The sequence below is a fragment of the Haliotis rufescens genome, unplaced genomic scaffold (assembly GCF_023055435.1).
Source record: "Haliotis rufescens isolate VD_foot unplaced genomic scaffold, xgHalRufe1.0.p SCAF_92, whole genome shotgun sequence".
Lineage (NCBI taxonomy): Eukaryota > Metazoa > Mollusca > Gastropoda > Lepetellida > Haliotidae > Haliotis > Haliotis rufescens.
Window position 1 is genome coordinate 43,948 of NW_025964386.1, and position 72,089 is coordinate 116,036.

General features: G+C 39.0%; 2 protein-coding genes across 5 annotated transcripts; one reads left to right on the forward strand and one right to left on the reverse strand.

Annotated features, from left to right (window-relative positions):
- Window positions 1-15,997: 15,997 nt before the first annotated feature.
- On the forward strand, window positions 15,998-39,741 carry LOC124135633 (EF-hand calcium-binding domain-containing protein 14-like). 4 transcript variants are annotated; one of them, XM_046501056.2, is made up of 15 exons: window positions 16,001-16,340; window positions 19,181-19,362; window positions 26,489-26,634; window positions 27,838-27,936; window positions 29,367-29,489; window positions 30,213-30,308; window positions 31,288-31,380; window positions 31,989-32,096; window positions 32,856-32,990; window positions 33,172-33,276; window positions 34,621-34,762; window positions 34,964-35,038; window positions 36,966-37,091; window positions 37,808-38,011; window positions 39,291-39,741. In XM_046501056.2, exons 1-15 carry the CDS (start codon window positions 16,180-16,182, stop codon window positions 39,317-39,319), a joined length of 1,824 nt encoding a protein of 607 aa, XP_046357012.2. In that variant the 5' UTR covers window positions 16,001-16,179; the 3' UTR covers window positions 39,320-39,741. The 4 variants fall into 4 exon arrangements, with proteins under 4 accessions (XP_046357015.2, XP_046357012.2, XP_046357013.2 ...); XM_046501057.2 differs by lacking the exon at window positions 16,001-16,340 and adding an exon at window positions 17,897-18,161; XM_046501058.2 differs by lacking the exons at window positions 16,001-16,340; window positions 19,181-19,362 and adding exons at window positions 22,837-23,185; window positions 24,109-24,257.
- Window positions 39,742-50,228: 10,487 nt separating this feature from the next.
- Window positions 50,229-52,178, reverse strand: LOC124135674. The gene has a single exon (XM_046501116.1). The coding sequence runs from the start codon at window positions 52,055-52,057 to the stop codon at window positions 50,381-50,383; it is 1,677 nt and encodes a 558-aa protein (XP_046357072.1). The 5' UTR covers window positions 52,058-52,178; the 3' UTR covers window positions 50,229-50,380.
- Window positions 52,179-72,089: the final 19,911 nt, after the last annotated feature.

The following is a 72,089-nucleotide window of genomic DNA, read 5'->3' on the forward strand; positions in this document are numbered from 1 at the left end:
TGTTTATTACAATAAAGAACTTGATTATCGATCACGTCGTCTTGATTGTGCGCCGCCATTTTGTTTGATGCGGGAGGTCACATAGAAGGGAAATGACTCGTAATAGCCACCGGTGACGATACGATGGAGCCCAGAAATTCGAGATAGTTCGGCAAGGGTGGAAACTGGACTTTTACAGTCAGTTAACTCCCTTGCCTCGGGACGATGAAGGCGCTAGGAGTCGCTGTACTGCCCTTTAACCATACCAAGATCCGCTGGTGTAAATATGCGAGCATTAGCTGGGCAAGCCAATGGGTGACAGTATTAGTAACTATCTACGCCGTTGGTGGTCGAGGACACACAATTTGCCTGGTCATGTATTTTAACATCACAAAAAAAGTGTAAAAAGTGAAAGATGGTGGTAGAGTGTGTGTGTGTGTGTGTGTGTGTGTGTGTGCGTGTGTGTGCGCGTGCGTTTGTGTGTGTGTGTGTGTGTGTGTGTGCGTGCGCGCGCGCGCGCGTTTGTGTGTGTGTGTGTGTGTGTGTGTGCAAAAAGTAGGATGTTGGGAGGGAGAGGGGGCCGGTAGGGGGGAGAGAGAATGTTCATTTAAATATATGTTGACGTTCCCAACAAACATGTTAACGATCCGTGACCTGCGTATTCTCAACACATGCTGTGTATTTTACAAGTGAGTTCTACAGTACATTGACGCAATTAGCGTTAAGGCGTTTGCCTTTGGTTTATCTTAGCAACGCCATCAACCCCACGACGGTATGAAGAGTTCGAAGCATGCGTCTTTCGTGAAAATATTCTCTCGGTATGTGCATTCAGCACAAAACCTTCAGAAGACAGCAAATTGAGCAGACCTGCTTTTAAAGATACAGATAACAGCATTTGCCGGTGAAGAAGAATACTTTCCCCATTTTGTACAGCGAGGCAGTTGCAAGGCCGACAAGTATATATAGTTTTTGTAGCATACGCCGTACATCATTTGCTGTGAGTTTCTGTTGGAATGACAACGCTAACGGCTCTACAAATATCTTCGCTAAAACGCTATCACCTAATGATCTCAGAAACGTTATATGTATAATAGTATTTCATGTTTTTCCCCTTATGGGGGCCTCTCTTGAGCTGTGTTACAACATGATTGATGAAAACATTGAGAGTTGAGAAACACCAGAAGCTCGCTCGTAAACGTAGAGTGACATCTATTTCATCACGTTACTTGCATTTATGCATACCCAAACCCCAATAACCCCAAAGTACATGCATATCGAGAGTGCAGAGTCGCGACCCTTAGTAGGATTAGGATCCGCTTTCCGCGAATTCGAATCCCAGGTTCGTTTTCTGGCAATGTCGCGTCGGTGAACACCATGAATGGCCTCAACTTAGTGTACCCTTATTTGGAATCGAACCCGGGCCTTAGACGTGACGTGAACTTGTTTAACACTGGGCTAGCCCATTTCCCCCCCTTTTGGGGACATTGTTGTTCCAAAGACCTGATCTGCCACATGTTGTTACAAAGGACCAAAGGAAACTTTAGAATGACCCGAGTATGTACACGATTATGATGTGTTTATCTGGAATTATTGTACATGCAGTTGAAACAGGTAGCGGTATTATACAGAGATATGCTTTGCAATACTTCTATGGAATATTTTTCCAAAAGGAGTGCGGGAGTGATTGAGTGACATCGCTTTGAACAGTATACCAGTTATATCACGGCATGTCAGCTAAAAGTGGTAAGAATTCCCGATTTCCCGAAGGACAGGAGGAGAAAGTCTAATATGGATAAATGTTTTGACATATTGATTTTGTGTCCAGGGGTGCTTTCATTTAGGCCAGTTTCCGTTGTAGGACATTTATACTGATGGAAATGAATAAGGAAACACTTGGTTTTAGCCACAGTAAAAGGATACGCTATCATGGGTTCCCAGCCTTGTCTACCAAATACGCGTTTTAAACAATACACACAAACACATCTCAACATTTGATTCTGGCATGTGTTGAATTTGTCTGCGCGCCATTTCAAATGTATTGACTGTAAAGCTTATTTTCCTATATTTTTCATCGTTCCCTTATTACTTCCCATCAGTCACTTATAACGTGTGGTGAATGATACATGTCTCATCTGACCTTTGTTCGTCTGGTCCGATATCAAGGCACTTTGTCTGCTCTCCGTCCGTCGTAACCTCATACAGTTCATACATATATCCCCATTTCTGGTGTCCCCCGCCGTGATATTGCTGGAATATTGCTAAAAGCGGCGTAAAACCATACTCACTCACTCACTCACTCACTCATACATATATCCTTTAAAACCACAAGGTTTATGAAGCTGTTACTTTGCATGGATACTCATATCATGCCATGCATTGGTGTCTCACGTAACTGCCTGAACGCTGTTGAAATACAATGGTGTCTCACGTAATTGCCTGAACGCTGTTGAAATACAATGGTGTCTCACGTAATTGCCTGAACGCTGTTGAAATACAATGGTGTCTCACGTAATTCCCTGGAGACTGTTGAAATACAATGGTGTCTCACGTAATTCCCTGGAGACTGTTGAAATACAATGGTGTCTCACGTAATTCCCTGGAGACTGTTGAAATGCAATGGTGTCTCACGTAATTGCCTGGAGGCTGTTGAAATGCAGTGGTGTCTCACGTAATTGCCTAGATGCTGTTGAAATGCAATGGTATCTCACGTTATTGCCTAGATGCTGTTGAAATGCAATGGTGTCTCACGTTATTGCCTAGATGCTGTTGAAATGCAATGGTGTCTCACGTTATTGCCTAGATGCTGTTGAAATGCAATGGTGTCTCACGTTATTGCCTAGATGCTGTTGAAATGCAATGGTGTCTCACGTAATTGCCTAGATGCTGTTGAAATGCAATGGTATCTCACGTAACTTTCTGGAGGCTGTTGAAATGCAATGGTGTCTCACGTAATTCTTTTGATCTTGTTGAAATGGGATTTTGGCTTACTAGTATCCATTTGTTATATTATGTACATGTTGTGATGACAATTGTTGTATATTGACTTCAGCCTGTCAAATATTTGTATATTTTTGTAGGAAGTGTATGACCTAATATTGCAAATATTACATAAAGAGGAGCTACAGTGGCACGTTGCTCTATTTCCGCTATGGAATAGAACGACCATACTGAAGCATTCATAGAGATGTCATTTATATCACCATGTATATACCCGTCTCATTATTTCAGAAAAACTGTGCATCTTTTGAATGACACATTATGAAACTATCTTAAATATGTCATTGTTTGGGATGGGATGTCTTCAGATCTTTGTTTAGCGGTAGCAAGAACTAAGGTCTGATTTTAATGAGATTGAGTTGATACTAGAACAGCTGTTTAATGTATGGTGAATTCTTATTAGCGTCTTTTATATTTTAAAAGCTTTGTCGTCGAATGAGTTTTATTAATAAACTGACGTGCAAAAGAACGTATAGACTTGATAATTGGATTTTATATATAAAAAAAAAACATTACGAAAACGGTACTTGCTTGAAAACAGTCGCCGAAATACTGCCAACTTAAGTTCCAAAACACAATTAGATCAAATATATCACCATCGAATAACCATTTCTTGTTATTTTCATTTCAACCGCCGTCAAACATGGGTGTAAACTTTCTTTTGCCCTGCAGTTTATATTAATTGTTCACGTCGCTACGAGGCTGGAATATGACCGATACGACGTTAAATGTTACTCTTTATTATACTGTTTAAGGTTTGGCTCGTCAAATCACAGACCTAGCTTCTCTTGACAAATTTGGCGTCACTCGCCATGATATCTTGAAGCGGCCTACTCCCAGCTCACCACTGTATCATTATAGCGAGTGAGAACAGGTTTACGCCGCTTTGTTTTCAATCAAGAAATGGGCATCAAACCTGCGCATTCAGCGTGACGGGCGAATGCTTTAACCACTAGGCTTCCCTCTGACCCTATATAGTAATACGATCTTGGTACACATCTGTTGACTGTGCTTTTTGTGTTACAGGCAGCATCGACGTAACGCTTCGAAGACGCCATGTTGTGTCATATGCAGTTTAACAACGGTGACATTAACAGCTGCTCTCGTCCTCAACGTCTGCTTCGACTCGCTTCTGTCACATCATTGGACCTGAGACAGAACAATTCTGTAGGCAGTTATTAAGCGCCACAAATTTCAAGAAGGAGCTGTTCCTTGTACTGGGTATCAGAACAAGGCTTTGTTGTTCTGTGTGGAGTCTACGTTGTCCGCCATTTTGTTTTCGCATTTTATACAGCGGAAGGATACAAAATGGCGTCTTTTCAACGGGACGCTTTGCAGTTGACAGGATGTGCCTACTCTCGGTTGAGAGTTAACAATTTCATCTATTTTTGCAATCTTGTCAATGTTACTCAGGAATATGCCGAAACGTCACATTTTTTCGCACGTTTATTTGCACTGAAAGTGGGATCATAAATATTAATTGATTCCTTCCGTTTTTTGTATATTGAATGTTAACCCGCTATGGATGCAAGATATTTATTTCATAGAGGCTTTCGGTGTGGTGGTAATGTAGTAACGGATTGCCATGATGCAATGCAAATGTTTTTGTCATATATGTACCCCGAAATGAAAGGGAACGTTGATACCTTTGTAAAGTGGACTCTTGACCGACGTGAGTTGGACTGGTCATCATTTTGAGATTAAACAATGTCTTTGGTGTACGGAGAAGAGTGTTTTATGGAAAATTTTATATGCAACACATATTGTACTGTATTTGCACACTGTATAGGTGTGTCACTATTGTCGTAAACATTTTACATGAATTGACTACAGTAGTGAGATTATGTCTTCTTGTGTTTCCCACCATTGCCCGTATTTCGGCTTATGTTGATTTCATTCTGTTTTGGTTTGTTTTCAGAAAGATAAACATCCATCCAAGTGTTTGGTAAGATGGAGACTACCGGTTTTCAGTTCTGCGGATATCAAGATTTAAGTCCTTGTCATCAATAGTGGGTAGTGAATTTCGAGCGAACCAAAACACCAGTGGCATTTTAATACATTTTGATTTCGTGAAGCCTCTAATGAAACAATATTTTTAAACGACTTTTTAAAAGATTTTGTACATTCTTACTCAGTATTCTCACATTTTGCAAGAGAAGACAATTTATTCTCTGCCGCCTGCAGTGGTAAATGCCTTAAAAAAAGTATTTTATCACACTGAAAAACAAAGTGTATCTAATAATTTTAATAACTACAACTGCAATACTATATGGACATCATTATGACAATATCTCAGTGATAGGCAGTTTTACAACTGCACAATCATAACAACATAACTAACAATCTCACATGAAATCCAGGTAAATTGTTATCAGGTGATATCATAAAACAGATCTCTTTGTCACCATAAGTCGCTCGACAGAGTTGCATCCCCTTGCCTTGGCAGGATTCCCTTATTGAGGGATCGAATCCCAAAGACGCCCAGATTATGATCCTTGGTTTGTCATAGGTTTCACTTACGTGGACGTCTCCGACCTGTGTCGCTTTGCGCTTTCCAGGTTATAATTGGTCTTCAATAACCATGATTGTCGTAAGGGGCGACTATTCTTATCATAAAAGGCGTCTAACCGAATCGGGTGGTCAGACTCGCTGACTTGGTTGATACGTGTTATCGTATCCCAATTGCGTAGATCGATAATCATGATGTCAATTACTTGATTGATTATTTACAGACCGCTGTAATATAACTGGAATATTGTTGAGTGCGGCGTTAAACAACAAATAAACAAACAAAAAACTTCGGGTTTTTATCTATGTTACACCGACACGCCTTGTCATACCTGAAATCCTTTCCATGACGTTAATCCCGTCTCACAAACTCACTCAACACTGCGTAATTAAATAACAGTATTACTAAACTATGACAATGTCCTCACCTGAAACCCAAGGTGTTGTGAGTGACATTTCAGCTCCAGGTATTTTGACACTCTGACTTGTTTTTCAAGTTTATTATTTATGCTGCAGAAATAGGTTTCTGCAGCCTAAGGTAATTTCGAAAACGTTATATAAACCAAGACATGTAAAATTTCTCTATAATCTGTAGCTTGATCACAATAAGATCGTCTATGTATGTTTATTTTCCAAAGTTTAAACAGCGACATAGCTACAAGGTCTCGTGACCATTTTGTGAAACTGAGACATTTTATCGGAGCAATCATTATCATCATAGGGGTTTACGCATGTAAATTGGACTCGCGTCATTTACATTGGAGAACATTGGTATGTCTGTTTGAATAATTAAACCAATCAACATTGTAGTTTGCATGGTGCATATAACTGATATTTCTGTTATCGTTAAAAGCACAAAGTTCACAGTATCAGTGGCTGATTATCTATTAACAATTACAACCCTATCTATCATAGTAACATTGTTATTCTTATAAATGATTTGTTTTCACTTTTATTCTCAGGTAACGATTTATGCTTACCTCAAAGTCTTCATTAAGGAGACTGGTTATTGTCAAATGCATTGTCCGTCACTCCTGGCTGGAACCAGAGTTGCGTTTGGCGAAAACATGTTTGGGTAAAAACGGAAACTCAACTCTACCACCTACCCATGCACCCGCCCACACGAAAAGATGGTCAACGGACTATGTATAGGAGGAATACACTTTGGCAGACATGCTTCTTTAAATCAGGCATTCGCGGTCCATTTAAGGATTTTATGAGGGCTTCATATGATTCAGCGTTTCGGTGACTGCAATGCATGACAATTGTATTTGTGAGACCGATTGTCAGAAATATAATTCAACATGTCTACTTGCTTGCATTTTACTTATTCCTTCGTTTGCCCTATTTGTTTTTAGGATCTCCTTTTTGTGTGTAATTATTACGTTTCTTGAACCACATGTAATCATTATAATCGTGTAGAGAAATTACAGTTGACACCGTACGTAGGGCATGTACATTACAAGTAGCTGTTGTTGTAAGTTTGGTATGTCTTTTATTCATAGACCATTTATTTATCTGACCCGAAAACAGCTGTATTTTTCCTTGTGCGCCTAGAAATGTATTTAACAGTCACAAAGAGTGATTAGGTGTTCGTGGATGTATACAGTGAACCCCGTTAATCTGCATCAATCAAACGGTCTGATTGACAGTGTCGAGACTAACGGAGTGTCACTGTATGTCTTTCTGTCTGGAATAGCTGGAAAGAGCATTCCGTCCCACTACCATGCAGTGAGGTGAGCTAAGGTTAAAATATTGTACATTGATATGACTATATGTAAATTACGGAAACATTGTCCTAAATAAAGAATAAAAGTACTAATACATACCAGTATGAATGTTAAGATCTCATAGTGAATGTTAAGCTCACCTGACTGAAAGTCCAGTGAGTTTATGTCGTGACCTGTCTGACTTCCTACTTGCGTCGTGTGTCGTCCGTCCTAAACATCTTCTCAAAATCCAGTGGACCGATAAAGTTGAAACTTCTCATTCTTCTTCCCACCAATAATGCACCCCATTGTTCAAGAGGTTCTAATACGAATTTCAATATGGCCGCTATTGAAAAACCAAGTTATGGCCATTACTCCGACATTTTTTGTGCTAACTGTAACAATATTTGATACAAGTGTAGTTGGTCCCTCTCAAAATGTATATTTACCCCAGTAAATTGCTTTTTCTCTGAAATGATGACACCATGGTTGGTTGGTTTTTCAACTCGTTAGATATTAGTGTTAATATACTAGTATATGCAGAAACTATTTGAATATCAATGGTGACAGCATGTTTTGCTCAGTAACTGCCTGTGTTTAAACTGTTCACTACATACCATGGTGAGTTACAGTGCAGTGACACTATTGCTAAGATAATATGCTGTCTGTTTAAGATAATATGCGAACTTCTCAATGTTATATGCATAATTTCAAGGTAATTATATACTGAAATTTCAAGATAATATGTTGAGTATACACAATAATATTTAACAAATCTTCTTAAAGAATCAATTAATCAGTTTGTTTTAGTCTGGCGTGGTATGGGGCGGTCTGGTAGCCTAGTGGTTAAAGCGTTTGCTCGTCACGCCGAAGACCCGGGTTCGATTCCCGAGATGGGTACAATGTGTGAAGCCTATTTCTGGTGCGCTCCCCCGTGATATTGCTAGAATATTGCTAAAAGCGGAGTAAAACCATACTCACTCACTCACTATAAGGTATCCTTAGGTAGGGGTTTTGTATCGAGATTTGATATATTTCAGCCACTACCACAAAACCAGACAAATTTTATTATTTAAAACTATGAGCTTGATTTATTTTAAAGTAAGATACCTTGCAACAATGAAATTTAGCTGAAGGCATTTTTTTTCAACAGTCTGAAGCATAATTATTATTTTTTGAGAATTTTCGGGGACAATTTATTTCCAGTTAATACCCCACCCCCAACCAGAATATCAAATGGTCAATAAAGCAACATTTTTACATTCCATGGTTTTCAAACCAACAATCATTATAGCGACAATGACAAATAACGGAAAGAGAAATATGCATTGTTTACCTAAGTTGTGGTCCCTAACGCATGAAAACTTTCCTCTCTGATTTGCTATGCACCTAAGCAAGGTAACCTTATAACGTGTTCATGAGAGGACGTAGTTTTAGAACGAATTCGTAAACCAAGAAGTATAACGGAAATGTTGTCTTAATAAAGGACACCTCGCGTCTATAAAAGGGTATGAGATACTTCAGACACGAAATAGTCTGCTATTGTTAATATGCGGAATATAGACTGTCAAAAACAAATGAGGGAACATCCCTGTGTTGCAAAAAGTAAGCTTATTGCTACGTTCAACATAGACGGTTGATATTAAAAAGACATACAGTGTCGAGTTCATCGCAACAACAGACAGCATGTTTCATCTTTATGTCCAACTGGTTGTAGCAGACAAACGCTTCCCATTCGTAGTGAAACCTCGTTAACTGGAACTACTTTACCTCGAACTACTTTACCTCCTCTTGTAACTTCAACCAGCCGGCAGAATACTCAGAGGCCGGTCATCTTAAAAACACATCCTTTTACCCCCTCTCTCTATAAGAATATCAAATGGACCGCCCCTATTGGCCTTATATCGCCACTCTGCTTGTCTCGAAGTACGGATACTTTCCCACTGGACTTCGAGTTAACGAGGTTACTCGGTATCTTTTCCCTTCGAGATACAATCGTGTAACATTTGTTGTTGTTTTTTGCCGCACTTATCAAATCGCCTTAAATTGATTTGAAACGTGTGATGGCAAATAAAACTGATAACATAACATAACCCTTACATACCTTGTTTCAATGTACATGTTTTCTATACTGGTCAGTTTTATTTGTTTATTTATATACATAGAGTCTAAGAGTATGCGTCCCAGGGCGCGAAGTCTACAGCGTGTATCGTGTCACAATTAAACTGCCCGGCAAAAGAAAGTATGCACTTGAAAACTGGATTAGACCAAACAATTACAACCTGTATCAAAACGTTACAAGGCTGAGAACTGTCGCCGAAAGACTGCAAACTTTAGGTCCAAAACACCACTATGATACCCGTATCAAATACATCAGCATCGAATAACCGTTTCTTGTTTGTTTCATTTTTCGCCGCTATCAAACATGGGTGCATACTTTCTTTGGCTCATCCTCGAATACCCAGTGTAACATATATCCATTCTGTTTTGATAAATACTCTGGACCCATTTGCTCCAATGGCTTCGTTTTAAACCCTAAGTCAAATGACAGGACGCCTGAAACAGCCGTCCAATCAAACTACACTCATGAACGAGAGAAAGCCTCTGCGTGATTCAGAGTTTGAGATGGTGACGTCACTTCCAAATTGGTATGGTGACGATTGGGTCCAGGGGTTTTATCAAACAGAATATCCTGGATAATCGAGACTGTACCGATTTACATGTTTACGCTATATACTGCGTAGCCCTGCGGATAAGCAAACACACCTATTTGGATTCAGTGTATTTATTCAAACTCATTTGTGTTCGTAAATCAAAATAGATATTGAAATATGTACAATAAAATGATCTCCAAAATAAGCGTTTGTTGTGGTAAACAGGTGCCCGACGTAAGCGCGAATGTAGCACACCTTGGCATGGAACTTGGTGTAGGTTGCACTTTGTTTTAGTTCACTGCGACCGAGCTTCGACTTCCTCTCTTAAAGGAGCTAAAGGCAGTCCAGGACGTGCTAATTGGAGTCTAGGGCGTGCTAATGGGAATCTGGGACTGTTGCTAATAAAAGTCTAGGGTGTGCTAATGGGGAGTGAGTATGGTTTTACGCCGCGTTAAGCACTATGCCAGCAATATCACGGCGGGGGACGCCAGAATGTGGCTTCACACATTGTACCCGTCTCGGGTATCGAACCCGGGTCTTCGGCGTGACGAGCGAACGCTTTAACCAATAGGCTGCACGTGCTAATGGGATCGAGACGATTCTCTAGGACAATCTGGGCGTGCTAAAAAGAGTACAGGGCAGTCTAAGTGTGCTAATGGGGCTCTTGGGTGGTCAGAGCGTGCAAATGGGAGTGCTAAACTAAATCTACCCGGTTCACATGAGATGTGTTCATTGTGCAGACATCACGTCACCACAAGTCATAGGAAACTGAAAATCATAAAGCGTGTTTGTGTGAGATTTGTTTATAATAAAAAATAAGTGAGGTGAGGTGAAACAGGGTTTAACGTCGCGTTCAAGATGCACGTGTGTGTGTGTGTGTACATGGCTGGGTGTACTAGTCCGGACTAATGCCGATTTTATGGTACCATGCTGGCAAGCGCCAGACAGACATCTTTTAACGTATTTTGGTATAACGCGGTCGGGGATCGAACCCCAGGCCTTCCGCTCTCCGGGCAGACGTTATACCACTTGCCCACGGAGGCTTAACAATAATATTAGAAGAAATGGTGAAAGTTTAAACTTTGAAAATGTTTTAAAGTCTTTTTCGGAACCACAGACCACATTCAAAAACCAATTTCCATAGTTCAACAAGGGTAAGTATGTGAGGATTACGGCTTGGGTCTTCACAGATTGTGTCACCGTTTTGACGCCATCGGGCGTTGCTCATGCTATCAACCACTGGCTTGTCTGACTTAGAGTCGATCACTTAGAGGTCGCCTTGTAGTTGGGATAGTGCTGATCGTGACGTAAAAACAATTTACTCACTCAAATTATTGTTTTATTTGTACCGTTTGTATCTGTATACCTATTACACGAAACATTACTGACAAGCAACACAATAGCTTTATCCAGTAACATGAAACGAATATTGTTTCTAGAATCAAGAAAGTACGAGCCGAAGCTCGGTCAGTTTAAGATGGGGAGTTTATTTAGTGTCGTGCACAACATTATTAGAAGCGTCCATAAAATAACCAAACGAATCTCAGGATTTTTTAAACGTTCCAATGATGGACCATTAAAATCTTCGTTGACTCCAATAGAATCGACAAGTTTCAAATTTTAGGAAAACATAAGACAGGATTTCTACACATTCATTGAAATGATTCATATGACTTACGACCAATATTCTTTTGTTACGAGGTTTCAAAGAAATCGGTTGATATAGAACTTAACTGTGAAATCAGTAAGGGACCGGACAAGATAAGTTAATAACTTACTAATTATATTGAAGGTTTAAGGTTTAAAATCACAAGGGCAGTGTAATTGGTCTAATAAGTGGCTGAAACTATAGGCAACAGGCCGTGTAATATGTCGGTGCACTAAAGATTGTCCAGAACTTGTCATTGGCGAACGTCTTGAAACATCTTCCCGGTGAAAGGGGTAAGGGAGTTAACTGACTTTGACTGACTTGCCAAACATGGCTAGAATCTGATTGGTCAATAGGAGGAACATAAAAGGGAAAGAACTCGTTATAACCACTCGTAGCGCTACGATAAAGCCACGTAAACTGAACTTTAATAGTCAATTAACTCCCTTGCCTCGGGAAGATGGTTACGTTCTTGAATCCGGAATAGTGTTTGCAGCGAGCAGGAATTCGTTGGTTTTAGTCAGATATCCAATCCGCACTTAGCAGGTAGTCGAAAAATACACCGAATCGCACTCATGTCGCTCTTGTACAGGCAGACTTCTAGAAACCGTCACATCAATATGAACATGTTCTGAGTTTGTCACAACCAAGGGAGGTAACTCTAAACCACACACTTTCTTGATTTTAACTTCATTCCGAACATGCAGATGCCACATACTGAAATAGTAAAAGTCACCAATGTGTCATCGAAGAATAAAGTCTTCATCTTATTGACGTTCGTCAAGGATCAGTTCTTGGCCCAGTGATGTGTACACTGTGTACTAAAGCCCTTGGCGAGTCCATAGATGCGCGACCCGTGAAGATCCAGGGAAGAATAGGTCTTCAGCAACACATGCCTGTCGTAACGGGATCGGGTGGGCAGACTCGCTGACTTGGTTGACGCATGTCATCGTATCCCAATAGCGATGTTCATGATATCAATCACTGGGTTGTCTGGTCCAGACACGGATATTTACAGACTACCGTCGTATAGCTGGAATACTGGAGTGCTGCGTTAAACATCAAACAAACAATGGAGGTGCAGGACCGACGTTCAGAGAGAGAGAGACGGGGGGGGGGGGGGGGGGGGGGGGGGGGCAGAAAGAGGAGAGGGGGTGAGTCGCTCTTAACACGGTTACACAGTATGCACATGACTAGAGAGTAGCTTACAATGCCACTCAAAGTCACGCCGATATATTCAGCAGATTGATGTCCCAACATAATCACTTCCAATTTAAGCGCGGTAGTATTCAGATAATGTAACGTATCGGGGAGTCATTCTAAAAACTAAATATTTGACATGTTCAAATATGATGGTGCGATGTTGCCAAAACGCAAGAAGCACAGTAAACTCGAGTCTCAAGTCTGTTGGATTAAATAGTCAAGATCTCCACCCTATTGTATGTGTGAAAATATGGAACCGAATGATTCTCTCTACTGGCATCTATGCGTGTGAGATTTTTAATTGCAAGTATCTTTAAAAAAATATGATCACCTTGAATCTACTCCGACCCTGTTAAACACTAGGCGTATGAACTATTGTTTTCTGAGAGCCCATAAAAACTGTAGTTTCTAGAGTAACACAGTCCTCGATATAATTCAATAAATATTTCAAAGGCATTTAGAACGAATGTATTTTCATCACATTCAGGTTCCCACGCGATGGTAGTCATGGTGAATTCCTATTTACAGACGGATAACGTCATCTCTCCAACTGTTCTTATTATGTGACATCCCTGGAACCAGTTCTTCAGCATAATTGCATTTCGAATTGTATCATATTGATTGAAAAAAACATATGTCGACATGACTGAATGTAACCCGACGCACTGTAACTGACTGCATGACTGGCTATTCGTGAAAGTTCGATCCGACAAAGAAAACCCTATATTTTTTCCTTTAAATATTTTAACGCAAACATGTTCATTGAAACCTCGTTCATCCGGGCCCCGTTCATCCGGACGGTTACTGCTTGGAGCGCTTGCACAGATACAGATGGCCATTGCCCCTACCAATAAATATTGCTGAGAGCGGCCCGATGTCACATGACAGTGAGCGAGTGAGTGATGATTTTGGCAACATTCCAGCAATATTATTCGATTACACTACAAATGGGATTCACACATCGTGCCCATGTGCAGCTTCAAACCAGCAAACGCTTAACCACTAGGCTACCCCAACGCCATAAACAGTAGGAACCCTCTCTTGTGGGGTTCCACTGCCACACCCTTCCATTTCTGCTTTTAGTCACCTTACATCATTGCGTTCTAAGTCTGAAAGATTTTACTGTATACGTCTGGAAAATGTGAAGTACCATCCCTTTATATGCACACATGTATGTCCTAATGTGCATGTATAACTTTAAAATATCTAAATGTGACAGTTTCTCAGTTGGACAAATGTTTACAAAGATACAACCAAGACCTGGGCCCACTCGCACAAAGCGATCTTAGCGCTAAGATGATCGTAACTCCCATACTTTAACATGCTCCCATGCTTACAATAGTCGTAGCACTAAGATCGCTTTACACAAGTGCAAATCTGATAAGTTGATACGAGAACACTATATTTTTCCGCGGACGGTTGGAGGTATGGGTATGATTTTTACGCCGATTTCAACATTATGGCTGAAATATTGCCGATGTTACTTAAAGTTTTAACTCACTCACTCACTATTGCATCAATATCATGGTGGGGGACACCAGAAATGGGCTTCACATTTAGTACCCATATGAGGAAACGAACCCGGGCCTTCGGAGTGACGAGCGAACGCTTTAACCACTAAGCTACCCGACCGCCCCCTGATGGTTGTGACTACTTTCTTATGATGCAAAGAGTGAGTGAGTGAATGAGTGAGTGAGTTTGGTTTTACGCCGCTTTTAGCAATATTCCAGCAATATCACGGCGGGGGACACCAGAAATGGGCTTCACACATTGTACCCATGTCGGGATTCGAACCCGGGTCTTTGGCGTGACGAGCGAACGCTTTAACCACTAGGCTATCCGACCGCCCCTATGATGCAAAGAAGCAGAGGAAGCAATGGAAAGGGAAGTCAAACAACTATTGAGATGAAGCAGTTACAGAACATTACATGGCCGATTTCAGCTTCTGTATTTCAATATTAGCATGTCACTGTGCAAACAAGGGCCGGTTGGGTAGCCTAGTGGTTAAAGCGCTCGCTCGTCACGCCAAAGGCCCGGGTTCAGTTCCCCAATCTACAATCTGTGAAGCCCATTTCTGGTACCCCCCACTGAGATATTGCTGGAATATTGCTGAAAGCGGCGTAAAACCCGTCTCACTCACTTACTGCAAACAAAAACAAATGTGTTTCTGCAGACAATTGTTACTGAGTATGATTTTCAAGAAAATCTTTATTTTATATGGAACTGTACAGTAACGGGGGCTTAACTATTTTCCATGTGTGTCTGTCTTGGCTAATGTTCACATATCAGCATCTGATGAAATATCAATGAAATGAATTGATTGGTTTCTAGGTGTTCGTTGTTTATTTTCTTTGTGTCCCTTACATCTTTAGCAGCCGGCTAAGGTAAATATATAGTTACCATAGTAACACGTACCGTCAGAAAATCACTAAAGATAATGACGAAATTCCCCAGAACAGATAACAAATTCCACTTGGCCTACAACTGCAGCGTTTATGTCCGTGTTACCGAACAATCGACGTCAATCATTCCAGAGGTTCAATAAACGCGTCGACATAGAAAACATCAGCAGTTGTAGGATAAAAATTGATAAAAATATAACGCGCCCGTCAGTGCTCGCTGGCAATCGACCAATGTATATGACCGAGCCTTCCAACTAATTCAATTACTGATAGAATAAACAAAATATACTTCTCCTAACCAGAGACCATGTAATTATATGGTCTCTGTCCTAACGTAGGTTAAATATCTACTGAACATGTGTCAACTATGAGTACAGGAAAAATCGAACTCGCAGTCTTGTTACAAAACAATTCACTTTCTTGTCTAAAGCTAGGGATTGCAATCTTACCTACCCTCATATTTACTCGCTATTACACATAAGTTTGTTCTACCTACCCGCTGTAGTACCTCGATAAAGCGCCTCTTCTGAGCTATATTCAATTCTGGGTAATATAACGACCTACGAGATAATCGATCTATTTCGATCACAAAAACACCAAAGTCTTTTCGTTTACCCCGTCGCGCCTCGTAGGAGAGACGTATAAATCAGGGTCTTTATTGTATTCAGTAACTTTAGCCGTTACACAACAGTGAATTTATAACGGTAGACTGTTACGCGTTATGTTGTGAATTGACCCTATCTGTTTTCAGTGCACAGTTGACACGTGTCCCGTGAATAAAAATATATATGACGAAGTGTTCGTGCAACGACTGATAAGAAACATGTTCTTGTGCTTATCGCGTAAACGTGTGTATTGAAAAGGAGACTAAATTAGGTTAAGCGTTGTTACCTATATCGTATCCAGTACATGTATTCAGTAATCGCAGGAATGGGTCCACGTTTAATTGAGAGTGTGATACTCAGCTGTGCAACACAAATAGGTGTTATTGTTAGTTGTGTTTGGTACAAAACAGCTCTCCGAAGATAAGAAGCTCCAACTGAGTTACCTGTCTTCGACTGTTCGCGGAGGGTCAAGCAATGAACGCCAAATCTTACCCCACGGGTAAAGCTATGGGAAGCAAGGGGGGTGGAAGTTACGCATCCCTACCCAGCACAGGGTCGGAGAGCGAGGGTGGCGCTAGTCCTGGGGTCAGATTACCCCCAAAGGTCAAGAAGAGGATAAAGGCGGCATCGGAAGGGTAAGTTGTAAAGGGTGTCTTTGTGTGTAGCGCGTTATCGATCGTCGCTGTGGTACACGTTGTACGTGGCTCGTGGTCGTTGTAGTGACGGTGGCGCCAGAGCTGTTGTGATAGTAATGAAAGATGACTGTTGAAAGTAGTAGTAGAAGTAGTAGTAGTAGTAGTAGTAGTAGTAGTAGTAGTAGTAGTGATAGAAGTAGTAGTAGTAGTAGTAGTGGTAGTGGTAGTAGTAGTAGCAGTAGTAGTAGTAGTAGTAATATTATTAGTTTGTTTGTTTGTTGTTTAACTTCGCACTCAACAATATTCCAGCTATATAAATAAGGTCTTTAAATAATTAAGTCAGGACCAGACAATCTATCTAGAGCATCGATCCACGCAATTGGGATACGATGACATGTAACAACCAAGTCAGCGAGCCTGACCACCCGATCCCGTTAGTCGCCTCTTTCGACAAGCATATATGTGGTCGCCTTTTACGGCAAGCATGGGTTGCTGAAGACCTATTCTTTCCCGGATCTTCACGGGTTTAATAATAGCAGTATTTGTAGTAGAAGTAGTAGTAGTAGTAGTAGTAGTAGTAGTAGTAGTAGTATGAAAATATAAAGTTTCAGTTTTACCGTATATAGAGCTCTTTAGATTAGCTGTCACACTATCAATATAGGAGAGGGTTGTAGTAGTTGCAGCAGTTGCAGTCGTGGGTGTTGTAGTAGATGCTACAGTATATGTTATAGCAGTTGACGCTGTAGACGTTGTAGTAGATGTTGCGGTAGTTGTAGTAGTTGCAGTACATGTTACTGTTGCTGCGGTAGACAGAGTAGCTATGTACATGTACTGCAACACAATATTCACCAGATTTTCACAAAGTGAAATGCCCAACCCCGTCCAACATTTACAGACAGGGTATCTGTTGCGAAACCAAATTTAGAATCAATGTAATTTTAGATACATATGTTTAGAACTTAAATAAAGGCATTTTTAGTTTTGTCTCTTGACTTAATTGTCTCAATCAGTGCCGTGACACCCCCGCACACACTCACACAACCATTTATTCTGTACATCAATCTCATTAACTCAGATCTTAGTACTCGCAACCGCTAAATAAAGATGTTTGTCTAGCAGTAGCAAGAACTAAGATCTGAGTTTAATGATATTCTTCTGTTCACAGATTTATGAGTAAACTTAACTTTTAATTGAATCATAAACTCGCGATTTCATTAATATGCATTATTTGTGCTGTTAACTCGCTATTAAGGAGGAAATCAGTTTCTGAATCAAATCACAAAGTGCAACGATGCCCCTATTGAACTTTATAGGCGATAATAAAATCCCGTGCGAACTTAGGCTCAATAAATAACAGATGGGAGCTGCATGCCAGGTTATGTCAAGGGAGACATCATTTTTCACATAACAAAGAATATCAATACAGAAAGTATACGAAGTACATTCCCAAATACTATTTGATTAACAATGTAGTACGACATTATTATTCAAATGCGTCATTCAAGATGGAATTTTGAAGTTTCTGGAAACGCTAAAACAAATACTACTTTCTCCAAAACTAATTTCCCCCTTAAACGTCACATCACATAAAGTTTGAGTTCTTGCGTCTTATATCTACGTGGACCAGAATGGATATATTGTGATTTCAGGGCAGTTATTTTCATAAGTTAATCGTTTAATAGCATTAACGATCAAAATGAAACCCAGGAACGGAGGTTTGAAATCTTCCAGCCAGGATTATATGAACTTATTGTACACGGACTCAGACAGTGATACTCCGGATCTAAAACTTCCCCCTTTGAAGGGCAAGAAACCTAGAAAGTAAGAATTTGATTTCATTTTGAATGCTTTCATTCCAAACGAAATTTTGGCTGTATTTAATTAATAGTTTGCTGGCAGTATTGTTTACCTAGTATGTGATATCATGCCTAAATCTGACAAACTTCCTCCTAGTGTGAAACGAGTTTCGGAAAGTAAACAACAAGAGTTGCTTCCCTTGACCGATCAATCAGTGCTTGTCACTGCTGTACGTTTAGTGTCATGTGAGCCGGCTGTCGATATCAAGTTGTGATAAAATGAAAACTATGCCATGCATATCATGATAACATGTGACTGAATATTTAGTATTGTATTTCACCCAGATGCATTATCACCCACACAAATATATCTCGCATTCGCTGCCTACCCACAGGTCCATATATATATATATATATATATATATATATATATATATATATATATATATATATATTTGTATATGTATGTAACTATAATATTCTCTATACAATAAACTTGTAGACGGCGAGTTTAACATTATAGATTAGAATATTAGTTATTTGGTCCTTTGGTCTACCAAATTCAACAATCATCATTATTATGTCTTAAGTGGTGAAATACTTTTTTTTATCTGAAATTATAAAATTGATGTTTCACTTTTTGGTGAAATTTCATCTACCGAAATTAATTGGTGACACGCCTTTGAAAATTCAATATCAAAATGTGAATTAAAATAAATATAGATCTACAATAAGACAGGGCTGATAGTATTTGGATATATTAATTCTGCTTTTGTTAAAATTGTGTGTTCCAGTTGTATCGTGGACAATACCCTCCATCTATACAGACTTGGGTAGGGGTTGGATATATAAGAGGAATTCTTATTTTGTATCGGTAAAAAAACAATACAGATTAAACGGAAGGTCTGATGTGAATTTAATATCTCGAAAACATTATTCCTATGAATATGATATTTGCCATTCGAGGAAAATGACCGTTGAATAAACATGAACGTATAACATTATCAACATGTTATTAGTTATATCTTTTTCTTCGAATTCCAGAAAGAAAAGCTCCTACAAGTCGGTGGTATCCAGCGACACAAGTGTGTGTTCATTATGGACTATGTTAAAAATCATAACCGTGATCGTTGTCTTGGCAACTGTGGCGGTGCTAGGCGTTATATGTTACTGGCTGATGGGTCAGGTGTATGAGATGAAGTCACAATTACAACAAATACAACAAGGTAGGTATGGCTTGGGAAACATACGCCATCCAATTGCTTCATCGTATAGTTTAGCCCACCCTCATGCACTCACTCAAACGCAAATTTCGATCATTATGTATATACACATGTGTGCATATTTGTCATGTGAACGAATTTACAGGCGTATGTTTGTAAATTTGCAGGACTACATTTATATTAGGGAGGAGTGAATGAGTTTGTATACTTCGTACCTCGGTCCAGACAGAAATTCAAGAAAGCTAAAAGCATATACAATTGAAAAATTATAAACCACGTGCATGAGCTCTAATCAAAGTACAACAAGGTAAGTATGGCTGGTGACACATACGTCATCCCATTGCTTCATCGTAACACCCATACAATGCACCCATTTATTTACATGTGTATGCACATAGATTTTCAGGAGTACTTTTACTTTAGTGAGGAGTGAGTGAGTTTGTATAATTAGCACCTCAGCCCAGAAATAGTTACACATTCATAATAACACAAAGCATATGTACAGTTGAACAGTACGGTAAATATCACAGACCCAGTACATATAACCAAAAACCTACATGTATGTACGTCCGTGATAAAACAAACTGGAAATATAGAAGTCCAACATCTTGAAAAATATGTTTAGTCCAATAAATGTATGTAATTTACACATATATTCGTTTTTACAGACCAATTTCTCTAAGAAATTACAAAAGCAAATGCCCGCTCACACCGGAAAATATTTCTTTCAGATTTAAGTTTATATCAGGAATTCGTGCAAGACTATTTGGCGTATCTGGCTGTAAAACAAACTGATCGAGAAAACGACATCTCGTATGCGGTAATGTTCAAATGACACGTACAGTAATGTTAAAAGGAGACTAAACCCGGTTATTATGTAATCGGAAAGTTTATGACAAACTATAATTCATATCCAGGGGTGTTCATACAAAAGTGGGAGCAGGGTCGCCCAGTTGTTTAAGACACCGCAATGCGTTGGGCGTTCTGAGTTGCCTCCGTGAGCATCGTTAGGCGTGATGTAAACATATGATCGGTAGTTCGAATCCCAGTTTCGACTTGATTGTGTTTCTACTCTTTACAGCACCACGATTGTACTCGTGGCTTTCACCAAAGTGGTGAACGTCTAGCTATGGCCTGCATGACACATCCTCCACATCAAACGGAAACTGACATACTGTTCCAAGCCCATACGTATTCCTACAAAGGTTTTCGTACCATTATTGATAATCTAGTAATATTTGACATCAAACCGAGTGTATGTCTTTCTTACAAATTAGTTTTCTTTTGCGAAAACTTAAGTACGAACACAACTGGTAAAGTAACATACGTGAACTATAAACATGATTTTCAGGGTGACTTGCGCGTCGAGAAGTGTCACATTATAAGCAATCGTATCTATATCTATTTTGAGACTCTCCGTTAGAACACTTGCCCCAGCTGTGTTGAACGTGGATCTGAATACGATGACTAATGTTGAGTTAGATAAAGGGAAGTCAAGGAGTAAAAAATATATCCAGAATAGGTCACACTGGCTTTCACTTGAAAAGAATGCAGGTGAGTAAGGCGAAAAGATCAAAGAATGTTCAACTAACGATAGCGAAGCTTTGCACAGCAGTCGAGGCCCTTGGGGTTATCTTTGTTCTTAATGATTTCATCTATGTTTTACTTAAAAATATCGTACATGTGTACAATTTCGATGGTTGTGCAAAACCTGAATATATATATCGTGGTCTGTTTTAAGGCTTAAGGCGGTTAGCATTTCAGAAGCTGAATCGTTTTTGTAATAGGTTCTTTCCGTCGAAGAGGTTAGTGGGTGAACAAGCTATAACGTTAACGACACAGATGAGGAGTAACTTCCGTAACTGAATATCTCGGAATGAACGACGTATGGAGGCAATCTTGAATAACTTGCACGATGTTCGGACACGCCATCAGCAGGCGGTGCAATGCAATGGCAATCAAATCACGTGATTGAAATTAGTTCAGATCGGGAATTATCCCGGGAGATATTAAAGTTATCAAAGCGACCTTTTCCATCATTTTGATTTCTTTAATGAGAGAATTGAAATATAATTGATAGAATATTCCGAAATCTCCACCCAAAACGATTCGTGAGTTTGTATCGTGTTCCTTCATGTCCACACGATGCGGAAATTTGTCATTTTACACATGTCACTCTGGAGATCCATGTATGTATTCAATGTCGGACATAAAAACAGACAGGCGCCATCAACGCAATCAACTAAAACGAGGTGCAAAAATAACCATATATACAAGGTGACGTGAAATTGGGTTTAACGTCGCGTCCAAGATTATTGCACTTATATAGCGACGTACATGCGCGTGTGTGTGTGTGTATGTGCTTGTACTAGACCGGACTGATGCCGATTTAAAGTGCTAGCCCACTGAGATACCATGCCGCAGTTTAACATGAATACCCCACTCAGACACAGTATACTGACTCCGAGCCGACCAGTCCTTGCTTTAACCCCGTAATGTCGAGCGCCAGACAGGGTAACATCAAGTACCATCTTTTAACGTCTTTTGGTATGACCTTCCGCTCTCCGGGCGGACGCTCTACCTCTAGACCACGGAGGCGGTCCCATATATACAACGTATCAAGCCTGTGTATCGCAAAATACATGCATATTGATTCTTTTTGTAGCCACATCTTTTTAATGTATCTAATCAATAACGTCAAATCTCGGTCTCACCTGGTTTCATTAACGTACAGCTGTCGATCAACCTATACACGAGACTTAATCAACTACTGTACCCAGGTCGTATAACTGATGCTACCGTATCCACTCATCCCTTCTTGGGTTATTAATATCAACTGTTCGCAATTATATCTGGTATTTATAGATGTAAATAGTCACCTTTAGTAAAAGGTGTGGTCCTTAACAGATTTTGAGTAGTACACGAATTATTGGCGGGAGATAGGCCAGTTACACATCTATTGCTACGTTTGGCTTCAAATGATACTATATTTTTTTAAAATCTATGGACAATGTACCGGTCTCTAATTGCTGACCTCTAATTATCTGCACTTGATGTTGAAAGCGAACATTGAATAAGTATTCCGGGTATCGGTTTCGTGTGGGTCGTCTTCTTGTTTTCCCTAATCGATCAGTTTCCTATTGTTTTTTTCCTTTTTGGACAACTGCGATAAGGTGTTTTACTATGATATTTAAAGAAGAGGGTCTCATTTTCTAGAACTGGATCGGTGTGAATTTTGAGACAGCAGAATGTCTAGATAGAGCACATCTGTTCGACAGTGCCTTCAAGATTATCATCAAAATCCATTACCACCCAATCCATTTAGTCGTCTCTTACGGCCAGCTGGGACTATCGATCTAAAACTGACATATATTGTGTGAAAAGAGTATCGTGTTGTCAAAGCGCCCGTAAAATCACACAAGCGGCGCTGTGTAATTTTAGCCAATGGCGTGCAACGGCTCGTTTTCTCCTGTCCTGACATTCACTGCTTCACTTCCGGATGGCAGTCCGACATGAAAAATCAACGACATCTAGGGCTATCGATTTGGAACTGATGTCAAAAATTCCTCCATGTCTTCTTGACCCGTCAGGCTTTGTTGGTTAGTTGTCGACAGTCCAACAAACTGGAGCCCTCTAGCAGAATTAATGTAGATTTTAAACCGTCCAAAAAGATGAAGAAGCGACGAGAACTCGATGCGCTTGTCACAAACGGGAAATTACCGAGAAGAAAAAGCAAAAGCGGTCACGAATTACTTCGTTCTAACGATTCCGACTCGTCAGAGGTCGAAGAATTTTCCGTCCCAAATGGCAAACAGAATGGGAAAAAGTGAGATATTGTTTTCGTCATACATATGCCAGCAATAATGAATAATTCATGCGTTACGTCGCTTTGCCTAATTCATGATTCTTTCCAAAGGTATGCTCATTAACAAGAGTGTTATTGATTTTCTGAAAACTTAACATTATATCACATAAGCAGCATGCTGGCGATTATATGTCATATTATTTAATTAAAAATATATTCAGTTATCATTCGAGGTAAACAGGTTTATTATGTTACATGATATCAAGATGTAAGGTGTATAACGTGTACCTAACATGATCAACTGTCACATTTCAACAATAACAAAATACTGTGAGTGTGACACTGCATTGGATGTTTTTTTCTGGAACTTGGAAACAATTAGCTAGTAATGAAGAATTGTCATATATTAGTAACTGAACACTTGGCCTGACCTTTCTAAGCAATAATTTAGGTATGGCATTACATTGTTTGGGACTTAGAGCACGTAAAGGATATTAGCTCTGTTCTTATATAACTTGTGTGTGTGTGTTTTGGGGAGGGTTGGAGCTAAATCTTCTTCCAAAGAATGTCTAGAAGCAGTAGCACAATTGGAAGTCAAACAAGATGGTCATGTTCATGATGATCATTATGGTGTTTAGTTATGTTCTTACCAAAATGAATTATAACTGGTTTCATTACCATTTCGTTAATCAGGGTCAATTTTCAGGTGGAAATATTAGCTTTATTAATAATATTGCAGCCATTAAGAAAGTTCTGGGTAACATGTCATCATAACATTTAACAAATCAAAGTTAAACCTGTTAAGCATAAAACATTTGACAAAATATCATGGCTGTTGAGAGGAATGTTCATATTTTTGGGTGGTTTTTTTGCCTGATATTAAATACTTTCAGATTTAACCATATTACTAAAAGATTATTGATATTCTTGTTTTCATCTTGTAGATGGATTGGATTTTGCCCATGCTCTTCCTGTGTAGCCTTGCTAGTGTTCGTTGTCATGACATCCTGCCTTATTGCCTGTGGGGGCTTAATATGGATGCATTTTGAACTTAAAAGAGACCTTGACAATCTAAGAGAGAGACTTATAGCAGGTAAATGAAAAACAAGTCTCTACATTTTAACTTGATTGCTTCAACTTGTCCAAGAACTTCAGATGATTGATTAAACATGTTTAATACATCATCCCAGTTGACATGTTATTGAAAAACCATAGCCACAGGGTAGTTTGATAATGCTGATAGATTGTGTTGCTGTCTGCCCTGTGGGGATTTAAGTGGTCTTACATCATGTACATCTGAACAACCTATCTTAGATCCAACCTTACCATCTATGCACTTCAATTGTCTATGTCAAGTGTTACTATGAATTCTGTTGCAAGACTGTCAATAACTTTTATTACAAAGCACCTATCGCATATGTGGTAGGGTCCATTGCATAATAAAAATACAAGCTAGGAAATTTACTTTCTAAGATGGTAAACATGGTAAAGGTACTTGTCATAGTATCTTCATGATCACAATACCAGTACAATCGTGGTAAATAGTACACCGGTTAAAGTGACGATAGTTTCTTGTTTTTTGTCACTTGATAATGCACACACTCCATTTGTAGGGTATTAAGGTACACATGATACAACATGTTCAAAAACTTCACAAATTTTGCTGGAAGTGAAGTGTTGGCATTATCTGTTGTGTCCTAATACTGTTACCATGGTTACTTTTCAATAGTTAAATATACCCACTGATATCAAACTGATCAGTACTGCAAAGATTGATGCAGCTTATGCAAGAGATGTGAGGATAGTATGGTCGTGATGATTGTGCTGTCATACCTGACGAAGTAGATTATTGCTCATGATATCAGTCACTGGTTCAGTTCCAGTTTGAGGTGTGCAAAAACTACTCATATTTGTTGGCATGATTATAATTGACATAATCCTCAAGATCATGATAATAATCATAATAAAAACTAACAGTAGTTATGATGGTTACATAAATATACATCATGATAATCTGGCATTTATTTAGTTACCATAGTCTGCATACAAACATTTAGACTTATTGTCAGATTTCTAAGCAATAGCGACTATGCTTGTCATAAGAGGCAACTAAGGGGTCCGGTGGTCAGACTCGCTGACTTGGTTGATGTATGTCATCGATCCCAATTGCGTGGATAGATGCTCATGATGTCAATCACTGGATTGTCTGGTCCAGACTTGATTATTCACAGGCCGCCGGCATATAGCTGGAATATTGCTGAGTGGGGCGTTAAACAAGAATCCAACCAACCAACTAAGCAATAGACAGAAAATGAGATAACATTCTCATTGTTAATATTATTTCTCATTTCAACATGTTCAACTTGTGAATTGTTCAAATACCTTGGGTTAAGAGTATTGCCTAGATATTTGGCATACAGAACGTGTTTGATGTAGAAATTATAAATATAAGTAATTAATCATGGTAATATAATGTCAGCTGAAACATTCTGTGAAAATAATTTGTATGATGCATTCAGTTGGATTAACGTCAGCTCACAGAACAAACCCGGAGAAACCAGTACTGACAACTTGTATCATAGCTCATAATAAATCACTAGTGTATCTGGTCCCGACTGTTGTCGATTATAATTTATATACAGGCTGCCATCACTATGAACATATAGCTGGAATATAATATTGCTGATTATTATATTATTAATATTATTATTCACGTATTTCCATCATATTCAGTGGTCAAAAATAGGTCACCTGTTATTCGACGCATAACGCACATTGACTCCAAGTCAGGTCAAATAATTTACAGCATTTACTAGAGTTACTAAAAATAGAGTGGGAATTACCAAGGAAGTGGTATTCCTCAAACCTTAGCCAATTAGATGTGTCTGTTTGTTGGAACCTCTGAATGTTATTGTAGCTATTATAGTTTGATCAACCTCGTCCTGTAATATAGCAGAAATTTTCCTCTTATAAAGTGTATAGTTGGATGTTACTGAATTAAACACACACACACACACAAGCACGCACACACACACACACACACACACACACACACACACACACCTTAAACATGTACGTGGGAACAATGTGCGAGGCTTCCAGCTTAACGACACAAAACAATACTCACTCACTCTCTCATTGATACCCTGTTGTTTTGCTCATCTTGATTTATCATGATTATCCAAGATATACCTATTTGATGTGCATATGGTATTTTTTATCTTCACTGCAAATTGTTGAATAGGAGAGAAAAAATACCGAAATTGACGTGTCTTGTTGCTGGTGTTTACATGCAAAGTATAGCTGTCTGTGTGCTATGTACAGTGGAGTCCCGTAACCAAGGTGCTCCAGAGGAGTTTCAGAAGTACCACAGTCAGATCCAGTCCATCAACAGGACGGTGCAGGACATGCGCACAGGAGCCCGCGGCATGGACAAAATCACAAAAAATCTCACAACTATAACAACCCAGGTATACAGCCATTAGATTAGCCAGGCATTATTATAGAGGCTGCAACTTTACCCCTCATCAGCAAAAAATAACACTTAGATATATGTTTTCCCATTTAGCTTGGGGGCGGTAGGGTAGCCAAGTGGTTTAAGCATTCACTCGTCATGCCGAAGACCTGGGTTTGATTCCCACATGGGTACAATGTGTAAAGCCCATTTCTGGTGGTACACCCCACCCCCAGGTATTGCTTGAATATTGCTACAAGGGATGTAACACCATGCTCACTCAATCTCATTCAGCATGTTCAGGATATTAATTTGTCCTTGCTCAAACTTTGTAAAGGTGACTTGCATTCACTGAATAGCAGAACCAAGGAAGAGGTAAAGGTAATTTTGACATAATTGCATTTATGTAGTGTTAAGTGTTACCTGTAAATTTGTAGTAAATAATGAGAACAGCAACTTGCATCTCTTTCTCTCTCTCTCTCTCTCTCTCTCTCTCTCTCTCTCCCCCCCCTTCCCCCCCCCCCCCCCCCCCCCCCCCCCCCTCCCCTCCCCTCCCAACCTGCCACAAGATGTGGTAATGCTGTATTGGCCTATGTGAAATGGCCCCTTGTATGATTGCAAAATTGTTTCATTATGAACGTTTTGTATTGAACACTATCAGCATGATTCATATTATTGAGATGCAGCATGATATACTAGCCCATTGATTCTAATAACCAGGTTACCCAGGTTGTCATGGTTATAATATTGAGCTGTGGTCAACGTGCATGCTCTCCATACTGGAGCTGTAAGTTACTGCTGGGCCTATTTTTCCATGATTGATTATTCCATATATTATATCTTCATATCTGTTGTTACATGTAAACCCTGGACCCGTTCACTTCATTTAGTCAAAAGTCTTCTCTCTTTTTTTCCTGTTTCATTTTTTTCTTTTGTCAATAGGTCTCGTAAACTAACTTCAATGATATAAGACCCAGCATTCCCAAGCTGAACCAAAGTGGATTTATTCTTGTGTTTTTGGACAAGTGTTTTGCTGACTTGATCTCACATTTCAGTGGTTGTATTACACAATAAATCTGCTTAGATGAGACAGGTTGTTGTGTAATCAAAATTGTTGTTAGCAAGTGGAATAATGCTGACGGGGTATAACATCCACTCACCTGTACATGTACTCGCTTTCTCCATGTAGTTGAGAGTAATGTCCCTTGCTTATTTCTAGTTGTCCAGTTTGAGTCAGACAACTGATGGGCTGCGGGAGAGCCTCAAAGCAGCCCCAGAGCTGAAAGATCTGCCAAAAAAGTTTGATACATTCACAAGTGTAAGTTTACAAGGCCAGGCTTTTTTTATTTTTAGGCTTATGGATTATTCAGCCCAAAGTCTAGGGTTGGAGGAGGGAAAAAAGAAAAAGCCAGATGCTTTTTTGTTTTTAATGCAGAATGCCTCTGGCATAGTTTATGAACATATTCTGTGCTCAAAAGACAGCCATTTGTGACGATAAAGCCCCTTGTAACAATAAAAATTCTACCACTTACAACATGGACAATTGTCAAGGTAGGCTATTCATGTTCGGCTTTGAGATCAACAAAGATCGACTATGTATCTCTTTACCGTGTTTACTAGTTTACAACACTAAATTCACGTTTTTTATAAAAAGGTGATGATAACAAATAAAGTAATTGACTGCGCGGCTATCCGCAGGGGGGAAAAAAGTGAACTCTGATTGATTTTTTTTTACATTTTCTCAAAAATTAGTCGCCAGGTCCGTAATCCGAAAAATATAAAACGCCTGGCCCAATATATGATGATCTTTGCTCCATTACCATTAAAAAATGATTGTTTTGTGTTGAACTGGTGTTGGGGGACAATGTGCTCACACCATTGTCAGATACTGCTATTTAAACTTATTACTTGGTATTTTAATAAGGCTGTACATTTCGCTGTAATTAGATTACATATAGTTTTCCAAACTGATATTTTATTTCTGAGTCCATGTTCTAGGTTAAAGGCGACTTTGCTTGGCATAAGAGGCGACTAACGGGATCGGGTGGTCAGGTTCCCTTACTTGGCTGATGCATGTCATCGATCCCAATTGTGTGGATCGATGCTCATGATATTAATAACTGGATTGTCTGGTCCAGACTCGATTATTTACAGACCGCCGTCATATAGCTGGAATATTGCTGAGTGCGGTGTTAAACAACAAACCAACCAATGTAACTGGTTTAATCACCAAATTGCACAAAGGGAATTGGATTGATTTAGTTGTTCATACTTTTATCAGCTCACCCAGCGTTAGAAACAAACAGTTTTTGTCCACTAGTCCTTATTATGATAACATGTAGCAAAACCCTTAAAAATGACAAATTTCTACTAGTCCTTATGATACGTTAACTATTGGGCAGTTTGGCAAGGACTACAGGACTAGTGCCAATTTCTACCGCTGTCACCTGACCATGGTGACTGGTCAGTTCATTAAATTTTAGTGTTAGTTTTTAGTACTTAAACACTTTAGTACTTTAATATGCATGATATGTTGACATCTTAATATCCATGGGAGCTGTAGTGTAGTGGCACTGGGTTTTACCATCTATTTGAAAGAAAAATGAACATATTTATTGCTGAAAAATTCACATTTGGGACAATAGTCCTTTATTTTCCTTTCTGATTAATATTGTTTTGGCCTGATATTTTTGTGTTCTATGCCATGGGTCATCAGTTCCAATGTGCTTGCTTCCCCATGTGTTTCAGAGTGTTGCCAGCATGGGCAGTGACATCCAGGTTGCTAAGAATGATCTCAGTACACTCGCAGAGTTCCAGAAGTCGGCGGAGCAACAGCTTCAAGATCTGACCAAGAGAGTGAAAGATATGGAGGTAAAGTTGTCAGGACCATTCAGTACTTCAAATTTTCAGGGGGCACTCATGGCCCAGTCGTCTTAGGCACTGTGATTCGCTGTGCAAAGTTGCATCCCTTGGGGACGCCAGAAACCTATGATTGTGGGTTCGAATCCCGGTTTGCCCTGATTATGTTTCTAGGTTTGTCAGCACCGTAGCCGTGCTTGAGGGTTTCTGCATGACCCGCCGTGATATAGCTGTAATACTGTTAAAAGTGGCGTTAAACCCAACTCACTCTTCCCACCCATCACAATATCTTTCAGTTGTGTGTGTTTAAGGATTACAGGATTTGCAATTTGAAAAAAAAAATTATTTTGGTCTTTATTTGACCTTTTTTGTGGGGATGAATGTAGTTTCACACAAGTCAACAGGACAAACATGAAATCATTAATTCAGTTTAAGCACAGTATGATTCACAATGTAGACCTTGAAATTCAGAAATTTCTAAGGGCATTATTCATCCCCAAGAAAATGACATCCTCAATTACAACTGCTTATTATCTATCACATATCTATCCATGTATTGAGACTCCATAGATAGCACTACCACTACCGGTAGTATTTTATGTGTGTTGTAAATTGTTGGAGTTACCAGGCTTAAAATGGTTGTGGTACTGACATAGAGCCAGACGCTCACGCAGTTCAGGTGAATCACTGCCCATTGTTTAGATAATGAAAAAACATTATAATTGATTGATTCAGAGTAAGCCAGGCAGTGCAGTCACCGGCCCTGGTGTCCAGCCTGGAAGAGAAAAGGGAAGTGAAGCCAATGATCAAACACAAGCTGACACATTGCAGGTAGGGGAACCCTTTTACCATGGGAGGTTATGTGAGGTGAAATGGTCACGTTCAAGATGATTGCAATCATATAGCGACCTGCATGCGTCTGTGTGTGTGCGTGTGAGTGTGTCCATCACTATGTGGTACTGAAAAACATGGTGTAGATGTACTCCAAGTTAAGTTCAAGGGATGGTTTATATTTTTTTTTGGTTATATTTCCATGGTTTGTCCACCAATTTGGATTTCACCCCACTCTAAATATCATTCAAGGGCTGGTATCTAAAAAGCGTGGATTGAATGTATAAATATCTTCATATAATATTTTATTAATTTCCATGGAAACTGTTGTCCCACCTCACTGATCATATGTGTAATACAGGGTTGGTACAGGCTTGAAAAAGCCTGGAATTGTAAGGTCCCTCTTGAAAAGCCTTGATTGTTAGTGTCAACCTTGAAAAGCTTTGAAAATCATCAAAATAGCTTGAAAAGCCTTGAATTTGTACAAAATCACATATACTTGTTAATCAAAGTATTAAAGCACACCAAAATATGAACCAAGGATGTTTGAGTGAGATTTATCACAGTGATTGAAATGTATGCCAAAGACCCTGGAGAGTTCATGACAGACTTAATTTATTTTTTTGTTGGGTGAAAACGATACAAACGATACATCTTGCAATACTTTTTCTGTGTTCCAGTATATTGGATAAAGACATTTTGGAAAGCAGAAATACCAACTTAGACATACGCTGAAACAAACAACTATGTATTCCACATCTCTGTTTATTGAGCAGCACTTGTAACAAGTATATAAACAATGTCATTCAAACACTAATTGCATTCTGTGAATTGTCACTGCTGGGGTCAGGACAAGAGCTCTACTCACTTATGTCTTCACTGATCACACCTACAAGTCCAGACGGATGCCACCCATGCAACACAGTGTCTTTGTTACAATATATTTTACAATACCCAGCCCTAGTAATGTTTGTTGCAGATGTTGAACCAGCTTACACAGGACATCAACAAATTAAACCTCAGCCTTGTGGCAAAACTTGAAGCGGTTAACAGCAGCCTTTTAACACACGAGGTAAGTATGTATACAAGAGTCCCAGGAATTATGCAGGAAATGTTTGTGTATATATTTGTTTGGCTTGGACCTTCATCAAGTGGATTATTATGAAGATGTATGGAGCTGGTTTGCCCTCAGTCTGACACCTGTACACAGTGTGCCACACGACATGATCTTGGTTGTGGTTCCACAGAACTTGTATATGTCTGCAACATGCATCAATTTTGGCTTTGGGCTATACATGTAGATCATAGGATTTCCTCTGATTTAATACCTTTCTGTGCCAACATCTGACAAGAGAATGGGCGACTAGTTTTAGTGTCATGTAATTCAAATCAGACTAAATAAGCTATTGTAGTGAAAAGTAAAATAGGCCAAGGGTTTTTATCATAACGGAATGGGGATTGACACAGGCTTGACACAGGCTTGACATGAATTTGTCACAGGCTTTACACAGGCTCCCCACAAACTTTTTTGGCACTGGCTAAACACAAACTTGACACATGCTTGACACAAACTTAACAAGGGCTTGACATAGTCTCGACACAGGCTTGACACAGTCTTTCCATGAGCTTGACACAGGCTTGACACAGAACAGCAGTCTGGACTTTGTGTTTTTGTTGCAGACCAGACTGAGTTTGCTGGAGAACTTCACTAGTCATCAGCAGCCCAGCCCCACAGCATCACCACCAACTGTCAGCAAGAGTGAAGCAGTGAATGCCCTTAAGAGTCTGGTGGGTTCTGTACTTGTGGTTGCTTTACATATCAAATTTAGTTAGCGAGATGGTGTGTGACGGTCAAATCTCATGTGTAAAATCAGAGAATCAGATATAATAAATACATCTCCAGACCAGTCGCTGTGAAAGCTTCAAAACTGCTGGTGCGACATTTGGTAATATTCACTCGCTCAGTTACATTTGAAGAAAAAGGGATTTTTTTTGCAAATTTTACAGACATGGAAAATATAATATGTATAATGGACATAAAACTGTCAATGTTTGCAACAATATGTATGATATGACAATGTTTGAAATATAACATAAAAATCAAGAGGTCCTTTGTCAAAACCCAAATGTTATTGTTAAAGATTTAGGGGGTCCCTGATTCAAATACTAAAGTAGCAACGTTAAGATCCCCAGGATCCTCCTTAATGTCATGGGGCACTGGTGGCCCAGTTGTCTAAGGTGCTGCAATTCGCTGTTCAGCGTTCCATCCCTAAGGCACGCCAGGAACCTATAATTGTGGGGTCGAATCCCGATTCGCCCCGATTATGTTTCTAGGTTTGTCAGCACCATACCCGTGCTTGTGGGTTTCACCGGAGTGGTAAACGTCTGAGACCTGCATCGCTTCGGGCTTTCCTCCCACATTAAGCTGACACGCCGTGATATAACTGGAACACTCACTCACTCGACTGTTCACTCACTCACTCACTCACTTGTCTATGGAGGAAATGTTTGAAACAGTTAACATGGTTGATATTTCTGTATTCCTAGTTGATTCATGGAGCGCCAATGGACCCCTCCTCATCTTCCTCCTCATCAGGTGACATGGCTGTTCTGTCTACATTGTTGGGCAGGGTGGAAAACAACACTCTTATGCTGACATCACTGAGGGATATGTTCACTAAAGTAGGTAGCATTTCATCTCTACAAGTACTTGCCTTGGTCTGAGAATCATATTTTTCAGTCACCTAACATCATCAGTCCCAAATGAAATTTTCATGCATTGAAAACTCAATAACATCAGCAAATCTAAAAACACATGTCTGTCTCCTACTTCACCCCTTTACTGTATGTGCCTGTGTTACAGCTGCAGTCCGACATGGTCAGTATCAACGCCTCACAAGCGCTGTTCGTGTCAGAACAAGGGGGAGAGCACTCATTGTTGCAGACAGATACAATGGTCAGCCTAGAGGTATGTATACCATTGGAGATTCCGGGTTAGAGGGGGCACGGGTGGCCCAGTCTTCTAAGGCGCCGCAATTCGCTGTGCAGAGTTGCATCCCTTGGACCCGCCAGAAACCTATGATTGTGGGTTCGAATCCCTGTTTGCCCCAATTATGTTTCTAGGTTTGTCAGCAACATACCCGTGCTCGTGGGTTTCACCGAAGTGGTAAACGTCTGAGACCTGCATTACTTCAGGCTTTCCTCCCACATTAAGCTGACACGCTGTGATATAACTGGAATACTGTTAAAAGCGGCGTTAAACCCAACTCACTCACTCACTCCGGGTTAGATGGGACTTGGTTGATTGCTTGTCATCATACCTCGACAATGTTGATTAGTGATCATAATATCAATCTCTGGTTTGTCTGTCCTGTACTAATCATGCTAATTATTTACAGGCTGTCGCCAAATAGCTGGAATATTGTGGAGTGCAGCATTAAACAACAAACAAAACAAATAATCTAGATTCAACCAGGGTTGAAATAAGCCTTGAATTTGGCAGTCCAGGCCTTGAAAAGGCTTTATTGTTTTAATTGCCTTGAAAACCCCATACAGTGTGATAGAATGCCTTGAAAAGGTCTTGCATTGGACGTACATGGTTGATTCTGCTATTAAATATTCATATAATTTTTCACTTATAGATTTGTGATGTGTGATGATGTCATGTTGCAAGAGATTAGTCTGTAACTTCAATAGAAAATATTTAAACACTTGCGTGTGAACTTAAATGTTTTATTGGTTTATTTAATATACATTCTTGCTATGATAGAAAGTAAGAGTATGTTATTATTTGTTTGAAAGAACATTTGGGTTTTACTCTTAGGCTGAAAGTGTGGTGATTGCCTTTTTAACTTTTAAATGACATTCTGACGGTCACTTTCCTTATCACACAAGCGATGCTCTGATTGGTCAGATGAAAGGTTGTTTTGACGTGACCTGGGGCGGTCGGGGTAGCCTAGTGGTGAAAGCGTTAGCTTGTCACGCCGAAGACCCTTGTTCGATTCCTGACATGGGTACAATGTGTGAAGCCCATTTCTGGTGTTCCCCGCCGTGATATTGCTGGAACATTGCTAAAAACGGCGTAAAACCCGACTCATTGACGTGACCTATAATGGGATGTCCTCAGATCTTTGTTTAGCGGTAGCAAGAAGTAAAGATCTGATTTTAATGACATTGCCCTTGACGTAACAAAATTCGCTGATTTCTGCTAACCGGTGGAAAATTCTCATTCCTGAATAAAGTTAATCCTGTAAGTTTTACCTTTTTTAAGAATATAAGAATATTTTTCAAATTGTCCACGCTTCGATTACAGTACTTGAACTCAACAGTGCTGAAACTTACAGAGGCCATCGATCAGCTCTTCGTTACATTCACAAAGAACAGGAATGAGTTGAACAATGCAACAGCTCATATTGCGGGAATCCTCCGATTTCTTCATGCACAGTTCCCATCTGGTAGGATGAGTGGAGAGTGGTATATTCCGTTTATATTTTAAAGTTATAACTTATTTTTGCATGAGATCTAGATTCAGTATATATGACAACTGTTGTTTTTTTGTTGTCTTTTTGTATATGTTCCATCTGACATAACCTTTTTGTTCAGCCACTTGCATGTCTTGCTTCTTGGTATGACTAGTTTTTCCTTGCCTGCTGTAGCTCTGGGTCAAAGTTCACATGCAACCATGGAAACCACATCTCCAACCCCAGTTTCATCTCCTGCCTCAGTTAAAGGTATTGACTATTGGACATAAGTTGGGAGATAAACACACTGTGTTTTCAATGTAGATCTAGGTTACTTGGAGATCTAACCATGTTATTTGAATTTGACACTGCAGTTAGGAACTTTGGAAACTTGAAATACACTTTCTTTATCTGTATCGTTCATGTTTTCTGCCCAAACAGTAATGCTACACATACTTTGAATGTTTGTAGTTATCTCACTCATGTGCACATTTGAAACCTGTAGTTCTACTTAGTGTTTCAAATTTCCAACACTGATTGAAGAAGAAGTACTCTCCCAGTCCTATATACATGTATATGAAATTCAGTAGTGATTTGGACGTCAAATAGGATGTTTCAATCCAAGGTGGTTATTGCGATTTGGAACCTGATTAACTGATCGGAATCAAATACCGTATATGACCGCGGATAAGCCGACCCCGCAGATAAGCCGAGGTGTTAACTTGACCATTGAAATACGAAAGAAAATGATATGACCCACAGATAAGCCGAACCAGGAATTGAAAGGCAAAAAAACACTGTGAAGTCGGACTGCAAGACATGTGCCGGTACTCGCAAATATTCAAAAATATAAGATGAAAAACGTTGTAATTATATTGAAAAAGTCATTATTATTTCTAATAAAGATTTAACAAACCAGTCATCCACTTTCATAATGTGGGAAGCTGTTTCTCTTGTCTTTTTTTAATCTCATAATGATCGTTATATGTTGCCATCAACAATGAAGCGCCATTTTGTGAATCGGTGTATATAGAATTATGAACCCGTGAGAAAATATATCAGCTAGAGCGAAGACTCGCAGTTTGAATTCAGCATCGTAAGCATGGCGTTTTCGTTTCAAACTCATAATGAGAATGTCAGTCAGTAAAAATATACCAACTTTTATAACCCCCTTTACACCACTATTGTATGTTAATCCAATTGAATTAAATAAACTATATATCATACTATGAACACATTAAATGACCATCACTCACTCACAGGCTTCTAGGTAGTTTTGCAAAATTCATTATAGTATCCATGATTGTAGGAAACAGTGTCACATCAAGCATGTTTATACCATGTGTGACAGGTCCTTTTCACCCTACTTTACATGATCAAACACCTGTCTGAATGATTGATGGTACATCGTTGTATTATACAACTTGTATATAAAAGAATAATAAAAAAATAGCTATGTTTTGAATTGTGAAAGTTTATGCTATTACTCCACTATCATGAGTATATCTAATCATAATACGAAAATGCTAAGGTAGCTTAGTGGACTAACTTGTGAAGATTTTACACAATATATCTGTTTGATAATACCATATTTTCTTGAGTTTAGTACACACTTTTTTCCTCTGATCACTTGCATGGGAGCCTCGACGGTGACTGGTCAAATTGGTCCATGTGAAAAAAAAATGTCTGGCAATAGCGATCAGCTGTACAGAAGTGCTATGCTTATGGTTATTATTATTATAAATATATTTAGTATAAGCTGCAACTAAAATAACATGATATCGGAATATATTATTCCTGATTTAAAAAATATTTTTAGATACAATATTTCCCGATCAGCATCAGAATCAAGTTATATCATTGGGTAAGTTTTAACCAAATCACTGGTAGATTCTAAGAAAACGTGTGTACAGCTGATTGCCGTTTCTGGCTTAGTGTACGAGAACATACACAATGTAATCTTAGTCCCTGCATGAAAAACAATGCCTAGCAGCACAAAAAATATATAATCTAAACGGTACATCAACATGTCTGGACTCAAGTCTAGAATAATTTGGCAAGTCTATAATGCCTCTGCTGAAAGTTAGCACTCTTCTGGGCTCCATTTGAATTTTATTTTTATTTTGTGTGTATATAGTTTTCTAAATTATTTCTGGGACTAAATGTTAGTCTAAATAACAACTGTCCTTCATTGTAGGAAACCTGTCTACACCTGGAAAAACACCTGCATCTGTGGAAACACCTGCATCTGTGGAAACACCTGCACCTACAACTGTAAAGCCGACACCTGCAGTTGTAATCAAGGGAATCAACAACTTGACTGGTAATGGCAGGCTTGTCATAATGCAGTTGTTTCTGTTGTTTGTTCTTTGTCTTCATTGTGGGAATGCAAGGGACAGACTAGGCCTCTAGTAGTACTGTTTGTTGTAATAACCTGCTACAATGGAGATTGGATGACCACAATGGCTGCTGAGGAGGACATAATTCTTGGAGCTGTAACTTCATCTTGGCTGTGTCATACTTTGTGCTTATTCTGTAACTTTGCATGTAGTAATGAAATGGGATGGGTGGAATTTAGAATAGCAGTGTGGCGTTTTTTTCTTTCTTAATCTTCCAAGATTAGAAGTAGACGATGTAATGTTCTCTCTGTCAGAAGTGACTCTCAGGCAGAAGTGACTCTTTTTCTACTGTAATAATTTCTTTTATGTTCATATTTTCCAACTTCATAAACTATAAAATTTCTGAAAGCTTGTCTTTCGTAGATACACACATTATTTGTTTGTTATGTCGATAGGGGCTCGGTGGGGTAGTTAAGGCGTTCGCCGAAGGCCCGGGTTCAATTCCCCACATGGGTACAATGTGTGAAGCCTATTTCTTGTGTCCCCCGCCATGATATTGCAAGAATACTGCTAAAAGCGGCTCAAACACATACTCAATCACTCATGTCAGTAGGGCCACATTACGTCTGCAACTGATAATAACAAGGGCCGTCAACCATGTCAATTTGAAATTTCCTGTAACCAACCCATCCTGTTTCAGATCTCTCGACATTTTTCAATCGCTGGGATAAACACGGTGATGGCAAAGTTGATCCGGACATCCTCCCAGACTTCCTGGGTGGAGCAGCTCCGAGTAAGGAGCAGCTAAGACCTTTCGACGCTGACAGCGACGGCAAATACACCATGCAGGAGTTTGCCTCAGCACTCGGTTTCAAGTCTCAAACAGACCATACTGATACAACAGGTAAGTATTCCAATTGTCAACCAATGTGGATTCAGTGTGACAATAGGTCCCCAGCAGTCTATGCTTGTCATACTTGATATGTTAAGGTGACGTAATTATAGGTTGTCAGACGCAGTGACGTGATGGAATTTCATATCGTACCCGAACAGCATGGATTGTTGCTCGTAATATCAATCATTAGTTTGTCGGGGCGGTGTGGTAGCGTTGTGGTGAAAGCTTTGGCTCGTAATGCCGAAGACATGGGTTCGATTCCTCACATGGGTACAATGTGTGAAACTCATACCGGTGTCCCCCGCCGTGATATTGCTGGAATATTGCTATAAGCGGCGTAAAACCATGCTTGCTCACTCACTCACTCACTCACTCACTCACCCAAAATCCACCCACTCACTCACTCACTCACTCATTTGTCTGATCCCGACTCAATTATTTGCAAGCCTCTAGAATATTGCTGTGTGTGGCATTAAACAACAACCAAACAAACAAATCTCAATTGTTAATCATCAAAGCATGAAGACATGGCCAGTCCTATCCCCTTACATGAAAAGACATTAAGGTATTCACAATGTTATATCTGGCTTGAAGCTGACAAACTATGTTATGACTGAAATACTGTAATAAACAGCATTAATCCCATGATAGCCATAAAAGGCGATGATGCTTGTCGTAAGAGGCGACTATAAGGATCGGGTGGTCAGGCTCGCTGATTTGGTTGATGCATGTCATCGTACCTCAATTGAGTGGATCGATCCTCATGATGTCAATCACTGGATTGTCTGGTCCAGACTCTATTAATTTACAGACCACCATCATATAGCTGGAATATTGATGAGTGTAACGTTAAACAACAAACCAACCAAACCAAGTGACTCACGTGTGTACATTGCATGGGTGGCTCCCTTGGGCACACTTGAGACCTACAATCGTGGGTTTGAATCCTGTTTCGTCCAAATATGTTTCTAGGTTTGTCAGCACCATACCAATGCTCGTGGTTTCACCAAAGTGGTAAATGTCTGAGACCTGCATCACTTCAGGCGTTCCTCCAACATTGAGGTGATGAGCCGTGATAAGTGGCGGAAAAGCCAACTCGCTCACTCACTCACTCACTCACTCACTCACTCACTCACTCACTCACTCACTCACTCACTCACTCACCCACCCACCCACCGATTGGTCATATAGCTGGAATATTGCTGAGCGTGGTGTTAAACAACAAACACTCTTTTACTTGGTTGCCATGGTTACGTCTTCATGATCGTCATTCTTGATTTTTTTTCAGAGGAAGATCTGCAAAAAATATTCGCATGAAAAGACCGAGGAAGAGGATGGAAAAAGGATTTATTTTTATAAACAAGGAATATAATCAGTGATCATCAAGTGATCATCAAGTGGTTGTTCAGACATATATTTGGAAGAAATATCACCATATTTTTATGAACAAGAATATTTGACAAAATTGCTCATATAATTCCTGTTGCTAGAGAACATCAGAGGTACTGATATTGTATGAATATGACTTGTGTATTATATAGTTGCCATGGTTACAGGAGTTCTTTGTCATAGTTAAGGTGTGTCTGGATAGATAGAAGTAACTGACAAAGAACATAGAATTGTTTAGTTCATGCCTTAAGAAATTTAATATTTGAATTATTTGGTAATGTGAATAATTTTTGGTAAAGGAAGCAAATTGTGGCAACTAATTACAAACAAATAATATTTCCCTACGTTAACTTTTTCATAAAAATTGAACACCTTCTAAGAATAAGTTTGACAACACCCACCGATCTTTTGATAGTCTTTTCGGTTTTGCCTTGAAAAACTACATGCAAATGTACCTAATGGTGACATTTACCATTTGTTTCATGTAATGATTCTGTAAATGTTTCAATAGCCTCAAGAACAAATAGTTTCTGATAACTTACAAATACCTATTGTTGATATGTATTAGATAAAAAATGAAGAAAAGTATTATGTTTCTGCTCTTTACCTGCGTCATTTTCAAGTCCCCGCGTCAGGCTTTGTTATTTTCCAGATATTTAACGAAGGGCAGGTAGCGGTAATTCCAATCTGCACCCTGCATGTGACGCACGATGCGTGTGTGTTAAGCAGAGGGCATGTCAATTGCCATTCAGACATCACTGTACTGAACTTTCGATCACTGCCAAAAGAGCATTATAATAACGGAAGACAACTACGTTTTTCCTTCATAATACAAAGATAATCGTGTTCCAGCAAGTGCTGATAAAGTTGCACATGAGCTTGTCACAAAATAAAGAGAAAAATATGGCTTGTCCCATCATTTTAGGGGAAATAAAAGACCAGGGACATAGTACATTTCTTTTAGCCTTATTTGTTGAATTGTCAATATTGATACATTTATCTTATTTAGTGAATGTTATGTCAAAGGTCACAACTTAATGTCAAATTCTTAAACAGGTATATGATGAGGTACGTGAAGCAGTGTACATATTTGTGATCAGCGTTGATCCCCCAGTAATGAGACTTGTGATAAGCAGTGTGTCATGTTTCTCTTCTGCCTGGTTACACCCTCACTGTCGTCCCCCAGGACATGCCGGGAAACTAGGACTGTTAGTGTATATGATATGCTTGGCGTAAGAGGCGACTAATGGGATGGGGTGGTCAGGCTCGCTGACTTGATTGATGCATGTCATCATATGCCAGTTGTGTGGATTGATGCTCATGATATGAATCACTGGATTGTCTGGTTCAGACTCGATTATTTACAGACCGCCGTCATATGGCTGGAATATTGCTGAGTGTGGCATAAAACAACAAACAAACAAACAGTATATATGAGATACGGAATAATGCCTTTGTCAGACCTAGTATGATGTTGATGTTTTACAGAGTGTGTGCACTTTACAAGTAGACATGTTCTTGTGTGTTTGCACTGCTCCACTCTCGGGTTCAATAGATGTGATAGTCCACCATACAAATGTTAGAAAGAACAGGCATGTGAAATATTTGTAATTTTGTGCTTTGTAATTGTCAGGCAAGATTTTCTGTGAGACCAGTGACTTTTGGGAGCCAATGGTCAAGTTTGCTGCGACAATTATAATAGTCAAACCCTGAAATGGTCAATGATAAGACTCTTAACAAGTTGAGGACAACATGATTGCATTTCTTGGTAATTATTTTCGACCTTGTCCTTGATATGTAGTTTGTCACAAATTAAACTTCAACTAGGTCAGGAACTTAGGGACACCTGGTATCTATGTTTGTTTATGTTGTAAACAAAATTTGAAAGGAGTGAAACTTGACCCCTCACTCACCCCACAACCAGGATGGAAATTGTAAAACAGTACCATCAAACTAATTCAAATCCCAATCTTGTTGATTTGAAACATTTTTGTAAACAATTTAGTTTTGACATTTTACTGAATGTGCTTCAGTACATGTACATTGCTTTGTCCATGAAGTTTGATTTGTCCACTGTTTGAAATTTGAAATAGGAATGCCATGAGGTAAACCATTGTGTGCAGAGAAGCATGTAGAGGGGACATGAAATACAGGACCCCTGCATTATGGACAAAGGTTTAGTTATTATAGTGTTGTGTGCCCTGTGTTACAGATTGGCTCTATTTGATTTACAAATCACTAAGAGCAAAGCATCTGTCTGCATTGTTTAGATGTCCTTTGTATATACTGGAGACTAGTGTTGACTGCAGTCTGTGTGACATGTTACATGATAAGATGGATTCTATTGGCTGTCCATATGGGACTTTCTGAGATTTTGTAATGTCTTCAGTCTTTTCTTCATATCCACGAATGTTTTCATTCCTAAGTAAATGATTTGGGGTGCAGCTCTTTCGATAAGCACTTTAGGGAAATAGTTCCAGCACAGATTTGATTTTAAAGTTTTGAGACTTTTTCATCCAGATTTCCTCATTCTTACATTCCTTTTTGTCTTTCAGGATTTCAAGTTTCCCACTATCAAATGTCATTTCAAACAATAACACGTGTTTAGATATTCTTTTGAAATATTGATACAATTATCCATTCATTTTCATTATACAGTGAAATGCTTTTAAACTGGTCAGTACCACCAAAGTGAAATCACCTGGAGTAATATCATGTTACAGTTTCCAACTGGGATCTTTGTAGATCTTTGAGGGGCATTTAGAAGTTGGACATGTGACTTACGACAAGATGGATTGGATGATCGACTTCTTTATTGTAGTTCTAGCTACATTTAGATTGTAACACCATTATCAAGCAAGTGTTAGATATACACAGAAACGTTGCTGCAATTGTTGGACTGAACAGTATATTGGAATTACTTTTCTGTTCCGGTATATTGGGTAAAAATAAATCAAGTTTTGTTATTATTTGTATCCTTGTAACCTAAAAGTTTCACAAATTTATTCACAAGTGATGTTTCCCTTTGAAACTGACTTACAAAACAATGTAAACTTCAGTATATAGAAAATATGATCTGGATGTACAATCAGTGTCAATTGATGTCAAACACTTTAGCACATATATATCACAATAGGTGTCTCAATACAGTAGGGCTGCAACGAATACACTATGAGGCGAATACGATTCATATCACGAATATAGGGTTACGAATACGAATATTAATTCACAATTACAATAACAAGTCAGCAGTTTATGTATTATTTATTATATTCAGTGAAACAATAACATCATAATTTATTTGACATGGTTTGTTAATTATTAATAAATTATACATTTATATACTGCACTTATCCAGGTACCAGTATCTACTCAAATGCGACAATGACCAGTGACAATACTATCAAATTAAATATTATTAGAGTGTTATTGAAAGAAATCTATGCATATAATATGTTGTTATGGATATCTTTAGGTACAGGTATGTAAATATACATGATAGCATATTCATTAATATTCGATTCTAGTGGCCATGAATAACGAATTCAATTCATGAATGGTTAAGGTTCGATTCACCAAATACGCGAGTTAATCATAACAGCCCTACAATACAGATACCTGTATCGCAGTATATTGCAAAACAAACCTTTTCCAATGCTCGGCCCTGTTTAATTATTATGAAGTTGATCATCCCAAACTATCATATCATGAGTAATATTTTTGTCAGAAGGATATCTGACGGTACTGATGAATGATGCTAATGGCATTTCACTGGGTAAAGATTCATGTGTTAATCATTCAATGAAGAGACATTGTCCATATCATTGTGAGGACACAAAGTTCATATCAAGCTTTCCGAGAAGGCGACCTGTGTTCAAAATATCACCCTTTAGCATTGTAAATAAAGATGTTTATTTTTCTCTATTTGTATGTATGTAAATAGTTGTACATAGATACCTTGAAGGAATTCTCATGATTATGTCAATTCTCAGATTTTGATAATTGCTTGTGACGGTTCCAAGTTGCTAATGCTAGTCCTTGCATTGCCCTCTACATATCATCAGTGAAACACAATTGTTAGATATTTACCCCAGATATTTATTGGTACCAAGTGGATATAGTTCATTGTTATAGAGTCTTGCATCTCACTGGATGAGTCGATTCTTTGATCGGTAGAGTAGACGTACAAACAAGCAGTTTGTACTAATGATAACTTCAAATTCGGGGGTTGGGCATTGGGTGAGGTAGACCAGTGGTTTAAGCGTTCACTTGAAACGCCTAAGTTACAGGTTTGATTTTCAACATGGGTATAACGTGTGAAGCCCATTTCTGGTGTCCCTGCTGTGATCATTCCTCAGTGCAGATAAAAAAACCTTTATCAAGCATGTTTTTACACTTGAGTAGATCAACATATTCAGTGTCCCGATCTCACACAACTGAACAGGGTTTTTGCCTATCAGGTTTGTGGGACACTTTATTTTTCGTTTTACTGAACTACCAAACGGAACCAAATACCAGAATCAGAATATAAAATATGGATAGTTTTTTATGAATTTTATTTGTCAAACTGTTCTTTCCTTGATGGCTTAGAAAATAAAAAAACAACTTCAAAACATAAGTTTGTAAAAACAGTGATCCAATGTACTGGATATTGTCTTTGCCCACACTGATACTTTTCTGATAGAAGTAGCTATATATACTGCTCAAAAGAAGTTACAGAACACCTGATTCTTTCATATTACTTTAGTTGACCTGTAGGCCTTTGTATCCTGTCGCCATTCTATAATTTTTATCAATAATAATAACAGTAATAATATGTATATTTCAAAAGGAAATGACAGGTTTTAATAACTTTTCCCGTATTCTTGTATTAGTGGTAATAATTACTCAAAATATTTAAGGACTTAATGTATTTAAGATTATATAACCTATACTTTTGAATTTCATAGGTTTAATCATTTGTTTAGAGAGGTCTTGCAGTCCAATTTTTTTAAGGACATTCCTACTACTAATAAATGTTACGGATAATATTTTAAAGGGTATTCATATTGTCTCTTCCATCAGTGAACGTCATCTGTTTAAACTAACACTGCTAGCTTGGGTGGGTTTAGGTATTTGCATGATTAATTGTTGCCATAGAAACAGTAACTCTATGGTGACGGAATTGAATGTTTTCAACAAAAGGCGAACAGCCTGCATGAGAAATGTCATTCTTTAAATTCCCTTTCTTTTGAAATCATGGAACACTTCCTTTATCTTTTAAGCAGCATTGTGTTATTTTATTTTATTTTTATTATGTTTAATTTTCCAATAGTTTTGTTGTTAAAAGATGTCTTACAACGATTTCAATGTAGCAATCTTCATACTCATGATGGTGCCATTCCTTAATAGTTTTACATATTAAAAAAGTCTTTAAATTGTTGCTTAAGCTTTGTTAGTACATTGGGGTGGGGGGTAGCCTCGTGGTTAAAGCATTCACTTGTCACGCTGAAGACCCAGGTTCTATTCCCCACATGTGCACAATGTGTGAAGCCCATTTCTGGTGTCCCCCGCCGCGATATTGCTGGAATATTGCAAAAATCGGTGTAAAACCATACTCGCTCACTCACTCACTCATAAGTACAAGTAAGTATCTCTGATATAAAAGTTGAAATTAGACTCAAACACATCTTATAGGTATATTTGATACATGATTGAAAATTTAATTGTTGCCAATTCCAGACCAAATAACTTTAAGAAACCCAACATAACATAAGGTTTCAGCTGTTAATTTTATTTCAGGTTGAAAGAACACACTTTGAACTTGTAAACGTAGAGAAGAGATTACAATATTTCGCACTAGGTGATGGCAGATGTTTAATGATAAAATCACTGCACTAGATAGACAATTGTTTTTGCTGCAAATGCTAGAATTTTATAGCTGGAATGGTATGTTCCAGTAGAGGTATAACAGAAATGCTGGAAGGATGAACCAATCTCATTCACTCACTTAGCTACGCTCTCAACTTAGGGTAATGTTGTTATTGAAAGTTTGTGTGGATAATGTGATTCCTGTGTCTAGTTGCTATTGGTAAAACTATTTGTGTAAGTGGTGTGTTAGGGAACAATATGAAACTCGGACTTGAGGAATCAAAGTTCCATTCAGTATTAATACCAACCTCATTCAATGTACTGTATGCCTTAGGAAGACTACTGGTTTGGGATAGCAATGGGCTTTTTAAATATTCTTAGAAAAGGGTTCAGACCAGCTTACGTACCACATGGATAATAGAATCTGACTGTGATGTGAACAGTGTTTAGCTTTGACTTGGTACTACCCTTATGGGTAAGGGCAGTGGAAATAAAACTACTTTCTGAGGCGCCGTTTGTAGATGCCCTTCTGATGACTTTAAGATACTTTCTTGTAATGTGTAAAAGACTGCTGGCTATTTGATAAGGGTAAGCAGGTTGTGATATAATGAAATAGATCATAATACTCTAGTTGAGCACACCAGTTACATATTTGGATAACCCAATGTGAAGATTTCTGGGATCGTTAAGTCAAATTTGGCTTTAGAACTATCCATGAACTAATATTCAATGAAACGAGGTTACGTGTATGCTAATAATAAATCACACAAACCCTTCACCACAAGCATCAGGGTTTTACCATTCATAGCTCTTTAAGCCGAAGCTTCATCAGAATTTGAAAGGTTTGTTAGGTAGCATAGAAAAGTGTGTCCCCCCATCGAACAGCGTCTCAGAATGCAATGTGGGGTAACATTGCCTCTGTTTACTGCGACAGTTTGCCAGTGTTCCTTTCATCAGTCCTAGAAAGTCTTTTGTCCTGTCCATATGAATTGTGGGAGTTTGTTTGGTTCATATATGCTGTATGCAATAAAGCTTTATCATCCTTGTGTGTAGTGTTGTAGTTACATTTCTTGTTCACGTGGGGGCACGGGTGGCCCAGTCGTCTAAGGCGCCGCGATTCGCTGTGCAGAATTGCGTCCCTTGGGCACGCCCGAAACCTATGATTGTGGGTTCGAATCCCGGTTCGCCCCGTTTCTTGTTTCTAGGTTTGTCAGCACCATACCCGTGCTCGTGGATTACACCGAAGTAGTAAACGTCTGAGACCTGCATCAATTCGGGCTTTCCTCCCACATTAAGCCGTCATATAACTGGAATAATGTTAAAAGCGGCACTAAACCCAACTCACTCACTCACTCTTGTTCACATATGAATGTATGTGCCGAGTGTCTTGAGTAACATGCACTCGGAACAGCTAGGTACGATCACGGCCTGTAAATACACATATTATCGACCGTGGACCAGGCAAACCACTGACTGATACTATGAGGAACGACTCTCACTCCCTCACCACTCTATGTGGCGATTTTCACCATCAACCATGTCACTGAATCTGACTAACCGATCAATTAATAACGACCAGCATGGGTTGGTGTGGACCGCTTCAAATCCAGACTCCGTAGGGGGATAAATAGTTACTCTCACTCACACATTCACTACTCAACAGGGATAGAGCTACCGTGAAGATCCGGGGTAGAACAGGTCTTCAGCAACTCATGTTTGCCGTAATAGACGACTTATGCTAGTGTAAAGAGAAATCGGGCGACTAACGTGATCGGGTGGTCAGAATCGCTGACTTGGCTGATGCATGTCATCGTATTCCAATTGCGTGGGCGATGTTCATATCAACTTCTCTAGGCAAGGAAGTTAACTGACAAAAAGGCCAGTGGAAACTGGCCTTATATAGTCAGTTAACTCCCTTGCCTCGGGTAGATATGCCCATGTCAATTACTGTATTGTCTGTTCCAGACTCGATTATTCACAGGCTGCCATCATATAGCTGGAATATTGCTGAGTGCAAACATCCGGAGTCCTGTGGGTGTTCTGACTCAGAGAAGGTCCCCAGTACCTAATACTTGAGGTATGAATCGTACACAGCCATCGAGTGGTTCTAATGTGTGATCTGGTTGATTGGATGGCATTGCGCCCCAGTGGTCTTCATCATTACTTATGCTATCAACCACTGGTTTGCCAGATCAAGCCTCGATTAAACACATACCTGGAATGTTGCTGTTGTAGTGGACAACATTGATGATCCGGGTTAGAATTGGACAAAAGCAACCCCTATTCCCGTAGCCGCAACTAACGGGATCGGGTGGTCAAGTTCGCTGACTTGGTTGATGTTTGTCATCGTATCCCAATTGCTTGGATCGATGCTCATGACATCACTCACTGTATACTGGTCCAGACTTTATTTACAGACCGCCGTCATATAGCTGGAATGTTGCTGAGTGCGTTAAACAACAAACAAACAACATTCACGCACTTCGTATGAGTGAGTGAGTTAGTTGGGTTAACGCTGCATTTAACATTATTCCAGTTATATCACGGCGTGTCTGCTTAATGTGGGATGAAAGCCCGAAGTGATGCAGGTCTCAGACGTTTACCACTTCGGTGAAAACCACGAACACGGGTATGGTGCTGACAAACCTAGAATCATAATCGGGGCGAACCGGGATTCGAACCCACAATCATAGGTTTCTGGCGTGCCCAAGGGACGCAACTCTGCACAGTGAATCGCGGCGCTTTGGACCACTGGGCCACCCGTGCCCCCGCACTTCGTATGAATACAAAGTCGTCAATGAGAGTTTCAGCAGTCGTTGCCTAGATGTGCGCCAGGAACTCTCGTCCATCTTGTTAGATTGTAAAAGCCGTACATAGTCCAAGGGAGGCTATTACTCCATCCCAAAGACCCCACAACTATTCAGCGGTAATCCACTTAATATCATGGGGTACTGGGGAAATATCAAGTGTACACGGGACTTTGACCACAGGTTCGAACAGTTGTCATTGATCTTAATTTGATTATATGTAAAAAAACAACCTCGGATTCATACTGGAATGATGGTAAAAGAACACTTGTTCCGCCAGATGGGCACATCATATGACGCAAAGCAAATGAAACAGTTACAAAACACGTCGCTAGGTAATCGGTTTCGCGTATATAAATATGCTTAAAAATGAGAACAGGTCATTTTTTTTTTTTTAAAAAGGGAAACATCTGTCTCTTCAGAATTTTAATACAGCATACTATTTATAAAAAAATGTCTATTTCATATGGAAATTATGTAGAAAGCGGTGCTTAACTTTACAGCTTCAGACACACGTGTGTGTATTCGAGGAGGCTGATTATTCTCTGACGGTGACGTTTGGGCAGTCTTGCAAAAACAACGTTGAACCAGTTTATGTCCTCCCACACCAATAGCACCAAAACGGCTACTTCCGTCTAGCCGCACAATGTATTGTGAATGTCTAATGACGATGCAAACAGACTAACAGCCGTGTAAAGTACATGGGTATTTACTTCAGGGTTGGTTTGTTGGTTTGTTGTTTAACGCTGCACTCAGCAATATTCCAGCTATATGACGGCGGTCTGTAAATAATCGAGTTTGGACCAGACAATTCAGTTATTGATATCATGAACATCGATCCACACAATTTGGATACGATGACATGCATCAACCAAGTCAGCGAGCCTGGCTACCCGATCCAGTTAGTCGCCTTTCACGACAAGCATGGGTTGCTGAAGACCTATTCTAACCCGGATCTTCACGAGTCATTGATTTAGCGTGGTTGGTTTAACGCTGCTTTTGAACAGTATTCCAGTTACATCCCGCGTGTCAGCTTTATGTAGGAAGAAAGCCCGAAGTGATGCAGGTCTGCCTGAGTGAGTAAGGTTTTACATTGCGTTTGCCAATATTCAACGTCACGGCGGCGACACCAGAAATATATTTCATGTTGGCGAATCGAACTCGGGATTCCGGCGTGACTTCTAGGCTATCCCATGGCCCAAATTAGATATGTGAAAGGGGTTTGTTTCTTTGTTTAATTGTTTTTTAACGCCGCACTCAGCAATATTCAAGCTATATGACGGCGGTCTGTAAATAATCGAGTATAGACTAGACAAACCAGTGATTGACATCATGAGCATCAATCCACGCAATTGGGATACGATGACATATATCAACCGATCCCTCTAGTCGCCTCCTACAAGCAAAGTCGCCTTTTACGGCAATCATGGGTTGCTGAAGACCTATTCTACAGGATCTTCACGGGTCTCTATAGGAGGTAACCCTCTAAAAGACCGACATAGACAAATCTGTACATGAAGAAAGTCGAGCCTGGTCTCGATGTCAACTAACGACATATTTCAACTTCAATATGTATGTCGTCTTATAGACAACCGCTTCATCAAAAGTTGGATCAGTCAATACACCCCTAATATCATTAACCTGTAACCATATGTATTTCTATCTTTTGGGGTACATGCATACATATAGCAAATACGACTGTCTTCATTGGTGGGAACATGAATGTGAAGTTTTAGCTTCATTTGTGCAGTGGTTTCTGGGAATATGTAAACCAAGGGACGACTCAAGAGATGTTTTGTATGTTCCATATGGCCACAGGAAGCCATATTTGACTTCCGACAAAGATGTGTTGAACAAACTTGGTACTCCACAAGGTGACCATCTCACCCTCTAAGTTTCAGGTCTCTTGCCCTTAAAGTATTTCTGAAAAGATTGTTTGTAGTTATAAATCAAAGATGGCTACCTGAAACGACCATATTGCAATTCCAATTTGGATGTTTTGAACACGCTTGAAGCCCCTTATTGTAGCAAACAGCCCTACAAAATGTTAGCAGACCAATTAATCGTTTTGGAGAAGAAAAACAATTAAAACGTTTATGGACGACTTGCCACGATACAAGCCCACATGAGCCTCCATGCCAGGTGCTCTGGAAAGACACGTTAACACAACTGATGGATTGACTAGCTTTATAAGAATAAATCAAATGTCAAGTACAACATGGTTACATAACATAATAGACTTCATGAGAAACTTACCAAAGTAAACGGCATAAAGATCAAATTTAACAAAACAGGAACCAACTGATTAACAAACGTCATAACAGGTCGGTAATCAGACCCAGTACTGCTTCTTGTCAAGGACAGGTACGGTGAACTTGACCTTCCGTCCAGGCAGAGCACTCAGATCATAACCATGAACATTCTGGTTCTCATCCAGCACCTGTTTGTCCGTTCCCATAGAGGAATTGGTATCCCACTGGGCCCCATCAGCCGACACAGGGGTGGGGTGGTGGGCCACGCCCCCTGCCACAGAACACGAGACTGAGGCCGACAGGCGGGACCGCGCTCCAGAAGACGTTTGAGCAGAGACATTGATGCTCCGGAACAAATCTACTTCAACGCTGTACGCTTTATATCCAGGAACAATTTCGACGCTGGCACGACGGGTTTCGGGAGCACTGACGGACCTCGACCTTGGGTCGAGATGGTAGTTCTTCAAGTCGTCGCTGTTGATGGAGTGAAGGGGGGTTCTGTAAGCTGCTTGGGTTCCGATGGAAGTCGTACTGCTTCCAACACAAGGATACATTGAAGTATTGTCGGAGTAGTGGTCAGAGACCTCAATGCTGCTTGACACTGTAAAGTTGAGTCGCATTGGGGAACAGTTCCGGGTACTGGCAAAAGGGTAGTTTGGGGTGTTGTTATGGCGACTGGCGTGGAAACGTGAGATGCTGCTAGGGAGGCTGAGAGTCCCGCTGGAGGTCATACTACCTGATGACGACTGTGCATTATTCAACACCTGAGCGTGGCTGCTCTCGGGAACAGTGATAGATGATATTTCGGCTCCATCGAAAGGCGTTGGCATGGCGTGTCTAGCGTGGTACGCCTTTGACGGATAAACGGCATCGTGAGGTTCCATAGCTCCTGCAACGTTGCCACTCTTCTCAGACTCGACGTCGTACTCCGTCGTCGGGGTGTTGTTGTTTGGGAAATAGGGAGAGCTCATGGCGTTGCACTCCTCGCAGTACACATTTCCAACCAATTTCCCCGGTGCAGAGAAGCAAGGATTCTCGTAACCTTTCAGAACGTCGAGTCTGCTGTCGGTGCCGCTGGTCTTTGGCGTTCCCCAACTCACCTGTATAGCTGGAACCAGTGGTCCATCTCCATCGTCATCACTTCGCTCTGCCACTGTGACCATGGTATCCACCGATCTGTGGTGAGACCTCTCGTCTATCGGTGACAACTTTCTTGCCAACGTTGCCACGGGCCTTGTCTCTTCCTCAGACCGCAAGAAGAACTTTGAGTTCTGACGTCGCAGAGGAACAACTGGTACTCTCTCGCACGTGCTAGAACCACGTGATATCTGTGACTCAATTGATCTAATTGACATTCCGGTTTCGGTCGACCTCTCGTTCGGCATCATGTCAGGCGGTCGTTGTTGGGCAATGAAGTGACGCATACGCCGTTTTTCTTTCCACGATTGCCAGTACAAACAGGAAGCTATGGCGACCAGAAACAGACCAATCAGAATGAGCGGTGCAACGACGCCCCAGCTAATGCCTTCACTCACGTAATGGATGTTGACGGGATGCGTTGTTGTCACAGACGCCGCCGAATCGGTCAAGGACGATATTGATGAAAGGTATTCTTCGACTGTCATGTTGATTTTTTGTTGACGTAGAATAACAGCTATCCGTTCGTGCATTTGTATGTCATTTTGAAAGGTGTTGTTTAAAACGAAGTCCATTGTCATATTATTTAGTCTGCTCGTTGACATATTGGAATATTCCATAACGTTGGAATAGTCCCCGATGTTAGATCAACAACCTGTTGAAACGAGTATTTTCTTCATCGTAACTGTCATTTCATCGACTACCATGAAACGTCCTGTTTCATTAACGAGTTTACATAGACTAAATGCTGCTCCCAATTGGATTTACTTAGGACGGTCCATTTTAGATAGAGGGGACATGTTTGAAAATAATAGACATTTTTATCATACATTCATAACGATTTATTAACTGGCATTTACGTCTCTTTTACCCCTATCTGTATCGTTGTTCTTACTAAAACTTAAACACGATAAATTTCATTTTTAAAAAGCAATACAAATTGGCATAGTAAACATCACCCGTAATGTGTTAAATGGAAACGTCCAATCTTATCGCGACCGCCGCGCACATGGAAAACGTGAATATTGTGTTTTGAAATTAACAACAGTGTCACTAGGGTGACACGCGCACAGACTTTCCTCGCTTATCCGGTGTTGGGTTTAACAGACGACCATCCGAGGCCTTTATTTTGACATAAATCCCTTGCAATTTCTTTAGGCATCAAAAACACATATCTTGATTCTATAAACTATGAACTTTAAAACTATGACAGTCTCTAAGGGAGGCATATAAAAAATACACTAATTTGGGGGGCGTCATGAAAAAAAATGGACATTTTATGCTAAAATATAAAGTGCGTTTGCATTTATTTTTTTCAGGGAGGGTCATGAAAAAATGTATAAGGACATGGGGAGGGTCAACCAAAATGTGACAAACATTAAGGAGGGTGTGGGGTAATTATTTTCAGTACATTAGCGCATCAAAAACCTCTGATCTGGCGTTAAACAACACTGTCTCACATTCTCTGATAAATCCGCGAGAACTGCGAAAATCTTACACGCTCAGCTATCACTGTGGGGATTTTACGGCACTTCAATCGGAGTTCGCTGTGTCATGATATTTATATTAACCCGGGGATCACTATGGCAGATTTGGCCGAATCTTTGAAGGTTAGACACAGACACAGTTTAGGTAGAACTTGAAAAGCCGGGTCGTTTGTTAACAAGAGAATAGTGTTATACGCCGCATATTACAGCTGTACATAATGGTGTCTTGTCCAGAAAAAGCACAGTTGTCTATATCCACACTAACGATCAACGCCACCGGTGTACGAAGAGTTATGCCACAAATTATACCACAAACGGATCATTATACTTGGCCGATCTTACACAAGCACCATGAGGATTTATTTTGCCTTGAACTGTATATCTACGATGTTAGTTTATTGTTTCTTGTCGGTTGATATCTACCGGCTTTTAGGCATAAGTAATCGTAATAATACAACGCTTTTAGGCATAAGTAATGGTAATAATACAACGCTTTTAGGCATAAGTAATGATAATAATATAACGCTTTTAGGCATAAGTAATGATAATAATACAACGCTTTTAGGCATAAGTAATGATAATAATACAACGCTTTTAGGCATAAGTAATGGTAATAATACAACGCTTTTAGGCATAAGTAATGATAATAATACAACGCTTTTAGGCATAAGTAATGATAAAAATACAACGCTTTTAGGCATAAGTAATGATAAAAATACAACGCTTTTAGGCATAAGTAATGATAATAATACAACGCTTTTAGGCATAAGTAATGATAATAATACAACGCTTTTAGGCATGAGTAATGATAAAAATACAACGCTTTTAGGCATAAGTAATGATAATAATACAACGCTTTTAGGCATAAGTAATGGTAATAAAACAACGTTTTTAGGCATAAGAAATGCTAATAATACAACGCTTTTAGGCATAAGTAATGGTAATAAAACAACGTTTTTAGGCATAAGAAATGCTAATAATACAACGCTTTTAGGCATAAGTAATGGTAATAAAACAACGTTTTTAGGCATAAGAAATGCTAATAATACAACGCTTTTAGGCATAAGTAATGGTAATAAAACAACGTTTTTAGGCATAAGAAATGCTAATAATACAACGTTTTTAGGCATAAGAAATGCTAATAATACAACGCTTTTAGGCATAAGTAATGATAATAATACAACGCTTTTAGGCATAAGTAATGGTAAAAATACAACGCTTTTAGGCATAAGTAATGGTAAAAATACAACGCTTTTAGGCATAAGTAATGATAATAATACAACGCTTTTAGGCATAAGTAATGATAATAATACAACGCTTTTAGGCATAAGTAATGGTAAAAATACAACGCTTTTAGGCATAAGTAATGGTAATAAAACAACGTTTTTAGGCATAAGAAATGCTAATAATACAACGCTTGATATGGGTTGCAAACCGATTAGCGTGAGTGAGTGAGTTTGGTCTAACGCCGCTTTGAACAGTATTTCAATCATATCACAGCGCGTCAACATGAAGTGATTCGCAAAGTGATGCAGATCTCAGTCGTTTGCCTCTTTGATTAAATTAACGAGCACGGGTATGGTGCTGACAAACCTAGAAACCCAAACAAGGCGAACCGGGATTCGAACCCACGATCATAGGTTTCTGGCACGCATATGGGACGCAACTCTGCACAGCAGTTACGAGGCGCCAAAGACGACGGTGCCAGCTGGTACCGAAACATTTAGATGGTAAATAATCAGGGGTCATGCTACTTTCTCTGAGTGAGTGAGTTAAAATTTAACGTTGCATCGGGTGAGGTGAAATTGGGTTTAACGTCGCGTCCAAGATTATTGCACTTAATATAGCGACCTGCATGCACGTGTATGTGTTTGTGTGGCTGCTTGTACTAGTCCTGACTGATGCCGATTTATAGTGCTAGCTCACTGAGATGCCATGCCGCAGTTTAACATGAATACCCCACTCAGACACAGTATACTGACTCCGAGCCGACCAGTCCTTGTTTTAGCCCATTAATGCCGAGCGCCAGACAGGGTAACAACAAGTACCATCTTTTAACGAGTTTTGGTATGACGCGGCCGGGGATCGAACCCCGGACCTTCCGCTCTCCGGGCGGACGCTCTACCACTAGACCACGGAGGCGGTCAACGTTGCATCGGTATCATTCCAGCCGTATAACGACTATTTTCGTTTTACTGATCTATCATACATATGTATGCTTCTGTAAACAGTGTGAAATCCACCTAAAGTGAATGTAGTTTTACGTCGCTGTTAACGATACCATTAATATATGGCAGCCTATGGATAAACGAGTTTCGGTCATATGAACCATTTGGTATTAGCATGAGCAAAGCCCCAAGGGCGCCATGACATACAATCAACTAGGTCACACAATATGACCATCCGATCCTCTTTTTGTTGATTATTGCGACGTGATATTGCTGAAGTATTACTAAATGCAGCGTATAACCCAGCTCGCCCAACAGTCAACAACTCCAAGCGAACTAATGTTGTACGCGACAGTCATATGAAATGGAACCTTATTGTTGAGAACGTGTTAAGGGGAAGCAACTCTTTTGACCCTAGCTACCAGCGCATTGCGTTTGAAATAATGAACGGTGGCCTATAGTGACATAATTTAGACCTATTATGTACGTATGGTAATCGAAGGAATGAGAGATTATTTTCGTCCATTATAAGCTTTGTCATTTAGAACATATGTTTCCTTGGTGTGTTACTTGGAGTTTATTTTGATAAGTTCTACCTTATGCTAAAGAATCACAAACACTCAAAAAATGGAGACTGTGTCCATGCATGTTGCAATTATTTATTTATTTATTTATTTATTTATAGCATATCTTGTTGGTTTTCTTTCTCTGTTCTTATATTCCTCATTTTGTTGGGGGAGGGGGGAGTCTTCTCATTTCTCAGTTCTCTTGAAAAGCATTTCAAGCAAAAAATACATGTTTTCTTCTCGTTTTTATTTCATAATTATTATTTCAAGTTTCAAAGTAAATCGTGAACGTACTACCACGTGGTAGTACATGCATACAAACGTACAAGCAAAAATGACTTTTAAATAATTCTCTGGTGGTGACGTTTTGGCACCTTTGTAAAGAACGTTGAACCAGTTTGTGTCCTCTCGCCAATAGCACCATAACGGAACATAGATACTATCAGTCCAGTGAGTGAGTGAGTGAGATGGGTTTAACGTCGCTTTTAACAGTATTCCAGTTACATCACGGCGTGTCAGCTTAATTTGGGAGGAAAGCCCAAAGTGACGCAGGTCTCAAACGTTTACCACTTCGGTGCAACCCACGAGCACGGGTATGGTGCTGACAAACCTAGAAACATAATCGGGGCTAACCGGGATTCGAACCCAACAATCATAGGTTTCTGGTGTGCCAAAGGGACGCAACTCTGCACAGCGAATCGCGGCGCCTTAGACGACTGGGCCACCCGTGCCCCTCTCCCCACTTTCAGTCCAGTCCGTCATTTATTGTACATATCTATTTAAGATGCAATGAGATTAACAACTGTGTAGGTACATGCATATTTACTTCAGGGATGTTTTCGGGCATTGTAACAATTGCAATACATGGTATGCCCGTCTCAGATTCTTTACACACCCCCCCCCCCCCCCCCCCCCCCCCCCCCAATCAGGCACACTTCGTATTCGCTATGGTGCAAATGAGTGAGTTGGGTTTAACTCTGCTCGGAACAGTATTCCAGTTTTGGGGAGGTAAGCCCGAAGTGATACGGGGGCTCGTTCCACAGAGCGATTGATTGTCGTAAGCCTATGTTAAAGTATGGGAGTTACGATCAAGTTAGCGCCAAGATCGCTTTGTGGTACGGGGCCCTGGTCTTAAACGTTTACGACTTTAGAAAACAGCATCTACATGACACTCTCTCATAATAGCATGATTTAAAAAATGTAATTTTAAAATACACAGACATTGTGACAAATATCTTCATGAAAATTGTGTTCCGCCACATTTTAGTTACGGAATCAAGTTAACATTCCCTCCCTTAAAAAAAGAGCCTTTTGTATAAAACATTTGTTGTTCTTTGTGGACGGAGAGTTACAAATTTATGAATTTATAATAAAATATAAATTCACATGGAGACTCTAATTCGTTTATACTTGATATAAATATATTCACAGTGGCTTCTTTGTCAATAGATCAGTTCGAAACTTAAATTTTTCACGTTGTTTGTGAACATTTTTCATTTATACAGTTGCACCATTGTACAACGTCCACTGACGCATTTCGCTGAAATGAAGTGGCACACTTGAACGAATTTAGGTAATGAGGTATAAATACAAAACGTCCCAATATATATTGGTTTTAAGGTTCTATTGTATACAGAATATAACGACATCCTTTGATAAACCCACGTTAATATTACAATATAATGCCACACACAAAATTATCCACGGTTTAAAACCACCCCTCCGCTAAAGCTGAACTACAAAGTAACTCCATCAAGGCAACACCTGGCCCATCCACCCGCTCCTTTCCCACCCCACACGCATGGCATGTCGGACCTGCAACGCTGTCTCTCTATACCCGAGAGCAATCATTTCCCGATTTCTACCCGGAGCGTCATAACACCAGACTGCCTCACACGCCGATATATCATATATCCAATGTCATGCCCATATTTTTAATTTCAACTTTCGTCACGTGCAGCATACCTACGGATATCGAGCGGTAAATCCGAGGTTATTACTTGCTATTTAGGAGATCCCCCTGCTGCGACAATTAATAAAATGTGGCCACCGAGCCGTGCAAAGTCAGAGTGAAGCAAAGATGGTTGAGAGTATATTTGAGCGTTCTCACATTATAAACACTCCTCCCTCTATGAACCTGCTCTCGAGCAAGCATCAGATCATTGGAGTTAGCGCTTCACTTGGGAGGATTCGAGGGGTATTGTTTCTCCCCCCTCCCATTCCGACCCCCCCGTCTCGCGTCACGGACCCCCTCCATCTTTGACACAAAGCTCATGAGTCTTGTAAAGCATCTCACCGCTTTGATTACTACATCAAAGACGCTTAAACTGTGATTAATGAAGATTTAAACTGACATCGTTTCATTCTTTGACCAGTCCCTCTGCCATTCCCCGACACGTGGTTTCTATCGTTGACCTGATTTAGAAAACATTTGAAACGCCAGTCTGATTTCAACAATCCCCATACGTGTTACAAGTTCCTCACGTCGAGCGGCACAATACGTCTCTGACCATCCGTGTCTTCATATCTGGAGAATATTTCGTAATGGCTAAAGCTTACCTCACTCCATTCAGTGAAACCAGCTCCGAGAAAACGTGTATTGTATGACAGGAATCTATATGACTGTATAAATGTACATATGGAGAGGGGTATTTGATAGTAAAGGGGGAGACAATTGAACTTTTTTAATCGGAATTCAGTTTCCCGTGATTATATTAACAAGACAAATCGGAACCTGCTAAAGAAATCACCCTGCATGCTATGTTGGAGATGCCTTGATGCAAGCGCTGAATAACTTATTGGAAGGGGGTGGGGTGGCTTACAATACAATAATGCTTATGCAAATAATACGGGGAAATGTTAGCCAAAACTAGCCAAATACAGATTATTGTTTTCTGTGATGCAAAACATGCCACCACCTGATTTAACTATGCTAATTGGACACGTCAACATGATCGTTATGCTTTAAATGGTATGTTGGTAAAGAGAATTACATAAGATAGGACAAAAGGATTTTGTTTAAACCTGTCGAGAGAGAGAGAGAGGGGTATGCTCCAATTTACATTGTATTGAGGCAATACTATAACTAATGTGTTTTTTTGCGAGAATAACTCAATACGGAACTCTTTAAAGCATACAGTGACTTCTTGTTATAAAACATTGATTCTTTAAGTGTTCTCTGTTACAGTTAAACAGTCGGCTTATTCATATTACTGTAACCAAAATATTATATATACACTCATTGTAGGGAAAGTTACCAAATATTTATATAATATTCTCAAGAAATGTACGTAATAATTAATTAATTTTCATCGAAGCAACCTTCTTATATAGGGACGGATTTAATGGGACATTAGAGGGCGTCGTTCTTTGCCGTTCTCGGGTAATTATTATATTCATGGAAATTGGCAAACAAACGTTATTGACCGGAATGGAGACACGATTGTTCGAGAAGCGGATTTGATACAATGACATATTATTACTAAAAGTGTAATTACGTCGAAAAAATAATGAAGGATGTAGTAAACATGAAATATTGACAGCTTTTAGGAAGAAAGTTCAGTTGAGTTCGTGAATCTGGATTTTATAGAGCGTCGCTCTATACGTGTACTGGTAAGAACTGACGGTATTGTGTCTGTTAAAGTATACCGAGTCAGGGTTCAGATTTGTCCGGGAACAACGTGTTATAACTATTGAAATCACATGGGCCCTATACATCTATCAGTATTCTAGTATGCTTAATGAATCACGTACATAGGTTTCGCCTTCATAAATAAATTACCGACTCGGCTGATAATTCATCCCGCCAAATGTTGTAGAGCAAATCCAGTGTTACAATATTTTAACGAATAGACTAATTTTTTCAAGCATGCAAAGTGAAAGAAAATTCATTATTTCGAACTTAATCGTGTTATTTTAGAAGTTTTCGTTTAATTTGCATTTGTACTGTATGCCCCAGAGTAAGCATATGTTTTAAGATATATTGATTTTTTTCATTGTTACTTTTGAAACATACCTTTCACTTAAATTATTTGTACTGACGGCAATCCAAATCTATTTCACCGAGGCGACGAACGATGCATTTCACATTTTTATAAATCGTTACAATGATTTAGAATGTGATTATAATACTAACAATCATTTGAATCTGATAAAAATGCTCATTTAAAACTCAATTTTTAAACAACAAAAGGTAGGGTTGTTTTGTCTTCACACGATAGCTCGGAACAAGAACGCTATGTTCGTGTGTTGCAATATCAAAGGACCGCATTTCCTCATCGATAATCATTAGATCCAAATCTATACTTTTCTAACATGCATAATTGCATAATTCCACCTTCACTTAGATATTATTGAATACAAATACCACCCAAACCATCACAACAGCTTCCACGCTTCTTTCTGAATATAAGACCAGTAAAAAATACTTACAACTAATAGCGGATGCATTTTCGCTTCTGTGGAGCCGGGTGTTTATCAATACCTCGTGCAACATTAGTTTCCTGATAATTGTGTTTCATTGATGAACTATCTATAATTCTGTACTTTATCATGGTGATCGCAGCTTTATTGAAGGATTTGTTTTATACCGTTCAATATCCGATATTGTCACATTTTAAAGAAGACAGTGTATTGTAGACGTATTGAAGCGTGACAATAGCTCAATTCAGTACATAAAACGCTGTAAATTATGTATTTATCACGTTATAGTACAATAGGCAGGCTTATTAATTGCTTGTTTCCTATCACAACTCGTTATCGTATTGAAGTGTTGTAACAGTATATCGGGGTTTTGTTCTACACAGTGATCTCAGCACGACGTTTGACGTAACGCCAATACTATATATGCATTGCGGTGGTCGTTGAACTGACGTCGTTTGGTTGAACGGGGCCAGGTAGCATGATCCCAGTCGCCCCTTTCCGCAACCTGGGATTCGGCTTGTCACGGAATATCACGAGTTGTTCACGAATGGCAAGGTACTGGTTGTCAACCCAGGTAACTACCACCAGCGAAAGTATTTTCAATATTCCAGCTGTGAAATAGGTAGCCTAGTGGTTGAAGCGTTCGCTCGTCACGCCGAAGACCCGAGTTCGATTCCCGACATGGGTACAATGTGTGAAGCCCATTTCAGGTGTTCCCCGCCGTGGTATTGCTGGAATATTGCTAAAAGCGGCGTAAAACCATACTCACTCACTGTGGCGTCCTAGACCTGTGACCGTTAAAGCGCTCGGTTCTTCAGTGAGACGACGTCAAATGTCTAAACACATCTGCTAATCAACGTCGTCCATTATTCAGTGCTAAACTGTGATGGAATGACGCTTTTAATACGGAATATTAAATATTACAAAAAACTTCGGATAACTGGTAATCTGTACATTTCTTAATGCCATATGTATATCGCTAAATGCTAAATACATGTATATAGGCGTAGTGTTCCATGAATATTATATAGCGAAACCTCGTTGATCCGGACTGTATAATCCCAGTGCAATCGTCCGGATTAACGAATGTCCGGATTGTCGAATCAGTGTTTCTTCAAAATATCCCCATAACTATAAGAATTTTCGTTCGCAACACTAATCGTTCGGAAATCGTTCGGGTTCCGGAAAATAACGAGATTTCCGGACCAACTCTGCAGCCACAGCTGACAAGAAATGGCGGCATTCCTTCCTATTTCTTGTGAAAAAAAGTTCTTATGACAAAGTTTGATCAAATAAGTTTTGTGATCATCATAATAATCATATTTGTAGCTGTGTTGCTGGAAGTAGATGCCAAAGTGATGTTTTTGCGAAGATTCTTTTCTACAACTCTTGGGTTCCATAGATTTTAGACGCAAATCTTTGTGCATGAATGGCATGTTGATATTCCTCATTTATCCCGAAAATGTGTGCTAAATCTGTGTAATATATGTTATATTTGTGAGATGCACGCAACTCTGTCATTACCACCGGAGCAAAAGTTGTTGCGTTTATTTCTGCAACTGTTATTGAGGCGGTTTTTAATAACAGAAACAAAAAACAAAACAAAAAACAACAACGAAAAACAACAAAAACAAACAAACAAACAACACAAAAACAACAACAAAAAAACGGGAAAGATCAAAAGAAAAGTAAGTTTGTAACACTGGTATATTTGCAGAAGATACGAAACGAGTTAATCAGCACATGGCACAAGGAATTAGTTCTATCTATTCTCTGTCTTATATTTATTTCCCGGAATTTCAGGTGACCAGATTAACATATTTGTATATTCCACATCAAAGGGCACATATAATCATGTTTTACAACCATACCACTGAAGTTAGACCTTTCAAACCCTCGCACAAAGGGTCCCCCATTTCTCCCACTTGCTCCAACAGCCACGCCCCAACCCCGCCAACCAACCACACCCCTCCGCCCTACCGTGCACGCACCGTCCGACCCACCACTGAAGTAAGACTCTTTATTATTCAATACCAGTTCCGACTACAAACAGTTTACTATGTACAATAACAGTCCGGGTATACTTAAAACACGATGCCACATCTTCATCCAGGCCACTAAACAATTATTTAATATCTCCGCCTTCCCCAACAAGACCCGCATCATGTTGTATAAACCCCGATATATTGATTACCCCCGGCGTCTATAGAGAAAGTGAGCGAAGGCCCCATTCTATATATTTATCTTCAATTACAGTTGTTGGGAAATCTTTTTAAAATGTGATAAGATCGAAGCCTTAGAATATTAAGGTAATTGGCATCGAAAGGAATCGTACTGCTCTCAAGAACTGGTCCTAGGCAATGGGAACTAAGCAGGTGTCGTGGGATTAAACAATGGTTGTTCAAATATTCCTTAACGAACACCCTCCGTCTCTAAGCAGTACCAACAATAAAATTGAGAATCTGAAAGAATGAGGTCGCTGAGCAGAGCTGTAAAGAACATTTTTATAAACATAATTAGCGGTTTTAACTGTTGTATTAATTATTTAACCTCACCATGGAGTCGTTAGAATGGTGCTGTAAAGAGTTCTTGTTGGTTATGTGGGATTAACGATATTTGCTCACAAGGGAGTAAAACTTGTTACCGGAATGTTTTTTTAAAACTTTTTCTTCGTTTTTCATTGTGATGGACAATCGTCACGCTGTTTTCATCTTTCGGAACGCTTTCGATTTGGCGCTACTTGCAAAATATGGTATCTAAATTCAAATTAGCTTGATCGTACTTAATCACGTTTGTTATACGGGCTCATTTTCTCTACCGTTTTGGATAAACTATTCAATAGTATTCATGTTCAATTATTCTATTAGCTGCATTCCCAAATGGGTGATAACTTGTGTTTTGTTTTTAAGAAATAGTTTGGTAATAACTGGCTTTTAGCAATTCAGGGTGTGAAATTTAGCGTTAAATTAGTACGCAAAACCGATAATTCGTTAATTCTTACTCAATGACGCTGGAATCTTGACCGTGTGTTATGATCAAAGAGCTTATCTTCATTCGAAAACCAATTAACCAATCCTAGTGATTGATTGTATGTTCTTTTGTGCCGCAATCAGCAATTTTCAACAACTATATTACGGCGGCCTTTGAACAAATCAGTTTCGACCTGACGAACCGGTGGTCGACAGCATGAGAAAAGATAATTGCCATCGCGGTACCATGACCCACGATCAGACAGGTCACTCGAAGTAACCACTTGAGTCCAACCTGCGTAAGTCAGCTTACCGGACTAAAGAGGATGTGTTTTAACGAAGAAATCAATATAAAAGATTCACCCTGTCTCATTTCATTTTTCTATGTGACAGAAATGTGGAATTGATAATATAATTATTTCAAAGTTATCTATCCTCCTCTGCCCATTCTCCTACGAAAACACAGTATAAACACAAGAAAAATATATAGAAATGAAAGCAAAGAAATTGCTATCGACGTACACAGTAACGAGGCATTGTGGCAAACATTTCCTTTGAAATTATATCTGTGAAAAACTTGAAGCTCTGACAACATCACCTGCTTTGTGTCAGTGTTGTGTGTGATGGACAACACTTAAAATACTGCCGCCGGTAACAGTTGGAAATCAATGCAATTATTTCCTTGTAAATCAGTATTGAATATAAGATTAAGTGTTTGGAATTTTGTTGAATTTCAATTTTAAGCGTTTTGAATGCTCCCTGTTGTAGTCTCTTTGTTGTAGACGTTGTATATAGAACATAGTCCCCTCTGTAGTCTACTCTTCGCTCGTCACGCCGAAGATCCGGGTTCGAATCCCGACATGGGTTAAATGTGTGAAGCCCATTTCTGGTGTCCCCCCGCTGTGATATTGCTGGAATATTGCTAAAAGCGGCGTAAAACCAAACTCACTCACTCACGCACTGTAGTCTACTGTCTATATAACAATCACCAGTGACTATATATGATGTGGCCTATCATCAGTTACTCTCTCTATATAACAATCATCGGTTATTCTCTATATAACAATCATCAGTTATTCTCTATATAACAATCATTAGTTACGCTCTATATAATAATCATCGGTTATTCTCTATATAACAATCATCAGTTATTCTCTATATAACACTCATCGGTTATTCTCTATATAACAATCATCGGTTATTCTCTATATAACAATCATCGGTTATTCTCTATATAACAATCATCAGTTATTCTCTATATAACAATCATCGGTTATTCTCTATATAACAATCATCAGTTATTCTCTATATAACAATCATTAGTTACGCTCTATATAATAATCATCGGTTATTCTCTATATAACAATCATCAGTTATTCTCTATATAACAATCATCAGTTATTCTCTATATAACAATCATCGGTTATTCTCTATATAACAATCATCGGTTATTCTCTATATAACAATCATCAGTTATTCTCTATATAACAATCATCAGTTATTCTCTATATAACAATCATTAGTTACGCTCTATATAACAATCATTAGTTACGCTCTATATAACAATCATCAGTTATTCTCTATAAAACAATCATCAGGTACTCTCTATATAACAATCATCGGTTATTCTCTATATAACAATCATCAGTTATTTTCTATATAACAATCATTAGTTACGCTCTCTATATAACAGTCATCGGTTATTCTCTATATAACAATCAACGGTTACTCTTTCTATATAACAGTCATCGGTCATTCTCTATATAACAATCATCAGTTACTCTCTATACAACAATCATTAGTTACTCTCTCTATATAACAGTCATCGGTTATTCTCTATATAACAATCATCAGTTATTCTCTATATAACAATCATCAGTTATTCTCTATATAACAATCATTAGTTACGCTCTATATAACAATCAACAGTTACTCTCTCTATATAAAAGTCATCAGTTATTCTCTATATAACAGTCTTCGGTTATTCTCTATATAACAGTCATCAGTTATTCTCTATGTAACAATCATTAGTTACGCTCTATATAACAATCAACAGTTACTCTCTCTATATAACAGTCATCGGTTATTCTCTCTCTATTTCACGATCACCAGTTACTCCATCTATATAACAATCACCTGTAACTCTCCCCAGATAATCCTCATACACTCTCTATATAGTCTCTATATAACAATCATCAGGTATTCTCTATATAACAATCATCAGTTACTCTCTATGTAACAATCATCAGTTATTCTCTATATAACAATCATTATTTACGCTCTATATAACAATCAACAGTTACTCTCTCTATATAACAGTCATCGGTTATTATCTATATAACAATCATCAGTTATTCTCTATATAACAATCATCAGTTATTCTCTATATAACAATCATCGGTTATTCTCTCTATATAACAATCATCAGTTACTCTATATATAACAATCATCAGTTATTCTCTATATAACAATCATCAGTTATTCTCTATATAACAAGCATCGGTTATTCTCTATATAACAATCATCAGTTATTCTCTATGTAACAATCATCAGTTATTCTCTATATAACAATCATCAGTTACTCTCTATATAACAATCATCAGTTATTCTCTATGTAACAATCATCAGTTATTCTCTATATAACAATCATCAGTTACTCTCTATATAACAATCATCAGTTATTCTCTATATAACAGTCATCAGTTATTCTCTATATAACAATCATTATTTACGCTCTATATAACAATCAACAGTTACTCTCTCTATATAACAGTCATCGGTTATTCTCTCTCTATTTCACGATCACCAGTTACTCCATCTATATAACAATCACCTGTAACTCTCCCCAGATAATCCTCATACACTCTCTATATAGTCTCTATATAACAATCATCAGTTATTCTCTATATAACAATCATCGGTTATTCTCTATATAACAATCATCAGTTTCTCTCTATATAACAATCATCAGTTATTCTCTTTCTATTTCACAATCATCAGTTACTCTCTATATAACAATCATCAGTTACTCTCTATATGACAATCATCAGTTACTCTTTATATAACAATCATAGGTTATTCTCTATATAACAATCGTCAGTTATTCTCTATATAACAAGCATCAGTTATTCTCTATATAACAATCATTAGTTACGCTCTCTATATAACAGTCATCGGTTATTCTCTATATAACAATCATCAGTTATTCTCTTTCTATTTCACAATCATCAGTTATTCTCTATATAACAATCATCAGTTATTCTCTATATAACAATCATCAGTTATTCTCTATATAACAATCATCAGTTATTCTCTATATAACAATCATCAGTTATTCTCTATATAACAATCATCAGTTATTCTCTATATAACAATCATCAGTTATTCTCTATATAACAATCATCAGTTATTCTCTATATAACAATCATCAGTTACTCTTTATATAACAATCATCTATATGACAATCACCAGTTACTCTCTCTCTCTCTCTCTCTCTCTCTCTCTCTCTCTCTCTCTCTCTCTCATAATCATGACGGTGATGATGAATACGGTGAATGTCGGACAACGATAGAACTTCTTGTTGCACCTGTAATGACGCCATGTCCGATACTGCATCCTATGCGCATCTCCGGTACGCATCTTGGCGCAGCTGCGCGAATGTTACGAACGCATTTGTAAGAATGACGAAACAGTGTCCTCTATATCTCGTCCGGATAAATGCCATGCACATAACACCACACATCTGGATTTGCATCAGAAAAGATTTATTACTTCTGAAATCGCACGAGGATACCGAGAATCCGCTGTTTAATAAAACAGACTTGAAAAGACATATTGCTTACGACATGAAAAGAAATTCATAAGTACAAAGAAATAAAGCTGTTCCACGCGTTATATTACTTCTATATTGACGCATTAACAAATTAAGTGTAAGAAAAATATTACCGTGATTAGATATTGCCGTGTGATAATGTTCACGGCAGGTGTGGCCACTTTTGTTTGAGAGGATAGACAGTGTAGGCTATTGTTGCAAACACGATCAGATTTGACGAGAGAGATTCGTTATTATCGCCAATAGCGGTGTAAATCTTTAATCTGTTATTACCATGAAGAGGGAGACTTATTACATATGCAATAAATCGTAGCATGCACAAAATACAATTCAGAGTTCGGTAGATGTGTTCACATCAAAGACGGTTAACTACCCCGCACCTGTGTGTAGAAGATACTTTATTCTCGCAGGATTCGTCTTGTTTTTTCCCCTTCAAAGTATTATCTCTAAAGACATACGTCGCTCCACCGAGCAATTGCTCGACAAATTTCATATTCCGCTGATTTTCATAGATTTTATGAGGTGCGATGTTTACGTCGCGAAATAAGTTTCATTATAATAGTGGAAAATATACAAATTGAGGATTAGATGAAATATCTCTCGGGTGACGGAACTGAGTGTTTAGATGCCGCCCCCGCGAGCGATATTTGAAGATGAAGCTGTTCTACCCATCGTTTTCATCTTCATCCAAAGGGTTACAAGGGGAATGAGCGTTGCCGTGAATAGGGGGTGTTTATTCCTCCCTTGAGAAGGTACTCCCCAGCTAACAAGGCGTCTCTGTGGTGAAGCGTTGAACTGTGAAACACACATATCTCCATCTTTACCATGATGAATTTCTTAAATGAGATTTAAATGCGATTATGGACATTTAAAGATGTGTTTCTCGTTGGGGGAGTGAAAAGCAGTTTCAAATTTCTTAAACTACTTAGAAACTCCCCGTGGTCTAAAGTCGTTTATATGAAGACGTGTTAAGATGGTGCGCTATGAATAACACTTTCCCGACAAAAGTATCTCAAGCCAGTGGTTTGGGGAATATTATTCGCTCACTGGAAAATATTTTAGCTTCCCAACATGTGTTTGATTATTTGTCGCTTGAAATGACAGGGATGGAAAATATGTTTATATGTTAATCTTAGCGTTAAGGAGAGTTTACGAGAAACCGTATTTGAAACACCAGGATTCGGACAAAACTGGCATTTTCCGGAAATTGAATATATGCAGATCTGCCGATGCACGGGGTCGATTTTATTTTCAAAGGACACAATATTTATGATAAATACGACACTTTATCTCCGACTTCTAAAATATATTGAAAGTAAACGAAACAGTTATAATATAAATGTCTTTTAACCTTTCAATGCAAGCGGGTGTATAAGGGGAAGTCACACTTCAAAATTGTTTTATCATTCAAACTGTTGTACATTTCTCATAGGAATTAAAATAACCAGACATCACTATAACCTATAACCTGTAAATGTTAGGCAGAATTCAATTTTAAACTATGTATTTTTTAAATTATTAAATTTTAAATTTAAATTTTGAAAGATTAAAAATCGTTAGAAAGACTCTGGTATGTATCTTCAATCCATGTAACACCATGATGTGTACTTTAAATCTTCAAAGGTAAAGAGTTTAGAGTTGAGTGCTTCCAGAAATATGTAGTTATTTTTGCTGATGAGTACATGAAACTGATTACCAAAAAATGTAATGTCTGATAGGGCTGCGACATGGGAGAAGGAATGCAACAGAACCGATTTTCTCAAATCTAACAATGAATTTTGACTCCATTAGAAAGTTTCGAGGTAATATGGTTCATCGCAGTGAAGTTGATTGTCGTCGTTTTGGGACGCCCTCTATCGTGCACAATCATCACCACTGAATCAAAATAGTAAACTGGAAATAATCATCTTATTATTGGGCGTGGTTTAGTCCCATGGGCGTGGTTTAGTCCCATGGGCGTTGTCATGTCGTACCTTGTAGGCACTAGATCAAAAACGATTTCCAAATTTCGCCTTATCCTAAACCGAATTTGATTAAAAAGAAAATGACAGCCGCATAAAACTGTCCTTCTCTTTCCCCAGTATTTCTATTTTGTTTTCTCCTGTAATTGCATAATATGTGTAGATATCCATCCACAGAAAACAGTGTACATTAGGAACTTTTAAATGTTCGTGTCACATGTGACGTCGCTTAACACTGCATAGTATGGATATAGCGGTGTGCATTGCCTTGCAGTGCAGTGCAGTGCGGTGTGGTGTGGTGTGGTGTGTAGTATAGTGTAGTGTAACGTAATGTGTAGTGTAGTGTAGTGTTGTTTAATGTGTAGTGTAACGTGTAGTGTAGTATGTGAGTGAGTGAGTGAGTTTGGTTTTACGCCGCTTTTTGCAATATTCCAGCAATATCACGGCGGGGGACACCAGAAATGGGCTTCACACATTGTACCCATGTCGGGAATCGAACCCGGGTCTTCGGCGTGACGAGCGAACGCTTTAACCACTAGGCTACCCGACCGCCCCAGTGTAGTATGTAATGTTTAGTGTAGTTTGTAGTGTAGTTTGTAGTGTAGTGTGCAGTATAGTGGAATTGAAAGTACAGTGTTGTTGTGTAATGTGTAGTGCAGTGTGATATAATATGTAGTGTAGTACAGTGTAGTGTCGTGACGTGCAGTGTAGTGTGTAGTTTAGTGTATTGTAATGTATTGTGTAGTGTACTCTGTGGTGTAATATGCAGTGTAGTGTAATGTGTAGTGCAATGTGTAGTGTAGTGTCTTGTTATGTGTAGTGTAGTGAAATGTGTAGTGTAATGTGTAGTGTAGTGTGATATAATATGTAGTGTAGTACAGTGTAGTGCCGTGACGTGCAGTGTAGTGTGTAGTTTAGTGTATTGTAATGTAATGTGTAGTGTACTCTGTGGTGTAATATGCAGTTTAGTGTAATGTGTAGTGCAATGTGTAGTGTAGTGTCCTGTTATGTGTAGTGTAATGTGTAGTGTAGTGAAATGTGTAGTGAAATTTGTAGTGCAATGTGTAGTGTAATGTGTAGTGTAGTGCAATGTGTAGTGTAGTGTCCTGTTATGTGTAGTGTAATGTGTAGTGCAATGTGTAGTGTAATGTGTAGTGTAGTGAAATGTGTAGTGCAATGTGTAGTGTAATGTGTAGTGAAATGTGTAGTTAAATGTGTAGTGTAGTGTCCTGTTATGTGTAGTGTTATGTGTAGTGAAATGTGTAGTGTAATGTGTAGTGTAATGTGTAGTGTAGTGCAATGTGTAGTGTAGTGTCCTGTTATGTGTAGTGTAATGTGTAGTGCAATGTGTAGTGTAATGTGTAGTGTCGTGAAATGTGTAGTGCAATGTGTAGTGTAATGTGTAGTGAAATGTGTAGTGTAATGTGTAGTGTAGTGTCCTGTTATGTGTAGTGTAATGTGTAGTGTAATGTGTAGTGTAGTGTGATATAATATGTAGTGTAGTACAGTGTAGTGTCGTGACGTGCAGTGTAGTGTGTAGTTGAGTGTATTGTAATGTAATGTGTAGTGTACTCTGTGGTGTAATATGCAGTGTAGTGTAATGTGTAGTGCAATGTGTAGTGTAGTGTCTTCTTATGTGTAGTGTAGTGTAATGTGTAGTGAAATGTGTAGTGCAATGTGTAGTGTAGTGTCCTGTTATGTGTAGTGTAATGTGTAGTGCAATGTGTAGTGTAATGTGTAGTGTAGGGAAATGTGTAGTGCAATGTGTAGTGTAGTGTCCTGTTATGTGTAGTGTAATGTGTAGTGCAATGTGTAGTGTAATGTGTAGTGTCGTGAAATGTGTAGTGCAATGTGTAGTGTAATGTGTGGTGAAATGTGTAGTGTAATGTGTAGTGTAGTGTCCTGTTATGTGTAGTGTAATGTGTAGTGTAATGTGTAGTGTAGTGTCCTGTTATGTGTAGCGTAATGTGTAGTGCAATGTGTAGTGTAGTGTCATGTTATGTGTAGTGTAATTTTGAGTGCAATGTGTAGTGTAGTGTCCTGTTATGTGTAGTGTAATGTGTAGTGTAGTCACATGTGTAGTGTAATGTGTAGTGCAATGTAGTGTATAATGTGTAGTGAATTGCGTTGAGTGTATAGTGTAGTGTTGTGTGTAGGTAGTGTTGTGTAGGTAGCGTAGTGTGTAGTGTTGTGTATGTAGTGTAGTGTGTAGTGTTGTGTAGGTAGTGTTGTGTTGTGTAGGTAGTGTAGTGTTGTGTATGTAGTGTTGTGTAGGTAGTGTTGTGTAGGTAGTGTAGTGTGTAGTGATGTGTATGTAATGTAGTGTTGTGTAGGTAGTGTTGTGTAGGTAGTGTAGTGTTGTGTAGGTAATGTAGTGTGTAGTGTAGTGTGTAGTGTTGTGTTGTGTGTTGGTAGTGTTGTGTAGGTAGCGTAGTGTGTACTGTTGTGTAGTGTGTAGTGTTGTGTAGGTAGTGTTGTGTGTAGTGTTGTGTTGTGTATGTAGTGTTGTGTAGGTAGTGTAGTGTGTAGTGTTGTGTAGGTAGCGTAGTGTGTAGTGTTGTGTAGGTAGTGTTGTGTGTAGGTAGTGTTGTGTAGGTATTGTAGTGTGTAGGTAGTGTAGTGTTGTGTAGGTAGTGTTGTGTGTAGTGTTGTGTAGGTAGTGTTGTGTGTAGGTAGTGTTGTGTAGGTAGCGTAGTGTGTAGTGTTGTGTATGTAGTGTAGTGTTGTGTTGTGTATGTAGTGTTGTGTAGGTAGTGTAGTGTTGTGTAGGTAGTGTAGTGTTGTGTAGGTAGCGTAGTGTTTTGTAGGTAGTGTAGGGTGTAGTTTTGTGTAGGTAGTGTAGTGTGTAGTGTTATGTTGGTAGCGTAGTGTGTAGTGTAGTGTTGTGTAGGTATCGTAGTGTGTAGTGTAGTGTGTTGTGTAGGTAGCGTAGTGTGTAGTGTTGTGTAGGTAGTGTTGTGTAGGTAGTGTAGTGTTGTGTAGGTAGTGTAGTGTGTAGTGTAACAACACAACATAGTAACACTATTTGGCTTTGGAACTAGTAGTACAGAAAGCGATACAATGTATTTCATAGAGAGCACTTGCAAAATATATGAAACTGTACCCACAGATACGTATCATAACCCCATTGATCACGTGGCATCCAAAGTATTTCATGATACAATACTATACTAAAGGCTATTTATTGTATACCAGTTTCAACGTATTTCCCCGTCTACCAACTATTCGTAAACAGTTATCGTTCCCC

Bases quoted from the DNA above. Each gene is read 5' to 3' on its own strand.
- LOC124135674 (XM_046501116.1), bottom strand. From the start codon at position 52,057: ATGGAATATTCCAATATGTCAACGAGCAGACTAAATAATATGACAATG.
- LOC124135633 (XM_046501056.2), top strand. From the start codon at position 16,180: ATGAACGCCAAATCTTACCCCACGGGTAAAGCTATGGGAAGCAAGGGG. The intron at 32,991-33,171 runs GTAGGTAGCATT...CCTGTGTTACAG, and splicing joins TGAGGGATATGTTCACTAAA to CTGCAGTCCGACATGGTCAG. The intron at 38,012-39,290 runs GTAAGTATTCCA...ATTTTTTTTCAG, and splicing joins AGACCATACTGATACAACAG to AGGAAGATCTGCAAAAAATA.